General features: G+C 57.4%; 1 long non-coding RNA gene across 2 annotated transcripts; it reads right to left on the minus strand.

Moving 5' to 3' along the window:
* Positions 1-37350: 37350 nt before the first annotated feature.
* LOC122226863 lies at positions 37351-52390 on the minus strand. Of its 2 annotated transcripts, XR_006205797.1 has the most exons (4): positions 52158-52390; positions 51115-51405; positions 50568-50930; positions 37351-38074 (listed from the first exon to the last, which is right to left on the minus strand). It is a non-coding gene; the product is annotated as an uncharacterized LOC122226863 (long non-coding RNA). The 2 variants fall into 2 exon arrangements; XR_006205796.1 differs by lacking the exon at positions 52158-52390 and having other exon boundaries at positions 51115-52145.
* Positions 52391-70648: the final 18258 nt, after the last annotated feature.

Raw genomic sequence — 70648 nt, forward strand, 5'->3', positions numbered from 1 at the left:
GATTCAAACAAAATATAAAAAGAATAAATTGACATTTATGAGGCAATTGAAAATTGGAACACTGACTTGATATGTGATAGTAAGAAATTTTTTAACCTAACCACAAAACCATTATCAAGCCTGAAGATGAGTTCTTATCTTTTAGAAATATATGCAGAGACATTTACAAAAGATATAATGTCTTGGATTTGCTCCTAAATAATAAGGAGGAAGGAGGAAGCAGGAGGAGGTTTAGATTAAAAAAAAAAAAAAAAAAAAAAAAGATTGTCCATGGCCGACACTTGAAGCTGGGTGTTGGGTATGTGAGGGTGCGTTATAGTATTCTTTGTGGCTTTTGTATATATTTGAAATGTTATACAACAAAAAGCTAAAAATATGCCAAGAATAAACAAGTCTATCTGTGATATCTGTCTTTGGATCGCGACCACTTTGCCTTATCTCTTGTGTTTTCATTCTTTGAATTTCCCAAGTAAACAATTAACTTCTGCACTAACTCCCTGTGGAGAGCACTAAGTTTGCTGACATTGATTCAGATAATCCAAGTCCTTGTTTCATTTCCCTCTTTTCCCATTAAGAGAAGGAGTCTTTCCTCCCAACAGGCTCCCCGCACCTCAGAAGTCAAGGAAGACACAGCCACGCTTCACCTGTTTCCCAAAGACGCAGGATTTCGTGGAGTCCCCAGACAATCGCTAAGCACCCAACCATGAGGGATGTTAAGCCGAGCTCTGGAGCTGGCAAAGCAGCCTGGCTTCTGGGAGGAGTGGGGGACAAAATAAATTCTACGTCTGGAGTTCCAATTTCTGCTGTAAAGGTGTTCTCATAGGGAAAAACCCTAACCCTAACCTGCCCTCCCTCACTTACTGGAGACAGCACAGCTGGGGGCTGCTCAGTAGGGGGAGCACAGAGCTGAAGGCCAAGTTCGGAGGCTCACTTAGCCAGCAGCCTGTGGAACGCACTTAATCTGCCTAACCATCAATGTCCTCCTTTGGAAAGTGAAGCTAACATTCTTCCCCTGCCTTCCTCCTTAGAGCAAGCTAAGGTCAGAGGTGAGAAATCCCAGGAACAAATACAGAGACCTTCAGAGCAAAGCATCATACAGACGGGAGGGACGGTTGCGGGGAGTCTAGAAGCTCTGAGTAGGTACGAGTTGTGCGTGAGAAACACGGGCTTGCTTAGATGGAAGAACTCAACTGCGATCTAAGAAGCTTTTGGCATCAGAGTCTTTCCAAGGTGGAACTTGGGGAGAGCATACCCTTCACCCAACAGAGGAAGCCAAGCTTGGGCACTCCCGCCTCAGTCTCCGCCACCCTCTGAGACAGGAGTCCCACAAGCAGGGCTCGTTTTGCTGACACCCCCACCCCACTCCGCATCGTTCTCTAGTCCGGTGATGACATCTCAATCCCGGTGGGCTGACACATGACCCAGCCCACACATGGAGCCAGCTGTCACCAGACTCAGCAACAAGGAGACTGGATAGAAACGCAGTCCTCGGGCTACCCTGGCAGGCACGTCATTTCCGCCCGAACGCAAGAGCCTCTTCACGGTGCGCCCGTTGGGTGCGCAGCTGACTCAGAAGCCAGTGAGGCACCGTCGTGCTTTAGGCAGCAAAATCCCCCCGTCTATTTCCATCCCAGGCCCCTGCCTGTGGAAACGACCCACAAGAAGGAAGCGAGGCACCTGCATCTGACTCAACCTTTAAATCTCCCCGAGGAAGAACTCCCATAAAAGCCTCGGGAACTGGGGATACTGGTCTACCAGGGGGCTTTCTGTCTGCAGTCGTCATCACTGAGATGAGAAGCAGAGGCACAAAGAGAAAAAAGGAACGGGGAGCAGACATCGCCCCAGGCAGTTCCTGCCTCAGAAGGGCAGCCTGTGGGGGATCTGCAGGGGGTGCGGGAGACCCCCAGCCGCAGCCACGCTCTGTGCGTGAGCCACCTCCCCGGCCAGGCCAGTCTCCTCATGCCTACTAGCCCCACGCCAGCGCCATTCTCTGTTCCGCCTCGTGGCTGGGAGGGACGTGGGCAGCAGGTGCATGGAGGTGCGTCCTGGGAGTGGGAAGCTGGCAGGAGAAAGGGTTGGACGTGGAAGCAACTCGGGGCTTCTGGGGCTTCTTTTGCTCTCGGGCAAGAGGATAATCGTAAATTTTCAAGTTATCGGGGAGTAAATCCCATTCTTCCTGTGAGATGGCTGGGGGTGGGGGTGCCGTCCGGCTGGGGGGTGGGGCCGGCCCCTTCGTCTGCCCCAGATGAACGCCTGAGGACAAGCAGATGCTGGCTGTGGGGCTGGGACAGGGAGAGAGCCCCCCACCCATGCCTGGGGGGAGGGGGCTCCTTGGAGAACCCGGCTGGAAGAACGCGATTCTGCAGCACGCGTGATGACTGTGTCACCACCAGATGCAGAGGAAAAGCTTGCTCAAAAAGAACGCGCGTGTGAATATATATAGCAGGGAGCCAGCGCCCAACAGGATGAAGGCAGCGCTCAGAAGGCATCTGCCCTGCGCTCTCAGCTCGATTCAAGGAACTCTGGTGACAGGTGAGGAGAGACGACAGAGTGACAGCCGGGGACGAGCAGACTGTCTGAGGAGCCGGCGAGGGGGGTGGACGTGCTGCCCTAGAGCTGCGGCACAGAGCCCGGGGCACGGGGGCGCCCAGCCCAGGCCACCTCGAGATGCCCCAGGGCGGGGAAGACGACCAGATGAGGGCAGGACGCCGGCCGAAAGGACGGCCACTCTCGTGGGCACACGGGATGGGACGGGCCCCGGACAGTCACCTGCCCTCTCTGAGCAGGAGCGGAGCCTCGGCCCGGCCGTCAGGAGAGGTCCTGCCCAGTCCTGGGGACAAACAGGAAATGACCCCGACACCCGCATGCACATTGTGCCCTCGTTTCCGGAAGCTTAAAACAAGGAACGGGCCCCAGAGCCACAGGCGCCTGCCCGGTGAGCGGATCCTCTGGCCTGTCTTCTCCCCAGGATGGTGTCCAGCCCCTTCCCGCTCCCATGAATTGCTCTCATCGTTACAAACAAAGAACTATATAGCTCTAAGGCTGGGCTCCAGCTGCTGCAAAACACGACAGACGACCCCTGGATACGCCCCGACCCTGGCGCACAGCTGCGCGTGGGCCCGCTGTGCCTTTCCCCAGGACGCCCGCTTTCCCACTCTGCCGCCCGGGGAGCTCCCTCTCATCCTCTGCCGTCCCCTCCAAGGACACCTCCACCGCGAAGCCCTGCCCGATGCCCCGGGCCCTTCCCCACCTGCGCTGCGCTCCGCGATCGCACATGCGGCACCCAGCAGGCGCACTGCCCTCCGCTGGCTGCCGCGGTGGCCCCGGGGAGGAGCCGGGCCGGGTCTCAGCCGCAGCTGCACCTTCGTCGCAATTCTTAGCACGATCGGGAGGCACCCGTGTGACGACCTCCCAGACTCCAGCTGGCGGGCCGGCACCTGGTCCCCGGAGTCTCCCCCCTGGATGCCAGTGCTCTCCCACAAGACTCTGCGCCATCCCCCTCCGGCAGCCGCGGTGCAGCCACATTCGAAGCGGCGAAGGGGACCTACGGCGTGCGGCGTGCCGCGGGGAAAGGGGACAGGTGGCCTTGTCGTCCGCAGGGAAGGAACGCAAGTTAAAGACGCTGAGGGCAGAAAACCCTGAACTGTGGCCACCCTTCCCCAGGGAGGGACGCTTGTCAGCGCCCATGACAAGGGCTGGTCAAGGAGGCAGCACCGGTCAGCCGAGCCTTCGGGAGTGCGGTCCAGATTCGGAGCGTACGAAATACCTTGAGCCTTGGGAGGCGAGGGCGATTCGTGCAGGCGACAGGTGTGTCCCAGCGAAGGCCGGATGGCTCGGAGGGGCAGCCTGCCCGCACGCACCCTTGTGCCCGCCCCGTCCCCAGAAGCCGCGTTGCAGGGGCCCACGCGAGCGAGAACACCGTCCAAGGACGTGGCCGGGACATGGTGATGCTGCGGGGTGTCCACGTGGGGGCCTGCTGCCTACTCTGAGCCTCAGTTTCCCTCCCTGCAAAACACAAGGACTTCCAGAACCTCCACGATTCGACTCTCATTTCTGCTCAGCCCTTTATCTGCTTCAGGTGAAGGAACCGGGGCCCCGCGGCTCACCGGGCCTTGCGGGAGGCGGGGGCGGGGCCGGGCAGGGCATCGGCCCGAAGCGCAGAAGAGACAGGGCTTCGTGAGGGGTGACAGGAGGAGGTGAGGGTGCCGTGCAGGTCTCCCCGGGGCCCGCGCACCTGCCGGTGCCCCGTCCGACTGTGGCTGAGACTGAGGAGGGGCTGGGGAGGCCGCGAGGGCCTGGGCCGGGAGCGCGTGCCTCCTCCCCGGACGGTGCCGGTGTCTGTACCCACACACTCCCGCGGAGGGACGCCCCTAGCAGCCGGGTCACTCACACAGCTGCCGCGTGACCGCTGACCGGCATGAGGTCAATGACAGCCTGTGTAGGACAGAAGCCAGGCCAACACAGCTGAGGTCTCTGGGTGGGGCCCAAGGGGCGTCGTGGAGCTTTGCCCTCATCACTGCGGTCTGCAAGTTGCCCAGGGACTCTGACCGGTGGCAAAGACGACTCTGGGATGCGCCTCCTGAGGTCCGTTTGCCTGTTACACCTGCTTCCCAGGAGCACGCTGGCCTGCAGGCAGGGCTGAGCCGGGGGACCCGGCCAGCGCTGCAACAGCAGATGGTCGGGGACTGTCCCACCTCCTCCGTCAGCCGCTCTGTCTGCACAGACCTCAGGCCAGCAGGCCCTCGGGGCCCGTCTCGCCAGCAGAGAGAGGGAAGGAGGGAAGCCACGGCACATTTCTCCGTTTCACCCTGGAAAGGACTCTGGAACGCACGGGACTTTGTGCTACGTACGTCCGGGCCAGCCTGTCCCTGCCGCTGGGCCCTCCGCGCCAGGCCCGGCGCCCAGGCCTTGGGGAGGCCCTGCCGGTCTCTCTGAGCCCCGCCACGTCTCACCACTGCCCTCCTGGCGCCTCCGAGGGTCTGATCACAGGGGTGTGCCGCTTTGAACGCCAGAGCCCGAGAAGCAGATGAAGGGGCCACCGCGTCCCAGGCCTGGCGGCTCAGAGCCACCAGACGCGGCTCCAAATCCCTCCAGGGCTCGATAAACGCTCTGCACATCTTCAGACACACTGCCTGGGGGGCATGTGGGCCTCCCACACCCAGCCCTGCGCTTATCTCCGAGAAAGGGTTCTTTACTTCGGTAGAAATGGTACGTGCCCTGAGTGAGAAGAACATAAAGCAGCCCAACAAGTGGAAAGTAGGAATCCTCAACCGCCTGGACACGACTGGCCTGGCTGGGCTTGCCTGGGTGCACCACCCACACGGGTCCGCCGTGGGCCAGGGAGGGGCCCGTGGCGGGCACAGCGGGGCAGCACTTGAGACCCCCTTCTTGCCCAAACACGCTCGAGGCAGATGCCTCGTCAGGGTGGCCGGGAAGGGCTGCTGGTCTGCGAAATTCAAGCTTCCGGTTTCACATAAACCGGGACATGGTGCGCACGTCGTTCTGAAATCAGTGTTTTTCCAACAACAGTGGTTTCAGAAATAGGGCGGCACTTACAAATTGCACGTACGTATCGCCTTTAATTATGGTCGTTCCGATGTGTTTGTCACAGCCTGCACAGCCGAGCCCCGGGAATGGCCACTCCTGCTTTCTGTTGGTTTCCTTTTTTCTTCTTCACTTTGCTTTAGAAACGAGATCCTGAGAGTGTCGTCCTGCAGCCTCCCTTTGACCGTGTGGAATCATCGCCTTTACACCAATATCCCGCGAGTCGGAGACAATATCCCGCATTAGGATACCTGTTCCCAGACTGTCTTCTAGAGAATTCTAATTTAAGACCCCTGCGAGCCATGCAAGAACATTCTCCAACACAGAGATTTTCAGTCTTTACAGTATTCCTGCATCCAGACATTTATTGCAGTGTTAACATCTACGGTTCTCTCCTACAACAATTAATCATCGGCTGTTTCCACTTCTTTCGTGTGTGTCTGTGCTCCCTGTGCCTATGCTCGTTAACCACTTCTCTTACTGGGAAAGCTTTCATGAGAGCCTGAGCCGGGGAGGGGCAGAGAGAGGGAGACACAGAATCCGAAGCAGGCTCCAGGCTCCGAGCCGTCAGCACAGAGCCCGACTCGAGGCTCGAACCCACGGACCGTGAGATCATGACCTGAGTCGAAGTCGGATGCTCAACCAGCTGAGCCACCCAGGCACCCCCGTTGCCTGATTTTCTTATAAATATGCTCACCTACTGGGCTTTGTCTGTCGGTGTGCAGAAAAGAGTCCCCCGGATTCTTAGTTTGCCTTTGACGTCATGAGAGGTACGCCTCCTGTTTTATACTTTATGTGGGTCCAGCTGTCATACTTTCCATTAGGATTTCTAGAGCTGGGGACATACAAAACCAGACCCTTCCAGCATCGTTTGGTTCTAGAACATTTGCATTTAGGGTTTTTGCTGTTAATTCCCTGGTGGATACAGATGTATATGTTTCTGAAGACGTAGGACTCAAACTGTCTTCTGCTTCCATGTTCCAAGCGATTTGCCTCAAAACATGTTAATGAAACATAAACCTGATCCTTGTCACTTGGTCTGAAAAGCCACCTCCCCACTCAGAGCCGGTCCATCTGTCTGCCCGGCCCTGCACACCCACACCTGGTTTCAATGCCCAGTGCTTTAAGGACAACTTACCGCCTGACAGGTCTCCTCTGACGTGGCTCTCCTCTAGAATTGTTCTGGTTGGTTTGAGGCCTATGGGTTTTCTTCCCCTTTCTCCCTTTTGGGGAGCAATCTGTGAACTTACAAAGACATGATTTTACTTGGTCATCGGAAAAATAAATAAATACAGAAATAAATGACCGGGAACAGAGTGTCTTCTGGTCTGCCCTCTGCCCCCACCCCCACCAGGCTTGAGGGTGGCCGTGAACCCCAGGAGATGAGCCCTGGGGACGGACGCTCTGTTCCCCACCCATAAGCAGAAACATTTGAAACTGAAGCATTTATCGGCGACTCTTCTTTTCAGACTTTGCTATGAGGCATCTCCTACCTAAGACACACCTGTCCTTGATCCCAGGTCTGTGGTCTTGGGTCTGGGCAGGGTCTCCCGATGTGCCCCCCCCCCCCACCCCCTGCTCCTTCCCTCTCCCTAGGCTCCAGCTGCCAGCCCTTGAACGTATAGTTTCTTGCATTTGCCGCCCATGGAGGCAGGGGGCAGCATTGAGCCAGGACTGTGGCCCGTCCCTCCTTCCCAGAGGATGGCCCTACCTTCTCTCTGCCCTCCCTGCCATTCCCTGACCTGCCGTTGGGTGGAAGGTTGACTTGGGGAAGGTGGCACTCTGCGTGTTGGGGTCTCACATTTGGTGTTTGGAGCAGTTAATCTATTGCTGTGCAACTAATCACCCGACACTTTGTGTTCACACGACAGTATATTGTCATCTCTCACAGCGATGTGGGCTGCTGGGCTCAAGTGGGAAGTCATCGCTGGGCGACCCTCAGGAGGTTGCAGGTGGATGGCGGCAGAGTAACCTGCAGGTGCTACTGAGCTAGATGTCCGAGATGACCGCTTCATCACACGGTGGTCCCCTCGGCGGGATGCTGGAGCAAGAACAATGGGGGTGGGGGTGGGGATGGGGGGCCTCTGGGTTCTCTCTCATACCCAAAGAGTGCCTGGAGGCTGCAAGGTTCAAGTAGGGGCTGCATGGTGCCTGTGGTGCCCACGACCCCTGTGTCATGGCCTTGGAGGCACTGACCAAAGTCCCAATATAAAGCTTGGCACTGAAGGAGGAGGACTTCTCTGATGGGAAAACAGACCTGGACAAAGCAGGTGGCAGCAGTAGCCTTGGATTTCTGACACCGCTCTGGGAGGAACGGGGAAGGCATTGTGGAAAATTACTAGATATCAGTCTCCTCACCAGCCTTAGTGAGTGGGAGAATATTAAAATTATATATTATGTTTCTTGTACATGAGTGTCAGGAGCAACGAATACCTGTAACCATTTTAAGTTCCTATAAGCCGCAGAAACATCATTGAGGATGGATGGATAATGGATGGATGGATGGATGGATGGATGGATGGATGGATGGATTGGTGGATGGATGAGTGGATGAGTGGATGAGTGGATGGATGGATGGATGGATGGACAGTTGGATAAATGGATGGATGGATGGACAGAAAGGCGGATGGATGGACAGACGGATGGAAGGATGGATGGATGGATGGATTGGTGGATGGATGAGTGGATGAGTGGATGGATGGATGGATGGATGGATGGATGGATGGGCGGACGGATGGAGAGTTGGATAAATGGATGGATGGATGGATGGATGGATGGATGGATGGATGGATGGATTGGTGGATGGGTGAGTGGATGAGTGGATGAGTGGATGGATGGATGGATGGATGGACAGTTGGATAAATGGATGGATGGGTGGATGGATGGATGGACAGACAGACGGATGGATGGATGGATGGAGAGTTGGATAAATGGATGGATGGATGGATGGATGGATGGATGGATGGATGGATTGGTGGATGGGTGAGTGGATGAGTGGATGAGTGGATGGATGGATGGATGGATGGACAGTTGGATAAATGGATGGATGGATGGACAGAAAGGCGGATGGATGGACAGACGGATGGAAGGATGGATGGATGGATGGATTGGTGGATGGATGAGTGGATGAGTGGATGAGTGGATGGATGGATGGATGGATGGATGGATGGATGGATGGGCGGACGGATGGAGAGTTGGATAAATGGATGGATGGATGGATGGATGGATGGATGGATGGATGGATTGGTGGATGGGTGAGTGGATGAGTGGATGAGTGGATGGATGGATGGATGGATGGATGGACAGTTGGATAAATGGATGGATGGGTGGATGGATGGATGGACAGACAGACGGATGGATGGATGGATGGAGAGTTGGATAAATGGATGGATGGATGGATGGATGGATGGATGGATGGATGGATTGGTGGATGGGTGAGTGGATGAGTGGATGAGTGGATGGATGGATGGATGGAGAGTCGGATAAATGGATGGATGGGTGGATGAATGGATGGACGGATGGATGGAAAAATGACATCTAAGAACATGACCTCACTTCTGAGTATGAGTTTTCTCATCTTAAAAATGAGAATGTGGAGGCACCTGGGTGGCTAAGTAGGTTAAGTGTCTGACTCTTGATTTTGGCTCAGGTCATGATCCCAGGGTCCTGAGATCCAAACCTGAATTGGGCTCCACCCTGAGCGTGGAGCCTGCTTAAGTTCTCTCCCTCCCTCTCTCTCTCTGCCCGTCCCTCGCTCCTACTCTCTCTCTCTCTCTCTCTCTCTCTCTCAAATAAACAAAAAAGCTTTTAAAAATGAGAATGTGATCTGCTCACTGTCTTATGGCAAAGTCACACTGAAAATGCACATGTCCTGATGCTTGGAACAAAACAGTGTCAATAAATCTTCACTTCTCCGCTTTGCTCCTCCATGACTCTTTTGGTCACATAGAATCGATGGCCTCCCGCTCCACAACATGTGCTCTCGGATCAACCCGGTAACTTCTTGCACTCTGAAGACCAGTGTTTGCAGGGCTAGTCTGTGTCTTCAGTTTCCGGGGGCAGAACCTTCTTTCCTGACCCACAGGTCTGTGCATGGGGCCGTGTGAGTCCAGTGAAACCCAGTGAACTGGAGATCGATCAAGTGCAAGTTTGGTTATTTTGTCCTGCAGCTTGTCCTGTAGGCTGGATATTTGTCTGAATGCTTTGGCCCTGGAAAGTAAGGTGATCTAACTTGGGCAGAGTCCCTGCTCGCTGCCTGTGGGAGATCGACACAAACACACGGTTCCAGGAGACTTTTCCCTCGTTGAGTATCATGTTGCCTTGCATCAGGGTTCCTGGTGATTATGCAAAACAGGTGAAGGGAGCAAACATGTTTTAAACACAAATAGAGACCAAATGAACGTAAGGGCCCTAATAGGATTGTAGCTCATCTGGTGTTAGCCAAGGCCGTTTGAGAAGCTACCAAGCCATGGAAGCTTCCGAAGCCTCCTTAACTCTTCCTCGTGCTCTAGAGCAGAGCGTGTCAGGATGCGGCTTGCTCTCGAGTCCCTGGGGCTTGTTAACAGGGGGACTCTGACTCAGGATGTCGGGTGGGGCCTGAGAGTCTATGTGCATTTCTCACAAGCTCCCAGGTAAAACTGACGGTGGTGTTCCTGGGCTACACAGCAGGGTCTACAGGGGCCACGCCCAGGATCTCCATCACCCACATGGGTGGCAGGGCTGTGAGAAGGACCCTCGGACGATTGTTGGTCCTGATCGAATTGGCTCTTGCTCTGTTCTCCCCCTCACTCCCTGCCCCTCCCCTCCGCTCCTGAGTCTGCTCCCTCTTTCTCTTCCCTCGTCCGGTTACGGCGCTCTACTCGGAGCTCGCTGAGACACCGTGTCACTGAAGCACGTCCACCACTGCCCGGAGGACGACCCCAGGGCCACGCCACTACTCGAAGCCCACGGAGCACCGAGTCAGAAGGGAGCCTGGCCGTGGTCCAGCCCTGAGTGTGTGCAAGTGTGGACCACTGTCAGGCCCGCGTGGCGTGGTCTTGGAGCTCGTGCACGCACAGCTGAGCTGGGAAGTTCTGTCTTCTCTCTCAGAGTAGGCGCGACTCTTGCGGAAGAGAATCCAGCCCCGGACAGTGGTTAAAGCTGTCAAAACACACTTTATTCGGGACTATTGCAACCGGGGAAAAGAGACCTCAGGATAGGGCTGGGCTCAACTCCAAATACAGCAAAGACCAGCAGGAATTTATAGCCAAGGAGCAGGGCAGGGTCCACAGATGGAAAATTACTAATCCTGGCTCAACCGACCTAACAGGATTCTTGCTGAAGGCAAGCCAGGGAGATCAGACATCACCTGGCGTGGGGCAGGGGGACGGGGACCTAATCTGAAATCTGAAGGCAGGGGCTTGGGGAAGCTGACTTAGAAGGGTTCTTGCTAAAACTGGATTCACAAGGAAGGACACAGTTGGTCCCAGAAGGTTGGGGAGCCTGAATGAAGCTTAGTTGACCACCCAAGGCGGCCAAACTCACGAACAAAGAAGAGAGCCCGAGGAGGCCGGACACAAACGCATGCGGTAGTCGACAATTTTGAAGTCAGCAGTGGTTGGATTTCACCCCCTTCAGATGTTAAAGGGGCGATTGCAGGCCTACTGTGCGCCCCTCCCAGACTCACCGCGCTCAGTGTTATGCGGGACAAAGACCCCCCGCTGGCCCACAGTGACCCTTCCGTCTCGTCGGTAGAGACAGGAGGTTCTCAGAGAGAGCAGACCTTCTCTCCCTTCTTTCTCTCCAGTCGCAGAAGCCCAGCTCAGTTCAGAAGGAACAAACACACAGCCGGAGCCCCAGCGACCCGCCTGAGCCGGGCAGTGAGGCCCCCATGCTGCCCTCGTCCCCCTCTGTCTGTGCCAGTGGTCCCCAGTCTCCTCCCAGCCTGCGGGGAGCACCCAGCCTCCGCGGGCCCCTTGCACCCGTCTGTGGCCTCTGCACAGAGACACAGCTCGGCCCTCGGAGCAGACGCAGAGGCTGCAGAGACGAGTCGTGTGGATCTGGGCAGAGGCTCCGTGCGAAGGAGAATTGGCATCCGTAGGTGCTTTGAAGTGGAATCAAGGAATTTCTGATGTGAGGAAAAAGCCGAGTGCTGTAGAATTTGGAAGAGGAAAGACTTTTCTCAGATCTGCTGGCAGCGACAGCCTAATCCGGTCAGAAATGAACTATAAATGGCTTCTCTCTTTTAGACAGAAGGGGGTTTCCACTTCGCCATGGCGGTCCGCGATCCCCACCCCGCGCTGCAAGGGAGTTCAATCACTGCTGTTAAAACGGTGTAGACCTGACTTCTGCCCCAATGCCACCCTGCAGCGAGAAGGTGGCCCAGCTCGTGTGGGGGGGCAAGGGCCCTGGCACCACCCGGGGAAGCCACCCGGTCGGTCCCCTGTCTGTCCCGATAGACATTCAAAGTGCTTGAGTCCCCGCCTCCCACAGTGAAGTGACTGGGCTGGAAAGTGCCAGCTGTGACTCTCGGTGGCCAAGGAGTGAGTGGCCGGGCCTCGCTGAGCCCGGCCTTTGCGTAAAACGAAGAGGCCGGAGCGGATGCTGGCAGGAGCCCCGTTAGCGCGAACACCTTAAACCACGGGGCAGACTTTTTTCCTAATGCCTTTCTAATCCGTTGTACTGACTATGCTGACTTTAATATGAGGGTTTTTTTAAATTTTTTAAAGTTTTATTTATATTGAGAGAGAGAGAGTGAGAGACAGCTGTGCAGGTGGGAGGGAGGCAGAGAGAGAGGATCCTCAGCAGGCTCAGCATTGCCAGCGTGGCGCCCGACGCGGGGCTCGAACTCAGACACCGTGAGATGGTGGCCTGAGCCGAAGCCGGACGCTCGACCAGCTGAGCCACCCAGGCGCCCCGATACAGGTTTCGACGCTGCGCCGTCCTCGTGACGTGACGCACACAGGAACTCGTGAGGTCGTTTGCTCCGACCCTAAACTGTCCTCCGTTAGAAGGCACGTGGGCCCCGTGTTTGCTGAGTTCAGCTTCTCTGCACTCTTTTTACGACTATGATTAATCACAGAAGCAGCTTCCAGATGTTCCTGCTTCAAAGAGCCTTGCTCCTTTCTGGGACCGCTGTGTCTTCCTCGTGGAACTTCAGGAAACCAGGCAAGTGGGTGTGTGTCCACTGTGTGCCAGAAAGGAGGGAGCGGGCTCCGGGCGGGGGTCTGAAGGACCCTCCCTGGGTGACGCGCCTGAGTTGAGAGCATCCAGACCCTTGCTTCTGTCTTGCTTCTCAGCAAGTGCCGTGGGCGGCTCCCGCAGTCTTGACCAGACCCCAGACCCGGGCTCAAACAACAGACATTCATTTCTCAGAGTCCTGAGGCCGGAGTCCAAGATGCGGGTCCTGGGGAGACTCTCGTCCTGGCCCACAGACGGTCTTCTCACTGTGGGTGCTCGTGGCCTTTCTGGGGGGCTCGGAGGCAGAGAGAGGGGGAGGCAGACAGAGACAGAGGGAGAGATCCCTCTCTTCCTCTTCTTACCAGGACACCCATCCCACCGGGGGGCGGGGGGTGGGGGGCGCATAACCCTAATCACCTCCCGAGGGCCCTGCCTCCTGGAACCATCACTTGGGGGCTGGGACTCCAACATATGAATTTTCGGGGAGACACTAATATTCGGTCGGTAACAGTGATGTTAATAGAAACAGATACTACAGAATGGCAACGCGTCTGCTCTCGTATCCTCCGCTCCCTCACCTCGGGTAATCACAAACATTCCCATAGGTCACTTCCAGAAATTCAACTCAAAGCAGAGACCAATTCCATCCCAAACACACACACACACAAGCACACTCTCGGCTGTAGAGATTCCAAGATTCGGATTGTGATGCTCGGTTTGACCCCCTCACGTACGACCTTTAGCAGCCCCGACAGCAACACCTGAGAGGGGGCAGGAGTGGGAACGTTCACCGACCGAGAGTCTATCGTAGATCCTCCTTCCAATGGCACAGAGACACCCACAGCCACCTCTGTTCTCCACCTTGACCTCACCCCTTGCTTGTCCAAACCTGGCGTCCCCTCCTTCCCTGCAAACACGTCATTTCCCACTCCACCCCTCCCTCACAGATGCTGTCACCGTGCAGGACTCATGCGGGTCCGCGACACCCCTCCCGCCCTCCCCCCCGTTCCGCTTTACCTCCTCCGTCCAGCGCCCCCACTGCCCCCACGCCCCCGCGGTGGTCTTCTCTGACCAACGTTTCAAAGACCCACCTCCCCTCCGTCACCCCCGTGCCACCCAGACTGCCTCCTCCTCGGCACGGCCCTCAGCTGTTCACTTGCTTGTGCCCGAGTCACTGGGATCCAGGCTCCGTCAGAGCAGGGTGCGGTCCGCTCCGTTCCCGGGGCTCACCAGCTCCTAGGACAGTGTCACGCATGTGGTAGGTGCTCAACACGTTTTAAATTAGTTCATTTACTCCCCGCTCTCTGAGCCACTGACAGGTCCCTTGGCAGGATAACTCCCAACCCCCAGGAAGGCCCCTCGTTGAGGACCACGTGTCTCCCTCCGTGGCGTCGCAGCCCTGGGGTCTGGCGGGGGCTCCGAGGTAGACTGCAGACGTGACGTTGGAGGTCCGGCTGTCCCCCCGGAGGCCCCCGCCAACTAGGTGGAGACCGAGGGCAGGCCCGTGTGTGAGGACAGCGCGGGGCTCCTTGTGGACACCAACCGCCTCCAGGAGGTTCTGGCAGAGCTGAGCCGCAACCAGGGCTGGGACGACGGGAGGACCTTGTCCTCGGGCACCTTCGCCGGCCAGGTCTGTGTCACCGGTCCGACGGGTAAGCAGGGCGGTTTCCTTCCAATCAGGGGAAGAAGGGGACAGCAGGGGAGGCCGGAGGGCCGCGCCCAGGCCCCACTGCCATCGGGTCCCGTCCAGAGTCCCCATGGGCAGAAGGTGTCCTTCCTTCGAATGGGCCTCCTGAGGCCCAGAGCGTTTTAACTAGGCAGACATGGACCCGAAGGGCCTTCTGATCCGGCCGAGGGCCCCTCCTCTCACAGGCAGGCGGCGTCCCTCTTGCAGGTTCACACGCAAACTTCAGCGGGGGCCTCGCACCTCGCTGAGCTCCCCGTCTGCAGGCAGCAGGCCGCCGGCCGGTGCGCCCTCGCCCCGGCCCCGCACCCCGACGTGTGCCGCCACGTTCTGGGCCGCGGTGGCCACTGAGGGGCCGCGGGGGCCGCGCAGGCCTGTCCCCCACCCGGAAGGGATGCGTGCCTCCCGCCTGCCATCGAGACGGTCCCGCGTGGGAACGTTTTCCAGAAAGCCGAGATTACAGCCTCGCTGGTTATGTTCTCCGCACGGCATCTCCGGGCGGCCGTCACGGTAAATACGTCCACACACGGCGCAGCCTCCCAGACCTTCCAAGCCGTGGCTGCTGCAGGGGCTCGGGCCATTTTAGGGGCGGGACGGACCCCGAAGTCCAGGTCCCCATCGGTGAGGGCCGTCCGCGCGTCAGCCCCCGCGGCAGAAGGACAACGTTCGGCAAACTGGCGTGGAAGTTCTCAAAACAAAACTTCTTAGTTAATGCAGCCTGTCACCACGACAACCAAACAGCACAGAAACAAACCGTTAGCGCACGGATTTATTTCTGTGGAAGGTTTAGCTAATGCCATTCCAGAGGTGTATTATTTTCCACTTTCAGTTCTAATAAAAAAAAAAAAACTAATTTAAAATCCAGTATGAGAGCACAGTCTGGCACAAACATCCACACACAAAAGAAAAGCCCCAGGTGCATGCAGGCCCACACGTGCGCGTGCGGGCCCAGCGACCGGCCCCGCACGGTCATCCGCGGAGGGCACCAGGCTCACACGTGGCGGGCAGAACGCGTTTCCAGGCCCCGCGGCAGAGGCCGCACAGGCGCACGAGGCGCACAGCGGTGCCCTGCACTTGGCCGTGCTCCTGGACAAGTCTTGGCTGTGAGTCAGGTCCTGGTCCAGGGACGCCAGCCCAGTGGCAGGGACCCTTCTGGCCCCGTCCCGGGAAACACGTGGCCGTGCGGGATCTCCCCAGGTCTCCCCCGGGAAGCAAGGAGGGGCGTCAGGGAGCAGCACCCCCGGCCCCCACCCCCCGCCTGCGTTCGGCATTCGGAGGTTTCTGCCGGGGCCCGGAGCAGGCGGGCAGAGGCCATCTTGTCCCCACACTGCCACCGCCATGGCCCTCCGTCAACTCTGCCAGGCTCCTCCCCCAGGGACACCTTCTCCCGCTGCCTCGGCCCCCTCGTCCCTCTTCCTCCGCTCAGTTTGGGTGTCACCATCCTGCGCGTTGCTTGTCTAGGTCGGGGCCCGTGCTGGGACCTGACTGCGCGGTGGGAGCTCCGGGACTGCAGCTCTGTGTCTCCAGCGCAGAGCAGCGGGGCCCAGACCCAGGGTGCGCTGCCTCAGAGATCAGACCACCAGAGGGGAGAGTCCGACATGCCTCCCGGGTACCCAGGAGGGGGCTGGCGAAGACGCCAGCAAAGCGAATGAACCCAAGGTGATGGCAACCCGGCAAATCACCCCGGGTGCCATGAAGGCTCGACAGCCTGCAGATTTCACCGGGACCAGAGGGTGGGGGTCCGGCTGTGTCACCTTGGAGTGTCCCCGCGAAGGGACAAAGGTGCTGATGCAGGCGGGCCTTGGAGGCACCAGGATGGCTTTTGCCACAGCCAAGGACGGGACCACCGGGACCCAGGGCAGCGGGAGTCAGGAGCAGCGTGAGGTTGGTGATGAGGTCCGTGCCCCACCCGCGTCTGACTCGGGCCTTGACTGTGAACAGAACACGAACAATAGCGCATTGTGTTCCGGAGGAAGAAGACAAACGTGTCAATGTTTTTACGAGCCTGCGTCTAACTGAGGGCCGTGAAGCAGGAGTGATTACAACGGGATGTTACGGGAGCCTTCTTCAGGCACGCGCACACACGTCCGCCAGCTTTCGCGGGGCAGGGGCTCTTCGCCCCAAGGAAAGAGAGACAGGGAGCGCGGTACTCGGTCACCGGGCCGCTGGCAGGCGGGCTGCGGTGTGGGTCCTTCCCTTCAGTGCTGGAGCCCGAGCTCTGGCCTGGAGGGGTGGGCATGGGGAGGAGACAGTGCCCAGCACCCCAGCCCTCGCACAGACAGCCTCGGGCAGATCCGGGGCTCTGGAGGCCGCCCGACGTGTCAGGGCCTGGGCTGACACAGGTGATGCTCAGACAGCAGGTTCTCAACTGGCCGGAACAGATGGACCAGCCCCTCTCTCTCCTCCCCCCACCAAGCCCAAGGTCCAGGAACGTGCTGCCCATTCCTCCAGTGCCTCTGGATCTGAGGCCTCACGGGGCCAGGAGAGTGCGGGGTAAGGCTGCCTGTCCCCAGATCCACCCCCTCACCAGCAAGGGGGGCTGGCATGGCCCCTGGACGCAAGACCAGCCGGGTCTGGTTTCCATCATCCCTCCTTCCTCCTCTGAGCTGGCTTGTGGGCCACCCAAGGGCACCGCTGGGCCAGGAAAGCCTCAGGACTCAGCCAGTCTGGGTGAGGGTGGGAGACGGATGCAGGAGCCCCGAGCACCCACCCACACCACTGTCTGAACAGGAAGAAGCCATAAGCAGAGGCAGGTGAGACCCTGGTACCCCCAAGGCTGGGCTGCCTTGGAGAGTAGGACCAACAGAAGAATCTGGAACAGAGCTCCCCTCCTGGGCAAGCAAGGGCCCCACCCAAGGTGAAAATCTGGGATCCAGAGCTGACAGTGGAAGGCAGCAGATTTACAGCAAAGAGGTGGAAAGTCCACACCCAGATGGGGGTGGTTCGGGGAGGGAAGCATCATGCAGGTCCCGAGGCTGGGAGAGGACGAGAGACAAGCCCTGAGCGGGGAGAAGAAAGAGATTCAGGGAGAGCCTGAGGCTAACAAGGCCAGAGGGAGCGCCAGGACAGCGAGCCCCTGGCACAGGGAAGGTGAAGTCAAAGAGATTAAAGGGATAATCAAGGAGGGATGGTCCTTAAGAAGCTAGAGGAGGGTACTCAGGGTGCAGGGGAAGGGGTTGCCCTTTACCCTAAGTGGAGAAGGAGATAAACACAAGATGATGTACAGATGTGGGAAAGGCTCTCCTTGGGGCTGCAGGAAGGTGGGGAGGGATCTTAAGGAAGAGGTTCTGTGGCTCAGAGAAGTGTAGAGCCTGGGCATCTGCCGAGAGTGACAGAAGGTGCGATGTGAGGACCGTGAGCAGAGAGGAAAAGCCTACAGTCACCGTTGAGGGATGTGCAAGCCCCGGACAGGGAGTCCTGTGCACCTGGGGTGGCAGCTGTGATGGGAGCCCCTCATTAGGGGTCCCAAAGGATTGTATTTGCATTGTCCCCCGCAGCCTGAAGGTATGAGTGGAGAAGGGACTATTGCCTATGGGTAGATGAGGGGACCGTTGGGCATGGGTGGGGGAGGGCGGGGAGCGCTGGGTCCAGCCTTCACTGGTAATCCGTCAAGCACCAGCACAGGAACCCTGGGGAAGGGACATACTAGGGATGTTGGTGGATAAAGAGGAGCACTGTGGGTAAGAACCTGGATAAAGCCAGTAGTGAAGGTTGGAGGTCACAAGAGATCTTGAGAAATTGATGGGTAAGACCATGTAAGTTATTCTATGACTTACGCCATTCTTCGAGGAGAAACCCCCACCAACCAGGTGTTCCCGGGAGGCGGCCTCACCCCTACATGCCCTATGAGGCTTTGTTCTGTCAAAGAGTGAGTGATTATTCATAAACCATAGAGTCATTTTCAACGTATGAAAGAAAGGAATTAGTACAAACTAGACCAGTTGTGGTCCAGAGCGATTATCCAAGGATAATCCTGTGCCACGTTCTCAGGACTGGCTACGACATGCAGACTGCTGGATTTTTTTCCAGTTCAACGTTCATATCACTGGTAGGAATAACACAAAATAAAGCCAACAACGACCGAGGCCGCACACAGTTAGAGTGGTTATGGAGGAAAACATTGAATGGAAAGTTATTGCTGACGTCGGAGACGATGAATTTAACCAGCAAAGAAGAGCGTTGATGGAAGGAAGCAATAGAAAAGAAAGTATCAGAATGCAAACATACTTGCTAAGATTTTAAGGATTGAGACGGACAAAATAAAAAAGTTTTAACGGAATCGACATCTGTGCAAATTATCCAAGAAATTGGGCTTTGCAGACATGTTGGCCACAGAAGGAAAGTCATTAGAGCAGAAGATACAGTGGTTGGATCCAGGCAAGGGTAAAAAGCGCAAGCAACAAAAACCACCGCAGAAATGGCTGAGTAGGATCATTACTGGGAAATAAACATGGAAACAATTTGGTGAATTGCACTGTGTAGAAAATTGACCCAGGGACTAAACCAGCTTCGCGGAATTAGCCTCCAAAAACACTTCCTCGATAAATGTCAACAGCTCTTGGCATAATTCCGATTAATACGATGGTTCATGAAACTTGGAGTAAAAACTCTTTCAGGGTGAACATGTCTACTGGGCCAAAATGGTGAGGCCCAAACGGTTGACCTCCAGAGGGACCTTCACCGGTGTGGTGGGCCAGGCCATCCCATCCCCGTGACCAGGGCCAGTCCATGTGCACATGGGAATCTAGCACAGCCTAGCATAGCCCTTTGCAGAGACGTACTATTCGGGCTGTGCAAGAAAGAAAGCTCTCTTTCTTTCTTCTAGATCACAAGCCATGAGAATCCAGACTTAGGGCTTCAAGAGGCCACCTTGGCAGCCAGGTGGAGACACCCATTTGAAGAACAAAGTCAATCCGAGTTGAGAAAGAGAGAAGGCAAGAAGTCAGGAGAGGCGGGAAATATACAAAGAACTGACTGCTTCCCCTGACGCCTGGCTCCAGCATTCCTGAAGCCATCAGTCTCTGCATTTACCAGGTAGGTGAGCCACTACTTTAGGTCGGGTCCCCCATCAGCTGCGACCCGATGAGCCTTCATAGGACAAGAATTGACCTCTCGGTCAGGTCACAAAGCAGGTGTCAGAAGTATAGGAAGGACTGAGCGGGCCAGAAGGTTTGAGGTTGTGGTCTAGACCACAGAGACTAAAATTTCAGAGCTAGAGCCATTCTGGGTGATAACCAAGATACTGCTCATGTTCACGGGCATGTCTGGTTAAGTGATGGTGACAGTCAGTGACTTCTAGAAGGTTCAGGTTTCTGAAGCTAAGAGGGAGGATATGTGACCCAATTAGGCTTCCAAATCACGTGGAAAGGTGTCTTTGTATTTGTGCGGGGAGATGACAAGCCTCCAAAGTTCCCAAGGAATGGGGGCGGGGTTGGCCAGAAGGTCTGTAGATGACCACTAGGAAGGGTAAAGGGTGGCCCACTCAGGTGTCATGAGCCTCAAAGCCAAGGAAGTCCCCTGCGTGGGGACTGTGTGTCAGAGTTTTACAAAAATCAGATTTGCCTACTCACGCAAGTTGAACTGTACCCCCACCTCCAAGTTCATACTTGCAAGTCTTAGCTCCCAGCACCTCAGAATGTGACAGCCACTGCCTGGCATCTTGGGTTCCCAGGGTGGCCTGAGGTGATGGGGATGACCCCGTGGCACCCGTCGGGATGAGGGGGCCGGGAAAGGGGACTGACAGCCTGCTGGGTGGGGGGCTGGGGAACGAGACCGGATGGGGGGAGGAGAGGAACAAGGGAGCCCTGGACCCTCAGTCCGTTGGCCACGAACCCTCTCCCGTGCGCCCTCGGGGGGTTCCCATCCCCCCTCCTGGTGACACGCCACGTGCCACCCGTGCCCCAGAACAAGCGGACACCCCCACCTCACGCACCCTCAAGCTCAGAATAAAACCCAGACCTCCCCCTGCGCTTCGGTCTGGGAAACCCCAGCCGGCCCCTGGCCTCCCCTTTGGTCGCTGCCCACTCGGCCTCGCCCGCCCAGCTCCTTCCTTCCAAGAGCTGGTGGAGGGGAGGTCTGGCTCCCAGCTCCTACGGGTCCCTGCAGCTCCGGACAAAGCACCCAGGGCTCTCAAATGGCATTTTCATCTGTGAAACAGAGAGCCGGGGACGCCCTGAGGTCGGCCCGGAACGTGCCCACCGCCCGGGGGGCACCGCCCCGCCCTGTGGGTGCGCTTGTCCGCCACCAGCGTGGATCCTGCCTGCAGAGGTACAGGGGTTTGCTGCCGGGCACGGCCAGGCTGCAGGATCTGGGCACCGGCGAGGCCCGGCCCAGGGAAGCCGAGAGGGGTTCAGTTCTCTCCTTCCCCCACGAGGTCCCCGCCTCGGGGGCTCTCAGGCTCCCACCAGGCTCCCTGTCCTCCGTCTGCACCCCCTCCGGGAAGCCTGGGTCCCTTGTCCCCGGAAAGCCAGACCAGCAGGCAGAGAGTAAGTTCTGTGGACAACCCACGCTCAGGGACACTTGTGCGCTGCGTTTTATTTTGGAACCTGAGCGTACTTCATTTCCGGCAGGACTGCCCAGATAGATAATTCATCACCCAAGACAACTCTCATTTTCATTTAGCCAGAAATAAAAGGTGTCCCCACGTCGCTGGCTGTAAAATGGGACTGATGTTGCGCGGGGTGAAAGGAGAGGAGGGAGTCGGCGCTCTTCGGCGCTTCTGGGACGGACAGGCTTGCTGGTGACCTTGTCCCGCCTTAAAAACTCTCCCTCTTCCTGCCAGAGAAAGCCCAGGGATGAGAAATGTGTTCCACTAGGAAAAAGTGGTGTGGATTACGTTGTTTTTACCGAGAGCCTGAAACCCGAGCTGGTCAGCTGGCCTCCCCTCCCAGAGTCCCCGAGTCCCCGAGTCCCCGGGCCACAGGCATTGCTGCCAGACTTCTGGCTGCTTCTGAACACAGATTTTCATCTGTCTGCTGGCACAGGGCGGCCTGTCCCCACCTGAGGAACACGTGCTATCGCTGCAGCGGCTGCCTGGGCAAGGAGGCCCCCGCCCGCCAGTCCGCTCACAGGTGAACCGGGGACGCCCAGGGTGGGGAGCGGATTCGTCCGGAACCAGCAATGCTCCAAGGACACCCCAGTATTGCCGGCCCCCAGGATGTCCTGCCAACCACAGGCGACGTCAGTGTGTTCGCTGGACGCCAGGCTGGACAGGTGGACCCAGGCCTGTAACAGCGCCATTCTGGGGAAGGCACAGTGAGAGGTGGCTCCAGGTCAGGGCCCGGAGGTCACACGGGGATCGGGCCCAACACGTGGCTTCCAAGAGCACCCTGGGTCGCTGTCCCTGCCAGCAGGAAGGGAGGGAGGAAGGGCACAGGCAGTGGGGTCCTCCCGGGCCAGCTCTGGAGGACTCCCAAACTGCTCTCACACATTCCATTGGCCAGAACTCAGGGCCACGGCAGGCCCTAACTGCACAGGATGCTGGGAAGTGTAGTCCCTTAGCACATAGGCTGCTGGGAAGTGTAGTCCCTAACACCATGGGCTGCTGGGAAGCGTAGTCCCTGGCAGCATGGGGTAAGGGAAGTGTGGTCCAGCTCCGAGCGGGGGGCTGTGGGGCTGCCATCGCCACTTTGCCAAAGAGGAGCGCCTGGCTTGGGATAGGGGAGGAGGCCAAATAAGGACCAGATGAGAGCGGCCAGGACACTCATCCTGAAAAAGGGAACCCGAGTGCAAGTGCATCGTCAGGTATTTGAAAGTCTGAAGCAACTTGACTCTGCAAGTCCAAAGGGAAAGGGAGAAAACGGGTAGAATGCGCAGAGCGCTATTTTGAGGTTCCCTAAGAAACGACAGCCAAGAAGCAGGTTCTCCCAGAGTGCAGCAGGGTCTCGTGGTGTGGACGGAGCCCACGGGCCACCAAGCACCCAGGCCCACGACCCAGCACATCCCTCCTTCCTTTTCTTAATCCACACTGTTTTGTCCTTCTCCGAGAATCGCTGTTCCTAGATCTCTGGCAAAAGAGGCCGCAGGCCCGGAGCCGCCAGCCCGGGGCCTGAGACCCGCGACTGTGTCTCAGCTCAGTGAGTACCTTGAACAGAACGGACTAGCTGGGGAGGGGGCACTCACTGAGGGCCAGCCCCCTGTCTTTGGAACAAACCAGAAGGAGCACAAAGCTGTATCTGCAAGCCACTGTAAGCTTAGAAAAAAAGCACCGCTTATATTGTTACAGGCAAACTTCTCCCCACGATATTCACGGGTGTGAACCGGGAAGGCGGGCCACGCCTGAGTGACGGAGGCGGCTGAGCCCCCAGGCAGCCGCAGCCACGCTCAGGCCGAGGGGCCGGACCGAGGCGGCCTCTCTCAGGGGCACAGAGTCCCGCCCTCTCAGCAAAGATGACAATCCCCGCAAGGCTTTGGGGTTGCCACTGAGTGGCCAGTGCTCTGCAGCTTTCGGGCTGGACCGGGCGTCCGCGGAGCTGGCCGGCCGGGGCCACCGCCCGGCAGAGGCGGGCGGCCCACAAAGCGGCTCCAGGGAACCAGCACCCCACTCCAGACGAGCTCAGCCTCGAGGGTCCACGCTGCCCTGGCAGCCCCGCCCTCCCTGGGCCCACTTCCCTTAACGTCACAAGGGAGTGGCTTCGATGCCTGTCCCCACCACGCGGGGCCACCTGAGGGTCAAACGCGAGGCAGGATGAGATCTCCGCGGTTACCGCAGGATTAAACATGTCCCCGATTCGGGGTCACCGTCGGCTCCAGCCGGGCAAGCCTGCCTGGTGCTCACTGCAAAGGGGCCATCGTAATTCCAGGGCGTTTACTCCGTGGGTAAGTTTATCTTTAAAACCAACTCTAAAGTCTCCTAATTCTACAGAAAGTCACAGAAGCGCCCTCCCCAAACCCCAGACGAGTCCCCGAGACCGGCTGCCTGCAGATGGGTCGCAGAACCAGGCCGGCCCGGACGCAGACCCCCTCCCGCAGCGAGGCCCCGCCCGTCCTCCTGGGCACGGACGCCATCCACCTGGCAGGGACCTCGGCTGCCCGCTCGACCCGATTCGCGGTCAGGAGCACACCTGATAGGTAGCCAGGCTGCTGAGGCCGCAGGATGGGTCTCTGCATCCGAGAGCAGCTGGGGGACCCCCCCCCCGCCCCCCGGCGCCCCGGCGCCCCCCTCCTGTGTCTGCCAGCCATGGCTGCTCCAGCAGAATTGCTGGCCTGGTTCGTTTTATCTCTCCCCGTGCAGAACACACATTCCTGAGTGTGCGCTTTAATCCAGAGGCTCCGAAGGGCAACAGGGCTGTTTATCCAGACCTCGGTCTCCTTAAGCCATTGTTTGGTGTAGCCTGGTTTTCCAAACCATTTCCTATTTTCCTGCTGATACCAGGAAAACGTAAGATTTCCCCGAGGGCTGTGAGCGCTTGGCATGGCAGACAGCTGGCCTAAAGCTGGGGAAGGCCATCAGGGGATCAATGGCCCACAGGAAAAGGACGATTAGACTCCTCGGTTCGGCTGCTCTTCCTGATAATGGACCCCCTCCCGCCGTCCATCCTCCAGTGACAGATTCCTCCTGGAGGGTCAGGAACCAACACCCGCCCTCTAGGGCTGGGAGCGCCGAGGGGAGGGTCACACCCTGCCCCTCCTGGCCGGACCCCCACCCCCACCCCCTTCCAGCCCTGCGGAGCAGCCCCCGGGGCCCTGGAGGGCTCCTCACGGGGGACTGAGCACGTGGCTCCCCTGGTGGCCTCATTAAATGCAGATGGCAGGTGCTGACGTGGCAGAACCAGCGGGCAGGCGCCACAGTTCGCCAGCTGCTGCTGCGCGCAGGTCACGTCCCGGGCGGCGCTCACCAGCACTGCAGGTGCCCTCATCGAAAACACGAACACCTCTAGGCGTGAAGCTCTTGCACACACACATGCGCCTTCATCATCCCGCGAGGGAAGCAGAAATGCTTCCTTGTCGCAACTGAGGGAATAAGCACGGAAGTCAGCGGCTGAAAGTCAAACCCAGGTCATTGATTCATTCGACAAACATCTCGAGCACCTACTACCTGCCCGGCACTGGGATGCGCCGTGGGCCAAGTCAGGCCCCGCCCGGTTCGTGGCTTAGCGGGGAGCCAGACGTGCTCACCTGCGCACCGGCTAAAGGGCAGCGAGAGCAGCGAGCACCAGGAAGGGGCCGGACAGAGCATCTGGGGCGGGGGCACCTGCTCCCAGAAACAGAGCGGGTTCCCGTGTGAGCCTTCGTGGCCACGTGTTCATCCTTGCCACGCCGGCATCGCGGGCACCGGCCACAGACCTCGGGCCAGCCCGCAGGGCCGTGGGCCCCACCATCCGCCGGAGAGCAGCTCTGGGGTTCTGCCTCGGGCGCGCTAGGGCTTCTGGACGTCCAAAGCCAGACGGCCGTTCTCAAGCTTTTTGGAGTATTTCCCCCGCCCCCAAAAAGTTAACATGTGTAAGATTCACTCTAACCAACCGAAATTCATCAATAGTAGCATCTGGATAGAAGCCTTCCAGAAAGGTGCATAAAAGGAGGGTTAATCAGATGGCAGCTGGGGGAGTGAGGTGGTCCTGGGCCAGCCGCAGGGACGAGGAGACCCAAGAGCCTTCACCAAACCGCCAGCCCCCGGGGCATCTCACCCTGATGACCTCATCGGACCTTGATCATCTGCAAAGAACCTATTTCCAAATAAGGTCACCCTCACAGGTACAGGAGTTAGGGCTTCAACATTTCTGGGGACACAGCTCAGCCCACGAGAGTCTACAATGGGGGATAGTAGCAGGGGGCTCAGGACCGTGGTGGGGATCTCGGAGCTGGGCCCTCCTCGTGCTGAGAGCAGGGGTGTGGGTGAGCCCCGCAGGGCTGTCTTCTCCCGTGACTGGCCCCGGGGACTCAGGGGACTCAGCCGCCAGGCGACTGCATGGCCTGGACCCTGGCCTGGGATTCCAGAGTGCACGCCCGCTCCGTGGCTGCAGGACTCGGGGCCCCGGGGCCCTCCCCATCCTGGCAGGCCGGGTTCCCTGCGTTTGCAAAGTCAGAGTGTGGCCCTGAGGCCCCTGGGTCACTTCTAGTTTCCACGCTCATGACCCTGTGGTTTAGGAGGAAAAAAGGAAAGTAAGTCCAGGCGGCTTAGTTTGCACGCAGGAGCCAGGGTGGGTGTGAGATGCCATTTAGTCCAGTGACAGCATGGGGGCTGGGAGGTGTCACCATAAGGCCACCATAGGTCCAGATCATAGATCCCATGGCCTCCAAAGACCTGGTCCCCAGGAAGCCTCGGGGTCCCCGGGACGGGACTAGCTACAGGCAGGGAGGGGGCCCAGCCAGGGGCTCCATGACCTGACGGTGAGCTTCTGGCCTCGTGTCAGGCAAGACGCCGGCGCCCACGGCAAGGGGTCTGCACTGGCGGAACGTCAGGGCCAGCGGGACAGAGTAGCCAGGGAGCAGCTCCTAAATCAACCTCCAAACACACAGCTGCCGTGTTCCAGAAGAGGACAGGAGGCCAGAGAGAGGCACTGACTGCTGGGTCATGAGGCTGGTCCTGCTCAGGTACAACCGGAAATAGCTCTTTCACGGAGTCTGGAAACACAGGGCAACCCTAGGCTTACTCAGGAGTGGATCACAGGGCTCACCTCCAAGGCACATCACCTCCAGGGAAACATCACCTCCAGGGGGACATCACTTCAAGGAGGAAATCACCTCCAGGGGGCATCACCTCTATGGGGACATTACTTCTAGGGGAACATCACCTCCAGAGGGTCATCATCTCAAGGAGGAAATCAACTCCAAGGGGCATCACCTCTATGGGGACATCACCTCTAGGGGAACATCACTGCCAGGGGAACATCACCTCCAGGGGAACATCACCTCCAGAGGGACATCACCTCCAGGGGACATTACCTCCAGGGGAATATCACCTCCATGGAACATCACCTCCAGGGAACATCACCTCCAGGGGGACATCACCTCCAGGGGACTATCACCTCCAGGGGAACATCACCTCCAGGGAAACATCACATCCAGGGGGACATCACTTCAAGGAGGAAATCACCTCCAGGGGACATCACCTCCAGGAGGAAATCACCTCCAAGGGAATATCACCTCCAGGGAAACATCACCTCCAGAGGGACATCACCTCAAGGAAGAAATCAACTCCAAGGGGCATCACCTCCAGGGGAACATCACCTCCAGGGGGACATCACCTCCAGGGGACAATCACCTCCAGGGAAACATCACCTCCAGGGGGACATCACCTCAAGGAGGAAATCACCTCCAGGAGACATTACTTCCAGGGAAACATCACCTCCAGGGGGACATTACCCCAGGTAGGAAATCACCTTCAGGTGACATCACCTCCAAAGGATCATCACCTCCAGGGAAACATCACCTCCAGAGGGACATCATCTCAAGGAGGAAATCACCTCCGAAAGGCATCACCTCGAGGAGGACATCACCTCCAGGGGGACATCACCTCCAGGGGGACATCACCACCAGGGGAACATCACCTCCAGGGGGACATCACCTCCAGGGGGACATCACCACCAGGGGAACATCACCTCCAGGGGGACATTACCCCAAGTAGGAAATCACCTCCAGGTGATATCACCTCCAGAGGATCATCACCTCCAGGGAAACATCACCTTCAGGGGGACATCACTTCAAGGAGGAAATCACCTACAGGGGACATCACTTCCAGGGGAACATCACCTCCAGGGAACATTACTTCCAGGAGGACATCACCTCCAGGGGAACATCACCTCCAGGGGAATATCACCTCCAGGGAACATCACCTCCAGGGGAACATCACCTCCAGGAGAACATCACCTTCACGGGCATCACCTCCAGGTGACATCACCTCCAGGGAACATCACCTCCAGGGGCATCCCTGGGGTGGTGCCACCTGATATAGACCACAAGCTGCATTTGTGGCATTCGGGCAAAATGATCCTTTGTCTTCAAACATCAGTAACTCTCTTATGCTAAAATGTACCCTGACTTTTGACAAAACTGTACTGTTGTCCTTGACTCTGAATCTGACCTTTCCTGTCCTCACAGGCCTTAGAAAGTTCTCCCCTCTCCTAGGGTGATTGTATGTATTCAGCAAAGGTGAACAGGGAAGCAACGAATAGACTCCCTGGTCTCCCCCATTGTGCTGCCTCTGGCTGCATCCCTCCACTCCTCACCCCTCCTCTGCAGGTGCACCTTGCCTCCCTCCACCCCCACCCCTCCTCTCCAGGTGCACCCTGCATCCTGCCATCCCCTCTGTCACTTGCTCTCTGCATCCCCTGTGCCCATCTGTTTTCTCTGCCTCACATGTCTGTACCTCCCCTGATCTTGCTGACGAGCCAGTGAAGATGGCCCTGCTTCCAGCATCAACAGCAAGAGTGATGAGGGCGCCTTTGTCTGCCTCTCTCACGGAGCCCTGACTCTGGAGACATCTGGACACAGCTGGAGCAGCTGGAGGAGGTAAAGGACTGATGGATGCCTTGTCAGGTTGGACAGGGAAACAAATGAACAGGGAGGGAAGGGATGAACGCACTCCTCTGTCTCCTCATCAAACCTGGGCTCGTGCTCACCTGTGTGGGGTATTATGCTTCAGGGTGGCCCACGAACAGAAAGTCAGAACGAATCCGTGGGAAGGAGGGTGTCTCCGCACCTGTCCCTGCACCCACGTCCACAGCACAGCCCACTCGAGCCACTAGAAGTGGCTGTCAGCCATAACCAGAGCAAGAATGCTCTTTCGTGCATACACCATGCTCAAGCCACACAATGGAAAGGGGTTAGGGAGGTATGCTTACGTTGCAATTTTTGAGAAGAGATCATTGACAGAGAAATTACTCCAATGCGTTGCTGAGAATGAATGCATTGCTGAAGAGGTTCTGTGCACGCAGCTTTCTGCTTTTCAGCAGGGTCCCCAACCCCATGCGTCCCACGAAGAGATTCTCCACCGGGTCAGGAGGGTCCCCACCCCATGTGTCCCACGAAGAGATTCTCCACTGGGTCAGGAGGTCCCCAAACCCATGCATCCCATGAAGAGATTCTCCACTGGGTCAGCAGGGTCCCCAATCCCATGTGTCCCACGAAGAGATTCTCCACCGGGTCAGCAGGGTCCCCAACCCCATGCGTCCCATGAAGAGATTCTCCACCGGGTCAGCAGGGTCCCCAACCCCATGTGTCCCATGAAGAGATTCTCCACCGGGTCAGCAGGGTCCCCAACCCCATGCGTCCCATGAAGAGATTCTCCACCGGGTCAGGAGGCAGGTGAGACCCCGTGTTCTTAGGAGGAGTACACTCTTACCCTGCTTAGCCGAACTCAAAAATCCGAAACCTCCTTTCCAGATACTCATTCTCCCAGCCTCCTTTGCAGCAAGAGATGGAGATATGACATCTCTTTGCCCAACAACATGCAAGCAGAGACTGCAGGCAGACTTCTGGGAAAGTTTTTTCCTCCTAATAAGAAGTACAGATCCAAGACTAGACTTCCCTGGCGCTAGTCTTCTCCTTTCTTCCTGTCTGGGAATGTCGATGCGATTCCTGGACTATTCCTGCCAACTATGTAGCATAGGCAGGAGGTCAGAGAAGCTTTCACAGCAGGAAGATAGAAAAATTCTGGATCCCCGATAATACTACTGTGTTGCTGGACTCATCTTGAGACTACCTAACCCTGGAATTCTTGTCGACACCATGATAAATATCCTGATGATTCACATCATGATGCTGGATTTTCTGCTCCTTGCAGCTGTAAGTATCCTAACTGATGCCTCATTTGTATGTTTCCACCCACTGGGGAGCCAGAACTCCTATCCCTGCCTTTCAGTCATGGGACTTCTCCCTGCAGGTGTCAACAGAGGGCACATAGGGAACCCGGACTTCTACCCCCACATGGAAGTAATGAGACAGTGCCCCCACTTTCCCTCAAGTGTCACAGGAAGTCAGCTAAAACAGAAGATTTAAGTGAGATACAGAGTTTCATAACATAATACAAAAACTGCCCAGATTTCAACTGAAAATCCCTTGTCATACTAAGACCTAGGAACATCTAAAACTGAACGAAACAGGAAAAGCAAAATATGCCAACAATGAGATGAGAGAGAAATCAGAATTATTCAATAAGGATTTTTTTTTAATTTTGTAAAAACATTTCTTCCTTTTTTTGAGACAGAGAGAGACAGAGACAGAGTGTGAGCAGGGGAGGAGTAGAGAAAGAGGGAGGCACAGAATCTGAAGCAGGCTCCAGGCTCTAAGCGGTCAGCACAGAGCCCGATGCAGGGCTGGAACTCATGAACAGTGAGATCATGACCTGAGCTGAAGTCTGATGCTTTGCCAACTGAGCCACCCAGGCGCCCCATTCAAATAGGATTCCAAAGTAACCATCATGAAAATGTTTCAACAAGCAATTAAAAATGTGCTTAAAATAGGGGTGCCTGGGTGGTTTAGTTGTTTGGCATCTGACTCTTGATCTCCACTCAGGTCTTGATCTCAGGGTCATGAGTTCAAGCCCCATGTTGGGCTCTGCACTGGGTGTGAAGTCTACTTAAAAAGAAAACTGCTTGAAATAATCAAAAGAATAGAAAGACAGTACAGCAAACAAAATAGGAAGTCTCAAAAATGAAATATAAAATGTAAAGAACTAAATGTAAATTTTAGAACTTAAAAATACAATAACTAACTTTTTTAAAAAAAATCAGTGATGGGCTCAACAGAAAAATAAAGGAGATAGAGGAAAAATAAGTGAAGTGGAAAACAGAATAATAGGAAGCACCAATCTGAACACTAGGAAGAAAATGGAATGAAAAATAATAATAATAATAATAGGCCTCAGGGACCTGTGGGACTCTAACAAAAGATCGAATACTTGTGCCATCAGAGTCCCAGAAAGAGAAGAGAAAGAGGGTGGGACCAAAAAAACCCCAAAAAACAAACAAACAACAACAAAAAGAAACAAACAAAACAAACAAACCAACAAAAAACACTTTAAGAAATAATGGCCAAGGGGCATCAGGATGGCTCAGCTGGTTAAGCATCCAACTTCCGCCCAGTTCATGACCTCGCAGTTCGTGAGTTCGAACTCTGCATAAGGTTCTGTGCTGACAGCTAGAAGCCTGGAGCCTCTTCGGATTCTGTGTCTCCCTCTCTCTCTGCCCCTCCCCTGCTCATGCTGTCTGTCTGTCTCTCTCTCAAAAATAAAAATAAACAAAATAATTTTTAAAAAAAGAAAAAAAGGAATGTCCAAAACCTTCCCAACTTTATTTTTTTTTAATTTTTAATTTTTAAATTTTTTTTTTTTTTTGAGAGAGAGAGACACAGTCTGAGCAGGGGAGGAGCAGAGAGAGAGGGAGACACAGAATATGAAGCAGGCTCCAGCCTCCAGGTTGTCAGCACAGAGCTCGATGCAGGGCCCGAACTCACAGACTGTGAGACCACGGCCTGAGCCAAAGTTGGACGCCCAACCGACTGAGCCACCCAGGTGCCCCCCAAACTTCCCAACTTTAGCAAAGGACACAAACTCCCAGATTCAAGAGGCTGAACAAACCCCAAACAGAATAAACCACAAATGATCCATACAAAGACACATCATAATCTAACTTACAAAAACTAAACACAAATAAAAAAATGTGAAATCTGCTGGTCAGAAACAAAGCATTACCTTCAAGGGGAAAAGCATCCAGGTGACAGTGAATTTCTCATTAGAAATCACTGGAAAACAGGAAAAAAAATGTGGCAAAACGTTTCTCGTGTGCCAAAAGAAAAAAAAATCTGCCAACCCAGAGTCCTATGTCCAGAAAAAAATAGCCTTTAGGGATGAAGGGGAAGTCAAGATATTCTCAGATGAAGAAAAAGATGGGAGTTTATCAGCAAGCAGATTAACCCTGGAAGAATGACTAAACAAAATCCTTTAAAGAGGAAGAAGAAGATAAAAGAGGGAAATCAGGAAGGAAGAGAAAACATATAAGCAAAAAAAAAAAAAAAAAGGGGGGGTTAAATGTAAATGTAATTCTTCCTGAGTTTTCTAAATTAAGGTTGGCATTGCAAGCAAAAGTTATAACTGTCTGATATGGCTTTAAATCTATACAGAGGAAATATTTAAGATAACTGTATTATAAATGGAGAGGATAAAGGGATGTAAAGGGAGACAAGTTTTCTTCATTTAACTCAAACTGGCAAACTAATGCCACCAGTAGGCTGAGATAAGTTATGTGCGCATAATATAACATGTAAAGCAGCCACTGAAAAAGCTATACAAACATACACACTGAAAAACCTATAGATAAATCAAAATGGAATGGTAAAAGTGTCAAGTAACCCACTGAAATACAGAAGAGACCAAAAATAAAAAACAAAACAGACAGAAAACAAAGATTTAAATGGAAACCATAGCCTTCACATATCAATAATTACATTAAACGCAAATGGTCTCTGCACCAATTACAAGACAGAGATTGGAAGAGTGGATAAAAAATCAGGACCCAACTACAAGATGACTATAAGAAATTCACTTCCATATAATGATGTAGAAAGTTTGAAAGTAAAATAATGAAAAAAGTGTATCATCCAAACATTAATCAAAGGTAAGCAGGAATGGCTACATAAATATTACCTAAAGTGGATTTCAAAGCAAAGAAAAATCAGAAACAGAGAGGGACATCACATAAAAATAAAAGGCAAATCCATCAAAAAGACATAGGAATATTAAATATGTATACACCCAGCCAGAACAGAGCTGTGTAACATAAGAAACAAAAACTGATAGAAATGAAAGAAGACAAACCCTAAATTAGAAGTAGAGACTTCAAAACTACAACAAGTTGACAAAAGTCAGCCAAGATTTCGAAGAACTCACAACACATAATCAACAGATACAACGGATATTTACAGATCACTCCACTCAACAACAGCAGAATATGTACTCACTTCAAGTACCAAAGGATCAGACCGCCAGATAGACCACATCCTGTGCCACAAGACAAACCTCACCAAATTTAAAAGAATTGATCATACAGAGCATGTTCTCTGACCATAATGGAATCAAATCAAAGATCAACAGTAGAATGATAATAGGAAATTCTCCAAACAACTGGAAACTGAACAACACTCCAAAGTAATCCATGGGTCTAAAATGGAATCTCAAGGGAAATTAAAAAAAAAAAAAAAATACATCGACCTAAATGAAAATTAAAATACAACATATCAATATTTGTGGGACAGAGCTAAAAGCATTATTGAAAGGGAATTTATAGCAATAAATGCATACATTAGAAAAGAAGAAAAGTCTCAAGTCAATAACCTGACGTCCTACATCAAGAAGCTAGAAAACAGAGAGCAAAATAAACCCATGGCAAACAAGAGGAAGGAAATAATAAGGAGCAGAAATCAATAAAATCAAAACCAGAAAGCAGAGAAAATAAAAGAGATTTTTTGAAAGGCGAAAAATATGACAAATCTCCGGGAAGTCTGATCTGTGGTACACAGAATAATGGTCCCCTCAAAATGTCTACGTCTTAATCCTTAGAGCCTGTGAATATGCTCATTTACATGGCAAAGAGGAATTAAGTTTGCAGATGGAATGCAGGTTGTTAACACATGACCTTAAAATGGATAGGAAATATACATCAAGTATGTAACATTCCAAAGAAAACTAGACTGGCTATATTAATATCACATAAAAAAGACTTTTAGAGAATAGAAAATCATCGGTGAAAAAGAGAAATATTTCATAACCATAATTTCATAAGTTAAACCATCGAAAGGAGAGAAAAATCTTAAATATGTCTAATAACAGAGCTCAAGATTCATGAAACAAAAAATGTTCAAACTAAACGGAAACAGAAAATTCCACCATTTCAGTCAGGACTTCAATACTCCTGTCCAATAATTAATAGAACAAGCATGACAGCCCTCCAGTCGGTCTAAAGGGTTAACTTGTTCAAGGTAACACACTCCTTGCTCCCTGACTTAAAGCCCTTGATCTGTAACAGAATTAATTTACTTTTTTTGAGATTTGCATACTACTGGCCTTGGGGAATAAAACACCAGAGCATCCCCAGGCCAGAGGCCAGCAGGTCTACTGACACCCCCTTAGCTTTCTGATTAGCCCAGTGATCTTTTAGCATTTTTTTTTCTTTTTTAAGGTCACACAAATGACTTTACTGACCTCCTTTTTCACACCTGTAAACCTTGCCCTCCTTTGTAGAAAGAACAGAGTATTCCTGTACAACCTCTCCTGGGCACCAAGGAATAAGACCTTGTACGACCTCTGAGCACAGAGATAATTCTGTAGCTGGCATCACTGAGTCTGCACATAATCAAGAAATGTCACAGACGACTGCACTCCCTTAACTGGTTAAACCCCTTAAAAAGTCTCTGAGTCAGACTGAGACCTGGGAGTTGGCCTTTGGACAAGAGTCTGCCTTCTCCCCAAGTGGAGAAGTTTTCATGTTAAAATCATCTCTTGACTATTGGCCTTTCGAGTGACAGGCAGCTGAACGTGGGTGTCTGTAACACAAGTACACTGAAAATCAGTAAGGATAAAAAGGCCTGAGTAAATATATAAACCAATATTACCTATTTGACACTTACAGAACAGTCCACCCAATGAAAGCAGAATACGTATTGTTTTTACTGTACATGGAATATTTATCTAGAGAGATCATTAAAATTTCCCAATATTTTAAAAACTATTCAAATCATGCAAGTATGATTTCTGATCACAACGAACTTAGACCAGAATCCTACACCCTCCCCACAGAATCTTAAAAATCTCCAAATATTAGGAAGTGAACATGAATTTAAATAAACATTGGGTCAAAGAAAAAAAATCACAAGTAAAATTAGAAAATATCACGAACTGGATAAAAATGAAAACATAAAATATCAACATTTATAGAGCACACCTAATGCTTCACTTAGAGGGAAATCTGTAGCATTAAATGCATGAAGAATGATCAATTAATGATCAAAACTTCCATTCTGAAGATCATCAAAAATAGCAAAATTAATCTCTAAGGAAGCATAAAAAAGGAATTAAAAATAAAATCAGGCATCCATGCAATCACCAAAAACATTAAAATTGAGGCAATAAATAAATCAAAAAGTTGATTCTTGGGCACCAGAGTGTCTCAGTTGGTTGAGCATCCAACTTCGGCTCAGGTCATGATCTCGTGGTTTGTGATTTGAGCCCTACATCAGGCTCACTGCTATCAGACTCTCACCGCAGAGCCTGCTTCAGATCCTCTGTTCCCCTCTCTTTGCCCCTCCTCCTCTTGCACTCTCCCAAAAATAAATAAATATTTTTTTTAAAAAGTTGATTCTATGAAAATATAAATAAACATGGTAAACAACTATCAAGATTATCTGGTGGAAAAGGGGAAGTCACGAGTTGTATACATAAGGAATGAATGGGGAGACATCACTACAGACTCTACAGATATTGAAATGAATACTATGAGCAACTTTCTGCCATTATATCTGATACCTCGGAGGACATGGGGAAAGTCCTTGAAAGACAAAAACTGCCAAAACTTACTCAAGAGGAAATATATAATAGAAATAGTCCTATGTCTCAATTTGGTGAGAACTTCCTTCCCTCCTTCCATGTCTTAATTCCACAGGCTTCAAGGAGGACACATGTGGTGCCCTCCTCTCTAGAGCTGTGGTGCTATTTCTTGCTGGTGCCCCCTTCTACTCAGGCCACTTGTCCAGCAGCTTTAGCCACTTAGCACCCAGCACCAATCCACCCCCTCCTTCTGCCTACTGTTCAAGATGCAAGGTCGGGGGCCCTTAATGTTTTGAGAATGTTCTCTAGCCTTCAAGGAAACAGAAGTGTGTTTAAAAGATCATATTTGGACAAACCCATAGGTTCTAGAAATTCAAACAGTTCTCAAGGTTGACTTCCTCTCTTAAATGGTACCAAAAAGCATCCAGGTGTCATTCTTTTTTTTTTTTTTCATTTTTAAAAATGTTTTAGTGTTTATTTATTCTTGACAGAGAGAGTGTGTGTGTATGTGAGCAGGGGAGGGTCAGGGAGAGAGGGAGACACAGAATAAGAAGCAGGCTTCAGGGTCCCAGCTGTCAGCAGAGCCCGATGTGGGGCTAGAACTCACTGACCATGGGATCATGACCCAAGCAGAAGTTGGATGCTTAACTGACTGAGCCACCCAGGCGCCCCCAGGTCTCATTCTTAACTTGAGTGTAATTAGTCATATATGCTTCAGTCCTACCCTATACTCTCAGGAGCTCAGGTCCTTTCTCTGGGTGGTCCAGCCCATCAATGATCTGGAAGCTCTCCTGGGACAGAGGGGAGGAAATGATATCATGGTGAACGTGTCAGTCACTTGATGGGGCATCTAACCCTGCTGGTGACTCTGGTTGACTTTCATCCCTTCCCCAGATCCTGCTTTCACACCCTTCAAGTTCTTGCTCAAATGTCTTCTCTCTGCTCCTCTTCTTGAAATGTCCTTCCACGTGGTCACCTGTCAGTGCTCCCATGGCAGTCCCTGTTGCATGGTGTTACTGCCTTGGGGTGGCTGCGAGAATCTAATACGATGAAGTACAAACACCACAAGGAGTAGCACTTGGCATATGGTATGTGCCCCTAACTAGCTCTTATTCACTCCTTCACCAAATGTATCTGCACCCAAGGGTTACATGGGCCTCAGGGGGTTACAGTGGGCAGGAAGGAGAAGGCAATCTACGTGGGATTTACCATGTGTTAATGCAGAGAGGTTGTCCCCCTGCTAATATATGTGCTTCTGGAAGCCATGGCATTGCCTTAATAATCTCTATACACTAGCCAAAGAGTGAATATTTCTTGGATATAAAACAAATGGGGGAGGGGGGGAATGAAAAAAAATGCACTTTTGGAAATGAATTTCATCTGGAGAGAAGTCATCAAAGATGGTGAGAAAAGAGAAAAAAAAAATCTTGGTAACTTTTAAGTAAGAATGAACAAGGTTTCACTAAACATCAAATGAAAGAGGACCAGGAAAGCGTTGGAAAGGCCCCTGGGCCTCGTCCCTCCTGTCAGTGGCTGGCATGGTTGTGCAGGGGGGTGGTCAGAGCCTCAGGCAGCGGCCTCCCAGCAAGGGCAGTCACTGCCCTTGCCTCCTGCCCCTCTCTGGGGTGGCCCTCAAGAGTCCCGGCCCCTTCCCACACTTCTCCTGCTGCTGTGTTGCAACTTTAGGGGACACGGATTTCATCCCTTCTGTTGCCAACACCTTCTGAGAAGAGGCACCTCATTCTTTCCTCGCTGCCCCCCATGACCCGGGTCACAGAGGCGCATACATGACAGGACCAGCCGACAGCAGAGCAGGGCAATACTTAAATAAGAGTTTCAGAGAAGCACAGAGAGTCTTCCCTCATGACGGTGACAAAGCACAGTTGACCTTGAACAACACAGGGGTGAGGGGTGCCTACCCCTCACGGTTGACCACAGAGAACTTTTAATTCCCCAAACTTTAACTACAAGTAGCCTACCATTGACCAGAAGCCTTACTGATGCCATAAGCAGCTGATTGATCCGTATTTTGTACACTGTATGCCTTGTATACTGTATTCTCACAACACAGTCAGCCAGAGAAAAGAAAACGTTTTTAAGGAAGTCACAGGGGAGAGAAAATGCATTTAGTGTATACTGTAAAAAAGCCACGGGTAAGTGGACACAAGCAGTTCAAACTGCATTGCTCGAGGCTCATCTGCCACAGTCGAGATGCTGGAACACAGCAGCACGCTCGGTAAGTGGTCACAGCGCTTCCCACCATCTTGAGAGATCACGGAGCCATCAGCCATCCAGCAAGTCTGTGTCGTGTGCCTACTGTGCGCCAGACCCCATGGGCGGCTCCGGGATGCACATCGACATGCATCCCCTGAGGCCGGCACGTTCCGGCCGGAGGAGGCCTGTCTGTCAGTAAGTAAGTGCGGATGTTGTCAGCCGGGTCCTACTCAAAGGCAAGGAGCCCAGAAGAAGAAAGACAGGTGCGCGTGAAACAGGACGTCAACTGCCACGGCGCCGGTTTCGTGTGTCTTCTGTCCAGACGCGTAGCTGGTGGGTGAGGGTGTGACACAGCACAGAGAGGGCGCGGTGCTGTCAGGGGGAAGGTGCACAGGGGTCCCCAGCGAGCTGGGAGAGGCTGTCGGACGGCTGGAGCCAGGCCGAGCCTGAGACAGCAGCCGCCCAGGGTGGGGACGGCCAGCAGCCGCCAGTCTGATGGTGGCCCAACCTTCAGGCAAAGGGGGGAGTGTTTGCCTCCTCAACACAGCGGCCCAGGGTACAGACTTGATGTCCCCACTGGTGCCCGGTGTCCTGGATTCTGTGCCCAAACAGCTCGTGTGCTACCAAATATGAGGCCAAATGAGCCCCAGGCAGCCTTGTTTGCTGGTTCCTTGCGTCATAAATATGGCAGTTCCAAGATCCTGGAGTTGCATAAAACGTCATGTTTCTTTCCTGCTTTAAATAAAATAAACACTGTTTGAAATGCCCTGTCCCTCCTCTTGGGGGGCCAGGAACCCAGGGGAGTCTCTGCTCCCATGACACATACACTCACGCCCCACACCCACTGGCAAAGACACTCTCCTCGACTGAACTTGAGCCAGGCTGCTCTGAGATCTGGTCACGGTGCAGGGGAGACAGAGACGGACGTCCGCGGACCCGGAGCCCCCACGACGCTGGCGGGACATTGCCAGCAGCTGTGTTTCCTCCACTGGAGACACCTGTGAAGAATGAAGATGCGTCCAGGGGGGCCGAGTGACGGGTGACACAGGAGAGGCCAGGGGTCGGTGCAGGTGGCTAACCAGCATGAACGGGCCAAGTCTCAGCAGCGGCCGTCTCACACACCACGGCCCTGAAAACCGCCACCTCCTTTCCCAAGAAGGGGCAGCTGTTCAGGAGCCAAAGCAAAGTCCCAACAACTGGACTGTGTCACGTCTACGGGAGGACAGGGGGGTCCTGTTACGTTTTGCTCTGCGCCTCGTGTCCGGGCTCTGAGAGTATGTGGCACAAAGCAAGTGTTGACCACGTGCCTCCTGGAGGCGGAGGGCAGGGCCACACGGGCGGGATGTGGCACGTGAGGGTGGTGGAGCGAGGGAGGCAGGATGCGGGAGGGCGTTCAGCTGGGGACACTGGACTCGAGTCTCCCTGTCAGTGTTTCTCAAACTAGGTTCCGGCAAACTCCGCCCTTCCCGCTCCGGGCTCTCGGGGTCAGCCCGCCAGTGGCCCCTGTCCCAGCGGCAGCTTCATGGTGCAGGACACCCTCCTGGGGACGCTCCCGAAACTTCGCCACGGGGCTGCCTGTGGCCCCAGGGAGGGTGCCAGGGTCTCCTGGGGCAGGAGACAGGGGCTCCGGAATCAGAAAGGAAGTGAAGGACAGGCTGTCAACTCACCCAAACTTCAGCCCTGAGGGGATCTTAGTGACGAACAGAACCTCCAACTTGTTTATGGCCACAGTTGTGCCACACAGTCAAGTGACTAAAAGCCATCAGATTGCTCACTTCAAAAGGGTGAACTTCACAATAGAGATTTTATTTTATTGTACATTTTTTAATGTTTATTTATTTTTGAGAGACAGAAGCAGAGCTCGAGCTGGGGAGGGACAGAGAGAGAGGGAGACACAGAATCCGAAGCAGGCTCCAGGCTCCGAGCTGTCAGCACAAAGAGTCCCGTGTGAGGCTTGAATCCACAAACTGTGAGATCATGACCTGAGCCAAAGTCAGACACTTAACCGACTGAGCCACCCAGGTGCCCCTATTTTATAACTTTTTAAAATATTTATTCACTATTTTTGAGAGACAGAGCACGAGAGGGGGGAGGGGCAGAGAGAGAGGGAGACACAGAATCCAAAGCAGGCTCCAGGCTCGAGCTGTCAGCACAGAGCCCGACGCGGGGCTAGAACTCATGAACCGTGAGATCACGACCTGAGCCGAAGTCGGCCGCTTAACCGACCGAGCCACCCAGACGCCCCTGCAATAAAGATTTTTTTGAAAACGGGCATTTTCCACAACGGGGAGCCCCCGACCGAGCTCCTGACCGAGCTTTGGCACGCAGGGGGGCCTGGTGACCTAGTTCGTCAGCAGAAAGAAGCTCGGGAACACGGAGAGAGAGCGGGTCTCAGGGGGCCCTCTGGACGGTGACCCAAAGGGGTTCCAAGGACACATTGATGCGGCGAGTTAAACATAAAGAAAACACCCAAATGTGTGCGGGATTAATGGAAGTGCCAGAACAGTCCATGCCCTTAAAGATCACGCGGGGAAGTCACCGCCCTGGGAACGCTTCGCCACAGCAGAAAATCACAGTCAGAAGCGGGAGACAGAACTCTTTCGATCCAGCCTGCCCATGGAACAAGGTGTCGCCGACCTGGGCTCCCTCCTTCCCTCACCCTGGCCTCACAGCAGAGGGTCGGTCCTTCCCCAGATTCCAGAACGGGAGGAAGAAACTGCCTAGGGGCCTGGGGCCCTACCCCAGGACTCCCTGACATGCATATGCCCATTGACGTGCCCAGAGATGTGTCTACACCAAGCACTGTCCACGCAGCCTCAAAGCAGAAGTGACTTGCCTCCAAGTTGTCCCCATCCTCCAAGGAGGCTTCTGAAGACCCAAAATCACAGCAAGACACTTTCCTCTCTGCCTAAGTTAATTCTGGTTTTTCTCTTAGTTTTACTGCCATGAAGTGATTAATCAATGTCTCAAACCTCTCAGATTATAATTTTTAGATAATGTTCTACAACTGCGGAGTATTTAAATAACTCTTGCATGAGATTCCTACATTTTATCCTATTTATAAGTACTGTAATTACACTATCTTTATTATTGCCAATAAATTCACTAAAATAACCCAGACACACAGCCAGATTTTTGTCTTCTAAAATAAATTCAACTTTTTTTCCTCCTTTGGTTTTATTGCTATTACTAAGTGTTTACGCCATGTTTTAGAGACCTGGTAAGATTATAATTTCAGGGTAGTGTTTTATGTGTTCGTTCCACACATGTGAATCTTATTAGTAAATGGCTCCCATCTCATGTGATTTCTAGACGGAGCAAATCGAACGTTCCTGTCACTCTATTCAACACGTCTCTTCTATTGATCCAGAAACTGCGATAATTTCCTCCCGTTTGGTGTCACTGCTGCGGTTGGGGGACCATCGCTCAGGTTGACGCTGGACAGGACTGACATCCCTGGGACAGCGATGTGTACGCGGAGCTTCCGTGGCAGAGAATTTCCGAGCGCCCTGTCCCTTCCCGGGTCCTGGACCGGAGGACGGGGTGTGGGTGCGGCCGGCTCTCAGGGCCCCGAACAGGAACTTGGGTGTGGACGGACAGATGGATTCGCTCTAGTTAGGAGACCAATAGGTTCAACTCACTAAATTTAAGTTAAAACAGTTTGGGGAACACCGTGACGACAGGTCGTGGTTTCCTTCAACACTCACGGTGTGAGCGTGTCGGCTCCGGGAGGCCGGCCCTGTGGACGCGGCTGCCTCCCCACCTCGGCCCCGGGAACCAGGTCCCGACAAGGATCTCCTGCTCGCGTGTGAGTTTTCCTCCACGGGCAGCCCGTCCTCACCCAGGGTCCCCCTGCCCCACTCTGACCCCGGTCAGCGTCTCAGGACCCGGCTCCCCAGAGCTCACTTTGGGGGTTCCCACAGACGAGATGGGCCCATGGGCACATCCGACGGGGACCTGAGCCCAGCAGTGACCCCGAGGGCACGGGGTGGGGCTCGATCTCCCGCAGCCAACCTCCCCGGGCCTTCTGCAGGGAGACAGCCCGAACCCCACTGACTGACCGTTTCCAGGCATGGTGACCAGGATTCAAAACACCGGGTCTGGCTTGATTGTTTCTTTTTCAAAATCTACGCCGATATTTCTACATCCGGCTGAGATGGAATAACAGGAACTGGAGTTACCCTCTGGTCTGAACCAAGAAAACACCGGACAAAACAGGAAAGGGCTCTCTTGGAGACGCTGGCCATGAGGAAATGAAGGACATTACGCCGCAGGATGGGAACAAAGCCCAGCTGAGCCCCCCGCCCCCCGGTGCCCGCTCACCGCCCGGGGACAAGGGGCTGGAGCGTGGGGAGCTTGATAAGACAGACCCAGGACAGGGGAGCGCTGAGCAGGACACGCGTCTGAGGAGAGCAGTAGTCACGCGACTACGAGACTCCGTGGCCCCCGACGAGGTAAAGCACACAACGTCCGGATCCAGTGAAGTGCCACCAGGCGTGCCACGAAGCAGGGAAGTGTGACCCATTAGGACAAGTTGATTGAAACAGGGTGACGTGACACAGGTGAATGTGTTGGTAGACAGGACACTGCGGCCCTCGTCACAACTTGACCCCGTGCGTTCCAGGAGGGAGGGGGAGACGCGCACCTTAAACAGGGTGGAGAGAGGCCAGAAGGACCCAGATCAGAGGCCCAGAGACAAGAACTGTGAGTCTCATATGGAAAGTGGCTGGATGGGATCAACAGAAGGTCCGATCTTGCAGATGAACTTGAACTTACTGAATTTGAAGGCAGCGTGAGGAAACACGGAGATCAAAACACCAAACCAAGGAGCACAGACCGCATGATTCCACCGACACACGGTTCTTGGACGTGACGGCACAGAAGCGCCCCCCACCCTTATCTGCAGGGGATGCTTCCAAGTCCCCCAGCAGATGCCCGAAGCCAGGGACAGCACCAAACCCTCCAGAGACTCTTCTCTTCCACATATGCACCTGCGGTGAAGTGTACTTTAAACTCAGGCACAGCACGAAATTAGCAATAACTAATAATAGGGCAATTATAACCATGCACTATAATTAAAGGTACGTGAACGTGGTCTCTCTCTTCTCGAAATGTCTTCTTGCCCTGCACTCGCCCCTCCTCCTGGGAGGCTGGGAGGTGACGGAACGCCCACACGGTGAGGTGGGCCAGTGACGAGGGCTTGTGATGCAGGATCATCTGCTCCGGGACCACGGCTGAGTGCCGGTCACTGAGACCACAGTTAAGGCGGGGGACTGCTGCATTGCACAGTGACAGAACCGTGTCATCACGCACCTGGGGGTGGCGGGGATGGGCGGGCGTGGGCGGAAGGGGCCTCAGAGGAGCATGAGGGACTCCGGGGAGTAGGACAGGTTCAATATCCTGATTGAGGGGCAGGCTTCGTGGGAGCAAGCACACGTCCATCTGACGAACTGTACCATGATTTAAAAACATTAAAACGTGGTGTAGGTCAGCCACAGCCCGATACAGCTGGTAAATGTGCAAGAGAGAGAGAGAAAATACATGAAAGGCTGCTCAACCACGTTAGCCAGAGGCCCGTCTGGGAGGACTCACCATCAGTGGTTTTCATTCCCTTCTTTTTACCGTCTGGTTTTGCTAACTTTGCAACCATGCGTTTGTGCTGCTTTTTGTATGATTACCTGTTGCTGCGTATTAAAGAATCACAATTTAGTAGCTCGGCCAACGCTTGCTTCACTGGCCCACGGTTCTGTGGGGCAGGAGTCAGCACGGCATGACCGGGTTCTCTGCTCGGGGTCTCACGAAGCCGGAACCGACGCGTGACCAGGCTGTGTCCCCTGCGGGCAGTTCTGGGGAAGAACCGTCTCGTTCTGTTGACCTGTGGAGGCGGCCCGCACCTCCCTGCTTGGTGGCCCTCGGGCCGGCGGCATCACGCGACCGTCTGCAGGCCGGCAGGACCACACACGCTCTCTGATCGGACCTCCCTGCTCAGACGTAAAAGGCTCCAGCGACTGGGCCGGGCCCACCCAAACGACCTCCCTTTGGTTGACGTCCAAGTGCACTGGCCCGCAGCCTGAATTATACTCACGAAGTCCTCTTGGCCGTGTGAAGCATCCACAGATGTGCCCACGCCCCATTGCACGGGGAAAAGTGTCCCAGGCAGGTGCCCCACGCGGGGAAATGTCGGGGCCCCTTTAGAATCCTGTCCTCCATAATTGGGTAAAAAAGGTTAAGTTTTCTGTAAGATAGAAGGGACACAACTGAGCTGCGGTCTTGCCCAGGACCTGAGAACGAGCGGAGCCCTCGAGGCAGAGCCGGGGGTGGTGGGGGGCAGGCTGCAGAGAGGAGGGCGGCCCTCCGGCTCCTCACCCTCCCCGGGCCGTGCGGTTTTCGGCCCCGGGGGGGCCACACGCCTGACGCTGAGCCAGGAGCTGGGTGAACGGCCGTGAGTTCCCATCGCTTCGTCCGCTGTCCCCTGGGCCTCGGTCACCCCGGGGGGCCGTGGGCCCCTGGAGCAGCCGCAGGGCTCGGAGGAACAGCAGAGCTCTTTCGGGCCTTGCCCTGGACCCGCAAACCCCAATCCTTCCAAAAGCCGTTCCTCGTCAGCACCTCACGCGGCACCTTCGCCACACGACCATTTGTCAGGACAGCGCAAGGGGGGACGGTCCCTGCACGGCAGCGGGGGGACGTCCTCGGAAGCCCTCCTCCCCCCAGCCGCCCAGAGCGCACGCCTCACGGCCCTGGCACGGGGGCACCGTCAGGGTCCCCTGGCCCACGCCCGAGGCTCTGAGGGGGAGGCGACTGCCTGTGTGCGCACGTCCCCCCGCTGCCCACGGTGGGTCCCCGGCGCCCTCACCATGAAGAGAGCACGTGTGGAACCTGGCTCTGTGCTCCCTCCTTCCAGAAGGACCAAGAGTGTCGGCCCCGGTGCTTTTCCTTGACCCCCATGCAACCGGATGTGGAACCTGCCGGAACACGGCCTCCAAGGGCAGGGGGGCAGCAGTTCTGCTGCCTCAGGTGGAGTTACAACCTGGTCCTCATGCTCCACGACCAGGCTCCGCCCGGAGACCCCGGCGCCGCCCCTCGGGCTCCCCGACCCTCTCACCTCCGTGTGACAGCCCCCGGGCCCCCCCACCGCCGTGTCCCAGGCCCATCTGTGCCCGGCGCAGCGCATCCTTGCGGGAAGATCACTCACATATCCGTGACAGCGGGTGACACGTGGAGAGGCGTTCACGTCACACCCAGACGCCCGTGCTGTCCACAGAGCAGATAGAGAGGCCGCCTGGGCCGGGCCCGGAGCCCCGGGAGAGCCCTGCCCCGCTCACCAGGTCCCTCTTCCCGGGGGGGCCTGCCCCGGGGTCCCAGGGTCTGTCCGGGGCTGCGGCCGAGGGACGGACGCACTCTGTTCTGTCTTCACGGGCTGCGTGTTTTCACGTGTTTCTCCTTCAGCGTCTCATTGTTTTCCTCCCAGGCCCAGCGGAGCATCACGTCGGGGGGCCGGGGGCAGAGAGACCGTATCTCTGTTTGTTTGGGTCGACAGAGCATTTTCTTTCCTTGTTCAACACTGTTCAGATTTCCAGATTGTTTTCCACCTCTCGATGGTATCTGGGCCGCGGCCAACAGAAACACACGCGTGCGCCCGCGGCCGAGGCAGGAGCGCAGAAGCAGAGGCCTACGGCTCTTGTTACGTTAGCTTCTCCGGGGCAGATCTGTGTCCATTAATCACGACCAGGCAGGTCCGACTTCCCTGAAGCCAGCCCCCCGGGGTGCGGGGGGTGGGGTAAGTGCCACCAGCCCAGAGTGAATTTCTGGGAGCCAATGCCAGCGTTCTCCCGCAACGGCCAAGCGGGCAGCAACAAACCAGCGGACACGAGAGGGAAGGCCACGCTCGCGGACGGCGGCAGCTCCCAGTTCTCTGAAGCATCGGGTCGGGAGGCGGGCAGCACGCAGCCCCGATTCCCCGTGGTCCGTGAGGGTGACCGTGCCCAGCTACGGGGAGCCCCGCATCCCACCTGACGCCTGGCCCTGCAGGCCGTACGTGCAGGGAGGGGACGCTCCTGGGGTCGCTCTGCCCCCATCACCCCACGACCCCGAGGAGGCCAGGACACATCTTGGAGACCCTCCGCTGCCAGTCTGGCTGATTTGGGTGTGGGCACACAGGTGAGGGTCACTACCGTCCTCAGTCGTGTGTGTGTGAGATATTTTGTAACTGGAAAGGAAGTCGTCTGTGAGTCTTTGGACCTCGGGTGCATCGTTGGAGAGCGGCTCCCCGGGGACCGAGGTCCTGGCGTTTCCCAGCAGGTGAGAGGGGACTCCAGGGCCAGAGAACTCTCTGGCACCCACGGGATGTCCGCAAAGCTCAGGGCTAACCAGAGGAGGACAGGGCAGCGTGTGTGTGGGGGGAGGGGGGGCTGCTGTTCTGGAAGCCTGAGACACCCCCGCCCCGCAACCTGCATTAGCAGGGAGCCGGGTCGAGGCCACACGGCTCTGGGCAGAGCTGAGGGACAGAGAAAGGCTGATTGCAACAAGGGCCAGCGGAGATGTCCACCTGTGGAGGCGCTGACTGTGCTCGTGGACCTGAGCAGCACCTGCTGTCCCCTGACACCCAGAACCACCAGCGTGCCCGGTGACCGGACTTCGGCTCCCCTCCCGCGTGGCACCTCCTCATGAGACCATGCTCCGAGTCCTGGTTTTCTTGGCTAAAACAGAGGTGGACAGATGAGAAGATCGCTAGGTCCCTCCTCTCCCAGGCTGCGGCTTCATGTGCGACACAGGTGTGACGCATGCAGGACCCAGAGGACACAGGCAGGGGACTGCCGCGCCCTCAGCGTGGCGTGCAAATCCCCCCCGAGGGCATCTCTGTGGGACCAGCAGCCCACAGGCCCGGGACTCTGGGGACGGGGCCCCGCCCTCTCTGGGGTGCAGGCCACCCGGGCATGACAACTGGCCGAAGCGGCTCCCCGTGGGGCAGGTTGTGTCTGGCTGCCAGCCCTGAGCCAGTGTCCCAGGTGGACGGGCATCCTCCCCACCGGGCTGAATGTCTGTGCGGGGACAGGGGTCCGGGAGGGTGCGCTCCGCCACAGTGTGTGCACCTGGGAGTAAAACCCCCGGTGCCGAGCCGTCTTGTCGCTGCAATGCGGGCCTGGCCCAGAGGGGCGGCGCCCAGGCGGCGGGGGCCTGGAGCCGGGCCCCCCGCTCCCCACTGGCTGTAGAACCCCAAGCAGAGCATCCTGCGTCCACAAACCTCAGCTTGTGCTTCTGGAAAGGCAGGCAGCAGGCCTAGTGCACCGAGCAGCGTGAAAACCAGATGAGAAAACGTGCACGAGGGCCCCGGGGCTTCAAACTCGCCCCAGCCGTCGGCAGACCGGCAGGTGACGTAGGAGCTGTCAAAGTGCGGGACTCGGAGTCAGGCAAGACACCCAGGTGGCAGCGCAGGGGTGCCTCCAAGCTCCTGTGACCCCCTCGGTGAACGGGGGTGAGATGCCGACCTGGGAACACGGCCACTTTCGAGACACACTGCAGAGCCGAGATGCAAACGCGTCAAGAGTAAAATGACAGAAACAGGTGCATCACTCAGAGGCAGACGCGGGAAGGCTGGAGTGGCCACCCCGGTGGCAAACACAATAGACTTGGGCCAAATATACTGCTGGGGGTCAGCGGGACGCTGTGCGACCGTCCGCGAGGAAGAGCCAATTACAGAGCAGCCACCAGCACATCTCCAGGATCCGTGGAGCAAAAGGGGCAGGAATGGGAGTGCAAGAGACCTTTCGACAACCACGGCGGGAGCCTTCAACACCCGCCGCGGCCCACAACAGATGTGGCCAGGACACGATCACCGGGAAATAGACCCAAACGCACAGAAAACCTGCCAGCCTTCCACGGGGCGCCCCACCAACCACAGGAGACACCTTTTGGGAGCACACACGGAACGTTCTCTGGCACAGACCACGTGCTGGCCGCAAATAAACTTCCATCGTGAGAAAGGACGGAAACAGCGCTGTGTTCTGTGACCGACATGAAATGGTAACCAAACCGGGAAGCTCGCAGCAACGTGTTAGACGACACGCCCTAAATAGTAAATAACTAAGGAGTCCAAGGATAAATCAGAAAGTAAGCCTCCGAATACTTCGAGATAAAACAAAAACGAGACCCAACAGGCCCGCACGTGCATGGTGTGGCTAAGCGTTGCTAGAAGGACACTCATGCGCTAAGGGACTGCGTTAAAAAAGCACTATCTCGGGACGCCTGGGTGGCTCAGTCCGTTAAGCGTCTGACTCTTGATCTCGGCTCAGGTCGTGATCTCACGGTTCATCAGTTCAAGCCTGGAGCTGGGCTCTGCGCTGACAGTGCTGAGCCTGCTTGGGATTCTCTCTCCCTCTCTCTCTGCCCCTCCCCTGCTTGTGCTCTCTCTCAAAATAAACTTAAAAATAAAATAAAATAAAATCATAAAAAAGGAAGAGACCTACCTCAAGTCTTTCTGACTTGCCATCTGACGACACCGGAAAAAGAAAGCACAATAAATGTCAAGGAAGCAGAGGGAAAGAGCTCGTAGAAATTAGAATGGAAGTTAATGAAAGAGAGAATGAAAAAAAAAAAATACAGAAGAATCCACAAAACCAAAGCCAGTTCCTTGGAAAGTTCAATAAAGCGACGACCCGTTAGCCAGCCTGACCAAGGAGAAAAGAGAGGAGACTCCAAACTACTAAAATCGGAAAGGAAAAGAGGCGGCACCACCAGCAACCTCACAATAACACCAAGGCTTGTAAAGGAAAGGGCGTGTTGGTGATGACGGCAGCGCCGGGAGGCTGGCGCTCTGCAGGTGGGAATGCGACCGGAGCAGCCGCTGTGACGCCCGTCAGCCCCTCGGTGAATCAGAGCTACCGCGTGGCGCAGCGACCACTCCTGGGTAGACGCTCGACAGAAGTGAAAACACGCGGCCACGCGAACAGTTGTGCAAGGACACTCAGATCAACAGGTGGAACCGACCCCCGACGCCCATCAACTGATGCCCGTGAGAGCCACACGTGGCACAGCCACACAGAGGGGCGTGTCGTAGACTCTAAGTCCAAAGTTCTCTTTTGGCCAGCAAAAGAGCGGACGCAGGATTCAGACGAGGGATGGCTACTGTTCGGGAAAAAGACAAGAGCCCGGAATAAGGGTCCTTGCCCCGTCTTTATTCAGATCAGAAGGCTTGCAAACGCGATGGGCGTGTACAAAGAGACAAAGAAACCAGGAACGTTAACTTGTGGATGTGAGGGGGGAAGGGGGATTTCGAAGACATACAGCGTTTGGGGCTTGGGTCAACATAAAACAAAATCCAGGCGCCGGGCAGATGGGTAGATGGTTGTTAACAGCGGACAGGAGGCGCCGTGCCTGTTTGTCTTTGCCGGCCCAGGGCAGGGTTGACAAGACATCTTTTCTTTTGTTAACCACCTCCGCTCAGGGCTGCTTTGCCTAAAGCGCAGCCGTCCAAAGTCCAATTCACCGATTTACCGAACCTGGCCCTATTCTCCTATGAAAGCAGCTTTCTGCTATAGTACTAAATTTGGGGTGCTTTCACCCTGAATATCTCATCTTGTTATTCCTGTGTATTGGGCACCTTTGTGCCATTTATCTCTCAGGTCTTGGCGTCTCTCTCCCTATTTTGGGGGGCTCAGCACCCCCTCCCTACTCTCGGGGTGTCTTTGCACCCCCTATTCTTGGAGTGCCAACCTGGTTTACCCAAACTCGGGTGTGCGCATTACATTGACTTCGTATTTCTTTGTGCCTTGTTAACCCACTGGTGTAAGCCCGGGGGGTTCCTAAGCTTATCCCCCACGGGGCGTTATTCGGCCACGACGAGGGAAGACGTGCTGACACCTGCTACAGCCTGGATGGACCTTAAACACACGCTCGGTGAGAGAAGAAGACACGAAGGAAAGGTCCAGAACAGGCAAAAGTGCACAGACACAAAGTGGATCAGCCGTGACTCGGGGTGGGGGCGGGGTGGATACTGAGCGTGAGTGCTAAGGGCCGGGGTTTCCTCCTGGGTGAACGAGGGGTTTTAAAACTCACCACGGTGACGGCTGCACGTATCTGTGAGTATACTAAAAACCACCGAATTGCACACTTAGAAATAGAACGACAAAAATGTCAGCCCGACGAACGCAGCAAAGCACAAATGGGAAAATCGTTCGTGCCTGCAGAGATGAGAAGAGCCTGCTGAGAGTGCTACAGGGCGACAAGGACGCCAGGAAGTGACTCAGAAGCGCGAGCCCAGGTGGCCGGACTTTGGCTCCGAGAGGGGTTAGCCTGAGAAAGAACAAAACGCACGCGTAGCCGTCCCGCCCGAGGCCCGCCCGAGCCCGGCTCCGTGGGACCCCGCTAAGCGTCTGACCCGGCCTCTCACCGGCCTTGCGTGAGGGGATCCCCAGCCCCAGGGTCCCAGTTCCACTGGACTCTGGGGTGGCGGTCGGAGTCCCAGCTGTGTCCACACTGCGGTCCACCCTGCTGGTCACCCTGTCCCCAAGCAGGAGCGGGAGACGGCAGGCTCTGGGCGCCCGCCCTCCCGAGTGGGGTCTAGATCAGACAGCAGCTCAGGAGCCTACCTATGCGAATCATGCCCAGTGCCCGTGGGCTGGGGCCTGCCTCGAGCTCATCTCGTTCAAAACATCAGACGGATTTCCAAAAAACCGGGGTGGAGACGCAGGCGTGGCCTGGGGCCGGGTCTCCCACGGGAGTCCCCGCCGTGGGCACCGGAGATCAAGTTCACATTTCCCTGGGACGAAACATTGAAAAGGCAGCAGGGTGGAGCCCAAAGGGAGCCTGCTGACCACACCCCGAGGTCAGACACTCCCGTGTCCCAGCCAGCGTGGGCACTACCGGGGTGGTCGGGAAGGCCTGCCCTGGGCCGGCCCTGTTTTCCGAGGCGCCCACCAGCAGTGGGCAGAGCACGAAGGCGGCCCGGAGACAGTGGGCAGAGGATTCCCACCCGGGGAATGATGCTGCTGCCGATGAAGGCTACGCGGACAGTCTTAGGCCACGAAGTAAAACGGGTAACTCGCCATCGCCACAAGAGCTAATTCGGGAGCTAAATAACCACTGTCGCTGTTAGAAAAGTGATCTAGAACCCGCTCCATCGGTATAAGCAGAGCGAAGGGCCTTCCGCGCCGATAGGCCAATTGACACGAACCCCGGACAGGCATTTTAACGTCAGCGAACCCGCAGGAAACAGATGTTGGAAGTGGCTGAGAATTACACGGGGGGCGGGCAAGAGACCGCTGGGGATAGAGGGCAGGCGGCAGGTCGCCTCCGTCAGCTGGAGGACAAGTGGGTGTGCGTTTTACTTCAGATACTATCCAGCGTCTGCTACGATCGCACACGGCTGCACTGAAATAAAGCGAGCAGAGGAGGAGGGTAGCCGGGGGGACAGTCTTCTGTTGTCCCCGGCACTCGCGAACGGCTGGTGCAGGTGTGTTTAAACACCTGGCCTCACTTGCCGGCTCGTTGCCTTACCTTCTGTCCCTGCTGGCTCCAACTGCCTGTCTCTTCAGGGCAGGGCTTGTACCGATTCCTAAGCTGGTCCGGGACACATCAGCGGGGACAGAATTTGTGAAGTTTCCATTTAATGTTTGAACCGATTGTGGCTCATGAATACACACGCCTAATATCTTTGGAGACACCCTCCCGCCAACACAAGCTGCGACTGAGGAAAGCTGTTCCCTCGCGGTCGGTCCTCACAGGGAGACACTGGTCAAAACGCAGCTCTCGGGGGACGGCCCAGGACCCCCGGGATTGTGCACAAGTATCTGTGTTCGTCGTATCTTCACATGAATCGGAACTCCAGCTAGCCAACGTTCCGGATAGTCTTTTGTGTACCTGAAAAAAAAAAAAGAACGTTTGGCCAAGAGAAAACCCAAAACCAAATGCATCGCACTTCGTATGAAACTGTTCGCTGTCCAAGTTGGGTGTCACACATTGTGACATGGGCCCTTCGGATCCAAGCTGCCTCGCAGGAGGTCCTGCCCTCCCTCTGGGGCCAGCGCTCAGCTTCTCCGCCTACCACACAAGGTGGGCCAGTTGAGAGGTCAGCAGGGCCCAGGATGCACGTAGACTTTCCAGTGGTTGGAAGGTGCCGGAAGGTGGAGGCAGGTGGGCCCCAGAGATTCAGCCGAGAAGCATCTCGTCCAGACACAAGCCGGTAGTTGGCTCTGTTCCCGGTTTGTCACCCACCGTCAGGGTCTCTGTCCCTCATTGCTTGGCACGCCTGCATTCTGCGACAGGACAGCCCTTCTCCAGTGGCCCGAGTCATCCCTACCTGGTTCTGCTAAAGACGACTTTCCTCTAACAGCACCTGTAATCAACATTTTGGTGTTGGGTTTGTGGGAAAGTTAACGGCTGGAAGGAAATGAAAATTCTTCTGTTTCTGTTTTAAAAGTAGTCTGAAGCAGTTACAAGATTTTATGTTGCCTGGTGGTGTATCAGTTGGGACTTTTGGCTGCACGTAACAGAATGACCCTGCGATAGTTTAAGCAGAAAAGCAAATTTATGCTGAGGCTGCTGGACAGCTTGTGAGCACGGGGCTGGGAGGGGTAAATCAGGGAAGGGAGACGGCTTCCCCCTTCATCTGCTTGACCCCGGCCCCCGGAGCCACGCGATGGTCAAGTTCTCAGTTCTGCCCCCCACCCAAATTCCGACTTCTCCTTCTGGGCTCTGGCGCACAATTCCAAGGGGGGACCAGGATCCTGGCAGACATCAGATGACACAGTCCATTAGGGTAATTCCAGGAGGGCTTAACAAAGAGACCAGTTACTAACGTGCGGGCAGGGAGAAGGTAAGGGAACCACAAGGGACCAGAAGACAGGAGGCAGCCTCTGGGGGCTGTGACCTCAGCGGGGACACAGCCAGGGACGGGGAGCCAGCAGGAACGGTAGGTATCCTGACTCCTGGCCCCCCTCCTCCCCATCTCCTGCTGCGCTCCCCAACAGGCCAAACGCAGGGGGGGAGCGGAAGTCCCAGGGGGACCCCCAGGGGGAGGCAGGCAGATGTTGGCCACACTGGTCCGCTTGCCAGCACAGAAAGCGGGTGGGCAAAGCCCTGCCTCACCTGTCCGGTATCGGGAGTATCCACACAAGAAGACCCTGATTGGCCCAGCTTGGATCACGTGTCCACCCCTGAGCCAATCGGCTGAGACCAGGAGAAGCGTCAAGTGTGCCAATATGGCAGCCCCCACGTGAAGGCGGATGCAGGGGTGGAGCAGGTGGCACCTGCGGAGAATGAGCCCGCCGCGCCGAGTGCCCCGCCCCACGCCTCTCTTGATAATGTCACGACTGCCTCACAGCACGGCCCACCGACCCGCAAGCGCGGTGCCCTCTTCCACGCTGAATATGGGGCGGGAATGTTCCTGAGACACCCCAAATTCGGCAGGTCCCTAGTGTCTTCTGTCAGCGTAGCCCTGGGCTCTGCAGGAGGGGAGGGCTGGTCTCTGCGGAGCCCATTAGCCGGGGTCTGAGCCGTAGTGGGGGGGAGGGGGCAGAGGGCAGCTGAGCCCGGGGGTGGGGCCGAGCCTGGGGGGCGGGGGGGGGGGGGGGGGGTTGGGCCCAGGGGGCGGGGTCTGAGCCTGGGGGCGGGGGGGGGGGGGGGAACCGAGCCAGGGGCGGGGTCTGAACCTGGGAGGCGGGGGACCTGAGCCCGGGGGTGGGGTTTGGGCCCAGAGGGCGGGGTCTGAGCCTGGGGGCGGGGGGAGCCGAGCGTGGGGGGGGGGGGGGCGGTCTGAGCCTGCGGGCGAGGTCTGAACCTGGGAGGCGGGGGGAGCTGAGCCCAGGGGTGGGGTTTGAGCCCGGGGGTTGGTGGGTAGCCCGCGGGATGGGGGCTGAGTTTAAGGGGTTGGGGGGGTTGAGCCGGGGGCGGGGGCTGGGGTTGTGCACGTGGAGTCAGGGTGTTGTTTGGCGCTTAATAGCCCTGGCTTTGGAAGATAACTGGGAGGAGTCCAAGTGGGATCCAGTATCTAGGCCCCAAAGATGCTTTCTGAAGCCCCAGTTTTGTTCTGTTACTCTGCTGATGAGCCTCGGCCCCGGTGAGCAGTCCCTCCCTGGGAGCTGGAACCCGGCCGGGCTCCCTGGTCTGCGTCAGCGTGGAACCCTCCAGGCTGCTCAAGAAGGCAGCAGGGTTGAAAACCGCATGCAGGCGCCATCCTGGGGGCCCTCCTTTGGTGCAAAGGTACTCAAAATGATGAACACGGGTTCCCGTGGCCAGAGTGTCATCACTTCATGACATCTGGGCTCCACAGTCCTCCCCTAGATCAGAGACCTCTGCTGCCATCAGTCCTCCCAGGTGTCGTGGGGAGGGGAGGGGAGAGGAGGGCAACCAACCAAAGCCTGAGCCTTGCCTTCCAACCCCCTACTCCTCCCCATCTGCCATCCTCCCCCTCCTCTTTCCCCTCCCCGTGCCAGCACCCGGAGCCCGGAAAGGTTGGTCCCCCCAGAGACACCCCGAGGGAGCCATCTCAGACACTGCATTTTCCTCTGCTCCCCTCCCCCAGGCTGGATTTCTAGAACTAGGGGATGATGCTGCAGACTAGGGGAGCTTTGCTCCCGGTGAACTTGAACCCCGGGGGTTTCTAACCCCCAAAGAGACCAGGCCCTAACAGGTGCACCAAGGGGGCAGGTGGCCAACATCAGGACCAAAGACTTCCCTCCTTCACTCCCTTCTCTCTGCACGTGGAGCTCGTGGGCATTTCTCGTGACTCACTCCCGCTGGCTAGCGACACTTCAGCGTGTGCAAGACTAGAACCAGGCGCGCCCCCGCGGATCAGGCGAGAGGTCTGCGAAAAGAACAGGAGTCCTCGTGAGCGAGCGCAGCTGACGTTTCTTCTCCGCTGGTCATTTGTCTGCCCTCTCTCCAGGTGGGGGACCATGAGGATCCCCTTTCACAGAAAGAAGCAGCAGACCGGACGCTGCAGGAGAAGCCGGCGGGCCTGGCCCCTGGAGGTGGCTGGCAGATGGTAACTTTCTTTCCGGAGAAAGCAAGTCTCCAAACTCACCAAGGTCAGCTGGAGAGGCTGGTGGGCCTCAGAGCCCAGACATCTAACCACCCGGCCACCTTGCCCCATCCCCGCGGGGCAGAGAAGGCTCCGGGGCCTCAGATGCCACATAAGGGAGAGGCCCGTGTTTGGGGGGAGGTGGGGGGGAGGTGTGCACCGGGATCACGCCAAAGCCAGCCGGCACAGGCTTCCGGTGTCTTCTTGGCTCTGGAGGAAGGAGGCAATGGGGGGGCAGTGAGGGATTCGGCCTGAACCCCAGGCGCAGACACAGCAGAGGAACTTGGATCTAATGCTGAACGTTTCTGTGCTCACATTTCGGAAAAATAAATACTGTGTTCACCCAAAGCCCTCACTGTGGCCTTCTCCACCGGGCTCTTCAAGCCTGAGTTGGGGGGGGGGGGGGGGGGCGGCGCTGCGACTCATAAGATGGGTCAGGAAGTCAATCTAGTGGCTCACAACTAGTGTTTTCTTCCTAACGAGTGGAACAGACTGGAACGTAACGACACAGAAGATGCCAGACTGCGCAGTCCAGAGCGGGGGCTGTTCCGTGAAGAGACTTTTCTGTCGCGCACATGTACACAGAGCACAGGTACATGGGGCGGGGTCATGCTTTGTGACACACTGTGTGAATGTCCTTGCTCTGTCAAGAGCGGCTTCCGGGGGCGCCTGGGTGGCGCAGTCGGTTAAGCGTCCAACTTCAGCCAGGTCACGATCTCGCGGTCCGTGAGTTCGAGCCCCACGTCAGGCTCTGGGCTGATGGCTCGGAGCCTGGAGCCTGTTTCCGATTCTGTGTCTCCCTCTGTCTCTGCCCCTCCCCCGTTCATGCTCTGTCTCTCTCTGTCCCAAAAATAAATTAAAAAACGTTGAAAAAAAAATTAAAAAAAAAAAAAAGAGCGGCTTCAGGGGCCACAGAGGATGTGACTGAGCCAGCTGCACGTGGCCGGCCAGGCGTTCCCTGGTGTGGACCGATGCCTCGGGAGTCAAACCTGGAGGCAGCCAGGGGGCGAACCCCTGGAAACAGGCAGGACCCCTGGGGAGGGCTCTGGGGTCCCCTGAGGCAGATCTGACGGATTTTAACCCAAAGTAAGATACGGCACAAGCCCAGCCAATGCTGGGGTGCAGCTGGTCATTCCATTCAGTCTAAACAACGTTCTCCAGGGCAGTCACATGCCTGTTTTATACGCGGGGAAACCGAGGCCCAGCGTTGAGAGGCGTGGCAATCAACAGCAGTGGGATTGGAGAGCACCCTCTCAGCTGACCCAGGCCACTCTCGTCTCATCGGAGCTATGACGAATCTCTGGAGAAGCAGGCTTCCCGAGGATGCCTTGAACCTCACGATGTGCTTTCCGGGAACACAGTAACTAGGGACCCACACTCTTTATTGTGCCCGAAACACGGAGCAGGGAGACACCTGTGAAACTTGTCTGGAGATGACCCGGAAGGGTGTTGGCCACGTCAGTCCCGCACGCCCCGCGACCATCTGCGACCAGGCAGCTCTAGATCCTTCTGGATCGAGACTCCCAGATTGAAGGTGAGCTTCTCCGCAAGGCCACAGATAAGAAGCACATCTTTCAAAGAGGACCGCACAGGGCCCTGTTTAGAAATAAAGAAGAGAATCTGCGAGCACTTCACAAGGAAGAGAACAGAAATTATTCGGCGTATGGTCAGAAAATCATTGCGGTTTGGTCCAGGGTCTGACCTTTCTTGCTGTTCCCTGCGGTGTCCTTCCTTGCTGTCAAGCTGCCCGCGAGCCCGTCTCTCCCCTGCTCACAGATGGCCCCTTCTTAGCGAGCAGCTGCCGGTTCCTCCGAGGCCCTGCAAAAACAAGATCACGGGGGCAAGGAGGTGGGGAGACGGGTGTCTCTTTCAGATGCAGGGGCGCCAGTGTCGGGGTGGTGGTGCACTTCATGGCCTTGAAGTCCTGGGCAAACCCAGGTGGCCTTCCTGCCCCAGGGAGAGGCACTTGTCTAACCCCAGGGCTCTGGGGAGCCTGCAGCCAGCGGGGACCCGTTCCAGGGAGTCTCGATGAGAAACCCCCAGTATCAGGAGAGCAGCAGCTGTCACCAGCCCACGGGGTAGCCTTGATGGGTGGCAGCTCTTCTCTCTGCCCAAGTGGCCCCGGCCAGCGTTTCTGTAGGACCTGGGGAGGCCCTGCTGCCTTCCCACCCGGGAACGGGGTGGGACCCCAAATCTTGGCCGTGGGGCTACACTGCTTCAGCCTCGCCAGCACCCTGCCACTTGCCAACCCTCATGGTCGCCCTCACGGTTTCTGGGAAAGGTCACCCCGTTCCTATGACAGGTATCTATGCCCACCCCGGCCTTTGACTTCTGCTAAGGACACGAGGCTTTCGCTGGAAGGAACCTGGGGTCACAGCAGGACCACTGAGTCCTGCTATGCTTTTCAGAGTGAGGCCTCCATGTGGTCTCATCCCTACGCCCTGTGTGTGCAGGACCCTCGCTCTGATCAGGCCTCACATACCGCAGTGTGAGTCCTGGTACGGTCCTGACAGGAGGGGAAACCGAGGTCTCATCCAGGCCACGGCTGCAAGACAAGGCTCAGACTTGCACTGGGGACCCACTGGTCAGCTCCTACCCCGCCTATGACCAGAGGATCCAGGCCCTTGAGAAAGCACCACACACAGTGTCGGAGAGGAGCACTCAGCACAGACAGGGACAGGAACAGGTGCACGGACGGTGCAGGAGGGGAGCAGGCACACAGCACCCTGCCCGGCTGCCGGAGGGCTGAGGGCACAGTCAGCTGGCAGAGGGCAAGGAGGGCAGCCAGAGGGGCAGCACAGAGCCAGGAGTCAGTGGCCTCCCCAGGGAGACTGGAAGCCTCTGGAGACGGGAGCAGGGTGGTGCCCACTCAGGGGCCGCAGTGCTGGGCCACCTGGGGCCACTCCTGTCCAGGGAGGGGAGATGTGGAATGTTCCAGGTGGGTCTGTCCTCATGTCCTTAGCGGAACCACGTTTGCACCCTGCACCCTGTGCACCGGGGATCCCTGCCCCGGAAAGACACACATTACAGGGGTGCCGCTCAGGTCCGGATGGCCTCTGAGCCGTGACAGACCACGGACTTGAAACCAGAGCAAACCGGGGAGGCCTTCGTGCAGGAAGACTGGGCCCGCTGGGATGTGTGTGGCTCCCGGTCGCCCCAGAGCGGGGCCTCACGCCCTCTGAGGCTGATCTTCCAACGTGGCCGAGGCCACCTTACTAGGCCCAGGCTGCTCCTCCTCTGATGCAGGCCGGAGTCCCCGGAGTGTCTGCGGGATGGGACTCGCATCCCGGGACAGCTGCCAGCAGCAGACCCCGAGTCCTGTCCTGCAGTGAGGGTTTCAGGGCCACACAGATACCATGCTGGGTCAGACACTCCTGGGGCCCCAGGGACACCAAACGGTGGGGATCTTGCTCTACAGGTGGGTCTCTTGAAGCTAGGACAGGCCTGAGCGCAGGGCAGGTGCTTTTCTCTTGGCTCAGGTCTCCCTTTCCGCTCCTCCCTCCCCCCTTCCTCCCTCCCCACCTCTTCCTGCTTCCCCTCTCTCCCCTCCTCCCTCTCCCCTCCTGCATCCTTCCTCCCCCCTCCTTCCCTCTTCCCCCCCTCCCTCCCTTCCTCCATCTTCCCTCCCCCCCCCTCCCCCTCCTCCCTCCCCACCTTCTCCTGCTTCCCCTCTCCCCTCCTCCCTCTCCCCTCCTGCATCCTTCCTCCCCCCTCCTTCCCTCTTCCCCCCTCCTCCCTCCCCTTCCTCCATCTTCCCTCCCCCTCCTCCCCTTCCCCCTCCCTCCTCCTTCCCTCCTCCTCTGCTTTCCCTCCCTTCCTTCCTTCCATTTTTCACTTTCCCTCCATTATAAACAATCGCCCCTAACAGAGTTTGTCGTGCCTCCGTGCTAAGTGCACTGGGTGCCCCACCCCGCCCAACCTCTTCTGTGCTCTGGAAGTGCCAGCATCTTTGGATAGTGTGGGAGCTGTTCTGAAAGGCAGCCTGGCACTTGGAGGCTTGACCTCAAAGTCTGCAGGATGTGTCTGGTGGCGAGTTGCAGCCCAGACCAGGCGAGTGGACCCCCAGGACGGAGGGGCCGTTGGGACCTCCCCACCTCCACCTTCCAGGCCAGCGGCACAGAGACCTTTGCCCCAAGCCTGGAGACCTTTCTTGAGAGAGAGTCCATGCCGCTCCTTGGACGGCATAGAATCCCCAGGGGTCACGGGGCCTTGGAAACCAGGGTGTGGGAGCAGCTGCGGGTGCCATAGTCACTTGAGCTGCTTTGGGCTTGGGGACATGGGGCCGTGAAGCCTCTCACCCTTCAACCCACACCCCTTACCTGGACTCCTGGGCTGTGTAAACCTTGAGCTTCTTCCCTGGCCTCCCATCCCATGAGCCCTGGAGCCTGTCCCGGGGCCACCTGCGGGGACAGGCTTCCTGTCAAGCCACTCATGCCCGCCAGCCCACCTGGGAGGGGGTGCAGCCAGACCAAAGATGCACCCTGGGGCCTGACCTGGGCGTGTGGGGGGCAGGGACGGTGGCCTGGTATCCTGTGGCTGGCCCACACATGGGCAGCTGTTCATGTGAGACTTTATTGAGGGATATTTTTTAAGGGTCTCAGGTTTGAGAGGAAATGCCCTTAGATTATGTCCACAACATGCTGACAATAAACCATATTGCTGATTACATCCACCCTTTACCACCGACAACCTGGTGTAAGTCATAGAGAAGGCTCACGGCTCTTTTTGCAACTGTGTGCTTTACCAACCTGTAAAAATTTCTTTTTAATATTCAAATATTACATATTTAATATATTAATATGATATATTAAAATATTTAATAAATATTTAAAATAATAAATATTTAATATTCAAATATAAAGTCTGTACTGATGGGACGAGGCATTACCTGGAGGGGAAAGGGACTTAAATGACAGCAGATTTCTCATCCGAAAGCCCGGAGGCCAGAAAAAATTGGCACAATGATTTCCAAAGAAGAATTACCAGTCCCAGATTCTATACCCAGTAAAAGTAGCCTTCAGAAATAAAGCAGAAAAGAAGGGATTCTGGGAAGAAGGGGAATGAAGAGAATGTCGTCTCTATGCAGGTACCTGAGTACGTGGACATCCGCGGGCAGAAGGGGGGACATGGGACCGAGTCTCCCACCGCATACAAAATTAACTCAAAACCAACCACAGACTTGGATGTAAAATGTACATCTCTAAAACTCTTAGAAAACAGCACAGGAGAAACCCTGGGGATCCAGGCGAGGGAAAGTGCTCTGAAACGTGACCCAAAGCACAATCCGTAAGAGAAAAAAACGATAATATTGAACTTTGTGAAAATGACAAACTTCTGCTCCTGAAACCCCCGCGTGCAGGCCAGGTGACAGAGGACTCACTTCTGCCCGCGTGAAGAGCCGCAATCTCAACAGTAAAAAATACAAACAGTCCACTTAAAAAATGTGCAAGGGATGTGAGCAGACATTTGGGGGGGTGGGGGGAGGCCGATTAGCACGTGAAAAGACGTTCAACATCTTCAGGCACCAGGGAAATGCAAATTAAGACCCCCGTGAAGTCGAGCCCACCCCTCACCGGGCAGAGACTGGAGGAAGGACTGGGACCCCGGCAGAGGCAGAGAGACAGGTCTCTCCCAAGCGCAGGTGGGGTGGCGGCCCTTCCACGGGCACGTTTTGGGGTCGCTTAATAAAACCCAAACCTACAGTCAGGGTCGGATCCGGCAGCCTCACGCCTGGGCACGAATCCCAGAGAAGTGAAAACTATGTCCACCCACACACTTGTGTGCAAACGTTCACGGCACCTGGGGGAGGGTCCGTGCCCCCCTCCCCCACGCCGTGCGCTGGTTTCGCCGTGTCCTGTGCGCCCACAACCGTTGCACCATTAAAAGGAAGCCAGCAAGCAAAGCACCGTCCCCAGGTGAGCAGTGCTGGGGGCCCAGGAGGCCCGGCTCCCTGCAACCCCGGGCCCCGCGGAAGGGCGTCTGCGCCAGACGGCACGAGGAACAGCAAACGTGCGGGCAGACAGGCAGGCCAGGGGCCACCGTGAAGACACGACTATTCCAGAAACGGAAGAAAAATTACACCCGAGGTACTCTCATGTGCCAGGGAAATCCGAGCGCGGCGAGTCCGCGCATCACCAGCCAAGAGAGCACACGAGAGCCCAGAACACCGGCCGGAAAACACGGAAAAACGAAAGCGGTTCTGCTCCGCAGGGGGCCCAGTAACACCCCCTCCTGTGCGCCCGCCCCTCCCGGCGGCCCCAGGGCGCCCCCAGCCCTGAGCGGCTGCAGGGGTGCGGCGGGGCCGGGCGCGCGGGCGGCCTCCCTCCCCACCCCCGGGCGCGGCTCCCTGCGGGCGCACCGCCCCGGGGGCCGCGTCCGGGAGCCCGGCCGTCGGTTCTGCCCCTTCCTCGGGAGCCACACGGCAACCCGGCCGCCCCCAGGTGCGCCCCCCCGCCCAGCCGGGGCGCGACTCTTCACCTCGGTCTGCCGCTCAGGAGCCCAGGGCAGCCACACCCCGGGTTCGGAGGTCCTGCCTGGGTCCCCGCCCCGTGGGCGCCGCCAGCCACGCCTCCAGACGCTTGGTGCCCCGGCCCCTGCCAGCCCCTGCCAGCCCCTGCCCGGGGGAGCCCTCCCCCCCCCGCCCCCTCCCCACGCCACCAAGGCGGTCTGGGCCACCTCTGCCTCTGCCCCTCCGGGCTCCTCCACCGGACGTCGGGGTCAGGGGTCCTGCTGGTCTGCTCCTTGTACCCCGGGCGCCTCCCCCCGACTGAGTCAGGGACCCCAGGCCCCCCGCACCCTGGGTGCCTTTCCCTGAGGATGGGGTCAGGGGAACCGCCCACCTGCATTCACTCTGGGTTGCGACGTCCTCCTCCCCCCCCCCCCACCGCCCGAACGTGCTGCCCCCTGGGTGGTGGGGGGTGGGGAGGTCTCCCAGCCCCTCATAAACGCACAGAGAGCATCCACTCTGAGCATCCCCCTGGGTGAAGCAGGTGTGGAGCAGGGAAGACGGGGCTGGCGGGAGGTGGGGGGCTGCGGGGGCCGCAGGAGGACGGCGGCCAGATGACCACCACCTACCCCGGAGTCGAGAGGAGGGGTCGGGAGAGACAACGGATGGACGCCTGGGCCCTGGGGGGTGGGGGTGACTCAGGGTAGACGGGGGCCTTCAGGAGGGCACCTGTGCAGACACCAGGTCCCCCCTCTGCCGCCTCGCCCTGCTCTCACGCGTACCTCCCCGGGGCCTGAGGAAGAAGCAACCCGCGACCACACAGTTTCCCGTCTGTGTGGGAAACTTAACAGCACTTAACTGACAGTGATTTTCCTTCCTGTTAGAAGGTGCTCCTCCCTCAGTGCATCTCCCCCACCCCCGTTCCTGCCCTCCACCTGCAGGTTCCCCCATCTTCTGGAAGGCTCCCCCAGCCCTCCGACCGACCGACCGACCGCAGGGGACTTGGGGAGGGAAACCACCAGGTTTCACCCACTCCGTGGCCGTTTATAGCGGCCGCCCAGGGCCTGGCACGCGGTAGGTGGTGGGGGCACAATGTCACTCTGTCACAGGCCAGTGTCTCTTCTCCCTTTCCAGCTGGGCCTGCAGCGGCTCTCCCCCCGGGCCATCCTCGGGCCATCCTCAGGAGCCAGAGCCCTACCCCAACACCAAACCCTCCTCCTGAACTGCCGCTCCCCCTGCTGCCTCCCCCTCTCCCACTTCCACATCCTGCTGACCGCGTGAAGGACCCGGCCGGCCACCCGCCCTTGGGTGGTGGCCTGGATCCGTGGGCCCACAGGCAGACAGGGAGGGCGGCTGTGCTGGGCCCTGGTGCTCCCTTTACAGCTGCCCTCCCTTGGGGTGGGGGAGGGGACGGGCGAGCCGGGCCCCTCCTCCACTCGCCCTGCCCTTCCACCTCCCCCCCCCCCAGACTTGGCCTTTCCCTCCATCTTTCGTCTGGCCCTCTTTCCAAGGCTATCTTCCCTGGGTTCTATCCTCAGCCCCCTGACACTAGGGGAAGACCCCTAGTGTCCCGGCCAGCTCCTCCCCGGGTCCCTTCCTGTGGTAGTGGAGGCCCCAGGGGTCCCGGCCGTTCCCACCTGGTCACTGGCGGTGTGGCCTCCCCCAGCCGGGTGAAGGGGTCTGGCAGTTGTGGGGGGGGAAGGGGTGAGGCACCGAGTGGAGGGGGGCGGTCTTCACCAGGGCCTCTGTTTCCAGGCCTGCACCACCCACAAGCTCCCTTGCTTCCCAGGCCAGGCCAGATACTCCAACCCCTGTGCCTGGGATCTCTCGTGTGTGACCCCGGGTCAGCTCGGGTGCCACGTGGGCCAGGCGGCTGTACCCACAGTTCAACCAGACACTGATGCCGGTGCTGCCGTGAAGGTATCTGGCAAGTGTGGTTAGCACCCACCATCAGCAGCCTTTGAGCAAAGATCGCCTTCTGTTACGTGGGTGGGCCTCGTCCAATCAGTTGAAGGCCTTCAGAAAAACGCAAGGTTTCCTGGAGGAAAGGAAGCCGGCCTTAAGACTGTGGCAACAAGTCCCGCCCGGATTCCCAGCCTCGCCAGCCTGCCACGCGGATCTCAGACTTGACGGCTGCACGGTTGTGCGAGCCAGTCCCGTAAAACTTAAATCTCTCCGGGTCTCTCTGTCTCTGGGGAACCCACGCTTGATTCGTTCAACGAGTGGAAACAGCTGCTGCGTGCGGGCTCCTGCTGGGTCCTGGGAGGACAAGAGGAGACACTGAGCAGACCCCTTGCGGGTCGGAAGCCCACAGCGCCAGGAGGAAGAGGAGGAGCCGGGCGGCAGGTGCCTCCCCTCAGCTCGCAGTCCCCTCACAGGTGCCTGAGGCCAGGGAGGGGACGGGTGACCCGAGGCAAGGGAGGAGCCCTTCATGGCGGGCCACATCTCTCCCCCCACAGATTCGGACCCAGAGACCCGAGGCATCTCCTGTTCCTTGTATCCCCGGGCCCCACCCGTTAGGGAAACTGGAGACAGTCGCATGCAGCGACAGGTGACCCCGGCGGGTCAGAACCGGGGCCCCGGGACCAGTTTTGGCTCACACCTGCCACGGGCTCTGCCACGCTCCCCCGCTGGGCCTGGTGGTAACCCATTCATTTCCTAATGCCCCTGGACAGACCCTCTGAGACCGGGGTTGGGGGAAAACGCGGGCCCGCGGCAGCTGCTGCGGGCCCACAGAGGAGAGAGCCACAACTGCGGCAAAACCAGAGATTAGGTGCCCTTACCTGCCAAAGACGGGCGATTACGCCTTCCACTCTCAGAGGGATTAGTCAGTCTGGGTGGATCGCTAGGGAGCGGGTTTACAGAAGTGCCCACTTGTGGGCGGCCCCCTCTGTGAACCTGGCTGTTTCCCGCTTCCTCAAACACGCTAATCGTGTGCTCTCTCAAGTGGGCTAAACATACGTCCTCCCCTCTTTGTACGAGCACCAGACAGCTTACTCAGGGATCACTTCTGACGAGCGTTTTAACAGCTTCTCGGCTGTGCGCCGGGCCCTTCTGCCTCCTCGCAGAGCAGAGTGAATCCAGACAAGGGCACGGCCGCCGGGCCACCAGGCTGGAGCCAGAGCTCGGACGCCGGGTCACGCTCCCACCGCCTCCCGGACCCGCCTGGGCCCCGCTCTTGCGCCAGCGCGAGCGGGCGCGGGACTCAGGCGTCGCCACGCGGGGCTTGGGGCTCCCCCCAACACTGGGGGGAAGCGGCCCTCTGCCAGCCACGTGGGAGGCTCGTGTGGCTGGGATCCCAGGTGCCCCCCCACCCCCCCCGCGGGGCGCCTGTTCTCCGTTGGAGCTCGCGTCACGTGACAACGCTCGGAGACTGCAGGACCTCCGTGGAAGTGCTCTCTCCCTGAGCCTCCCTCTCCCCTGCAGTTTGCACCACCAGGGCAGCGGGAGGGTCAGAAGACAGAGATGGGAGCGACCGTGGCCCGGAAGCCTGGCAGGTGCCCACGAACCACAGGGCACCCACTCCCCGGACGGGGGCCCCAGGACGCCGCCCTCCGCGAGGGGCCGCCTGCTGAGGGTCTCCTCGGGCCGCCGGGTTCTGTGGGCTCACTGCCGTTTCACCCTGGCCGTCTCCTGTGTCCCCTCCTGTGACCCGGGATGTGACCTCCCCTCGGGGTCGGCCCTCAAGTCCCGCTCACCTGCTCCGTCTAGCACTGGGATTTTCAGTTTTCTTTGGTGTTTTCGAGGACTGTTCTAGAATAATATCTGGAACACTCCTCCCAGGAAAGGACTCCCGGGATGGGTCTCTAGAGCTCGCCCCAGTTTGTCACTCTGAATTCACGGTACACACGCAATGGGTAAACCAGCAAACAGCCCACCCTGTGCAGGGGCGAAGGAGCCACAGCGTTTTGTCAAAGTGCGCCCGCGGCCAAGGCCAAAGCTGCACCTCCGGCGACCAGGACAGTCGGGGAGACCTGTGTCGCCAAGGAGGGCCTGGGGCCCCAACATCAGGCGTCAGACCGGTCACCGCTCCGCTCCGCTCCAAACCCTCCAAGGGCTGCCCCTCAAAGTGCGCAGGTCCAAAGCCGCGGCCCTGGGGGCCCTGCTGCCCCTGTGACCTCTGTGCTTTCTGAGCACACACGTGTGTTCCACCCCAGGGCCTCGAGCCTGCTGTTCCTCCCCAGGAAGGCCGGCCCCGCCTCTGCCCGGGCGCCTCTTCCCCATGGCCGGCCGAGGGCCCCCTCCGTCCTCCCGCCCGGCCCAGCCCTGCCCCTCGAGGCCCTGCTGGCCTGTCTGCTCCTCTGCTTGCCACTGCGGGGTCTCCTGGTCGCCCTAACAAGGCACCACAGCTGGCCTCCAACGGCAGACGCTTGCCCTCTCCGTCTGGGGGACACAAGCCCAAACCCGAGGGGCCGTGAGGACCGGCTCCTTCTGAGGCCGCGAGGGAGAGTGAAGAAGGTCTTTCTTTGGGATCTGTTTCCAAAAGGGAGACTCTGCTCAAAGCATGCAATTGATTTCATGAATCCATTTGTCCCCGTCTACACCGTCGGTGACTCCACCCTACACTCTGGAAGCTTCCTTCAGTGGGGAAGGCAGGCCCGTGGTCAAACAGCTACAGCAGCGGGTGCGGCCTGGGGGTCTGGGCGTCCTCGGCAGGTGTGCTGCAGGGGCTGCGAGGGCAGCGGGGCAGCGGGGCGGCGGGGGTGGGGCGGGGGGCGGGTGCCCCGCCCTGTGGCCACACTGCTCCGGGGCCAACAACAGATCAGGAAGTAGTCCCCCCTCAGGTCCCTCCAGATCTCCAAGCTCTAGCCCCCCCTGGGGCACAGGGTGGGCAGACAGTCCTCACTGGGGAAGAGGCGGGGAGGGTGGGGGCTGCGGGGGAGGACGGCCACCACAGGGACCGGGGTGGGGGATGCTCCAGCCGCTGAGCCCTCATCGCCTGGCCCGGGGGTGGGGGGGGGCGCCCCCAGTGCCGGCGGATCTGTAACTCCCGTGGGAGCAGGTGTGTGTGCTCACGGATGCCATGCTGGGCGCGTCCCGAATGCCAGCGACAGAGAAATGCGGGGAGGAGGGATGCGGCAGGGACCCGAGGCCGGGAGCCCAGGAGGCAACTTTGCCGCCGTCTCCCGCCTCTGGACCCTGGTCCCCGTGGTGTCCCCTGGACCTGGCCTTCTCATGACCATCCCCCGCCCCCAGAGCGTGCCCTCTCCCCCCGGGGGTGCTGGGCTCCCACCTGGGAACCTGTGCACCACCGCGTCCTGTGCGCGGTCCTTGCACGCCCTCCCCGACCTCGGTGTGTCCTCCTCCGCGCGGACCTGTCCTCCCAACCCTCCCTGCGCTCACCCTGGGCCAGGCGCCCCCGAGCAGGGCTGTCGTGTGATCCTGTGAGGTCAGAGCCCACAGCCGCCAAACACTCTGGGGACTGAGCTGTAAGTGTGACCCCAGTGGAGAAACGCTGCCCTGACGTGGCCAGGGTAGGAAGACCGCGAACCGGGGACGGAACGAGACAGCCGTCTCCCTCGATGCCCTGGACCCCGCTGCCCACGGGGACACGAGTGGCCGCTCCGTACTCGTCCCGCCACGTGGGACTGACGCGCTCCCGCCTTCCCCGTTTGTCCCCATCGGTTAGCTCACGGCACCCACATTTTCCCGCAGAATCACCGATGACCTCACTGCACAGGTGTCCCCCGCCCCTGGCACTCCTGACGGGACCCTGTCTCCCGACGGGAGGGACCCTGTTACTTTCAGAGACATCCGGTGTTGCTGTAGCTGCAAATCGCCCTGCGAGAAAGGGAAGTGTCGACACCTGCTCACTGGGCTCCGAGGGGCTGACTCGGCAGTGCGTTCCTGCAGCCCTGAAAATGCTGACTGTGGGTCCAGACTCCATTCTTCTGTTCACGAGGGTGCGGGGAGGGAGAGGGAAGGGGGACTGTGCTAGGGAGGAGGGGGGAAAGGAGAGGGAGGGGGAGGAGAGGAAGGGGAGAAGGAGGGGAGAGGGAGGGGAGAGGGAGGGGTTAGGGTACTAGGGACGGGGGAGGGAGAGGAGAGGGGTGAGGGGAAGGAGGAGACAGGGAGGGGGAAGGAGAGAGGGAGGGGAGAAGGAGGGGAGAGGGAGGTGGGGGGAAGCAGGGGAGAGGGAGAGGGGGGTGGGGGAGGGAGGGGAGAGGGATGGGAGTGAGTAAACACAGGCAGGACGATTTTGGTGGGAGCAGCAGAACTCTCCCACACACACCCACTCGAGGAGGAAGTTTCCAGAACCCAGGCTCTGCCCGTGCCTCTGCTGGTTTTCTTCCTGGTTGCAGACCGGCCGCACCTGCCGACGTGAGGATGTCCACAGGCAGAGGTGGTGCCTCCCGGGGAGTGAGGGGGCCCTCCCAGAGCCTCCAGGGACAGCGGGGTCACGTGCCTCTCCAGCTGACCCCCCGGTGACGAGAGGGCAGGGACAGAGCAGGGCACCTCAGCCCAGGGGTAGCGCACGAACCCTTAACCGTGTTTTCAAAACTCAGCTTTTAACAACTTGATGGACACACGAATCACCCTAAAATTCACCACTTTAAAGGCGCGCGCGGTGTGACAGGTTTTGGTCGAGGGACGGGGCTGTGGCCGTCAGCGCGATCCCGCTGTGCGACGCTTCGGTGGCCCCGCTCCCCTCCCCCACCAGGCTCCTCCCCGTCCTGGCCGTGGACCCCGCGCGGGGCACGCGGTCTGACCGGCCTCCCCCACTGAGCACCTGCTCTCCGGGGCCCGTCCACGCCGCAGCGGGTATTTTTGGGGTGTTCCCACTTCTGCCCGCAGTGAACGGCACCGCCGCGAATGTGTGCGGACGCGGCTTTTCACGCCTCCTGGGCCGACGCCTGGGAGAGGGACGCGGTCACGCGGCTGTTCCAGGTCTGCCTTCTGGAGGATGCGCCGCGTGGTCCCACCAGCAGTGCAGGAGGGCTCTGGGCTGCACGCACAGTACCCCCGCCCCCGCCCGCCCCCCGTGCCCGGACACCTGTCCCCGCCCGCCTTTTGCAGTAAGTCACCGTGGGGCAAGCCGGCCGACGGTGGCTGCAAGAAACCGTGACAAACCCCGGAGCTGCTCATGGCACCCAGTTCCCCACATGGTCCCCGGAGGGACCGTCCGAGCCGCGGGTAAAGTCCCGGGGGGCAGCCCACACGGCCACGGGCTTCTGCCTCGTGTCCCCTGCTTCCCAGCCTTCCGTACCAGGTCCCGGAGGAGCCCCGGAACTGTCTCTGTCCCCGTGTGCTGCGTGCGGCCGGGGTAGCTGCACAGAGACCGTGCCCGGCCTCAGGTGTGACCCAGCCGCCCACGTGCCCCCCCAGGCGCCTACGTCTGCTCTCGGGCCTCGGTTTCTGCACCTGGAAAGTGGAGGAAACCCGAGGGCAGGCCTGGCGCCCCGTGCCTGCGTTTGCCACTGACATGACACAGCGCCCTCCGGCCACACCGCCCAGACCGGCCAGAACCACAGGGCCTGCGGGGGTCGGGGGCACACGGGGGGCGGGGGGGGGGGGGGGCTGTGCGTGCCTCTGTGACTCGTGTCGCGCTCCTGCTTTGTAGAGGCTGTGTGAGTCGCTGAAGAAGAGCCCGCGTTCGTGTGCAGCACAACACGTCCCCCGCCCGGCGACCACGGCGGGCGCAGGGCCCCTCCTGGACACTCTGCTCAGCGCGACTCACACGGTGGCGCGCCCGGTCCCCGCACGGAGGCCCCCGTGCCAGTCCCATGGAGGGGGCGGCTGGGAGCGGAGGCCGGCCGCGTGGGGCCTGTCGGCAGGGATGAGAGCTGCCCAAACGGCACAGAGGAGGCAGAACCGCGGACGTGGGTTCCGGCAGCAGTCGGGAAGTGCGCGTGAGCCGCTCAAACACACAAACAGGGCGTCACGCGGGCGGCAGTGTCTCTCCTTGACCGCTTGGTTCCCGTTGGGCCATAAAGCTGGGAGAAATTTGCTCGGTGGAAAGACTTTGCCAGCAGATGGCTAATGGTTTCAGGACATCGGTAACTGCAAGCTGGATGCCAGGTATCCACAAGGGGCTCCTGAGGCCTGTGGGCGGTTAGGACCCCGGCTGACAGGACACCGTCCCCCACCCCGGGGGATCATCAGAGCCTCACTGGCCTCACCGGCTCCCGGCTGAGTGGGAACAGAGGTGGCCGATCGGGGTCCGTAGCCTTTCGGCCTCGGCGGGCCCCAGACAGACGCCCCGGCATCCTCTGGCCACTTACCGAGGAGGGGATTTACTGACTCCGGCCCAGCGGGGCGACAGCCGGCACGTGTGTGTGGCTTGGGGGAGGAGGCGTGCAGCCCTCTACGGGGTGACAACACATAGACATGAACTAGTGAAGTTCACATCCGGGGAAGTGACGCTGCTACGTTCACAGGCGTCCCCGGGTGGCCGTTCACTTTTTCCAGTGTTTGTGCCCTTGCTTAAAGCATTTCTGTCTGTCCCTGCATCTCTAAGAGGAAAAAAAGAATCACATTTTGATGGGGTGTAAACGCTGTACGAGTTCATTATAAAGGATCAGAGCCGTGCAGAAAAATGCAAGGAATGGTCGAAGGTATTTGTAACGTCCACGATTTCCACAACAGAAAAGGGATTTCTCTGCGTCAACAAGAAACGGACGGGTCTCCCGGCCAGGGCGGAGCGGATGACGCAGCCAGAGAGGCGCAGAAGCAGCCCCAGAGTCGAGCCCGCGAAGCAAAGGCTCCAACGGATTCGCACACACAAAACCACGAACGGCCGCGGGGGCCTCACGGAACCGGCTGGGGTGCAGACAGGAGCCTCGGTTCTGCTGAGAAGCCTGCCCCCTGCGGGCAGAGCTGGCCAGGGGCAGCCTCCGGGTCACCGCGGCCCGCTCGGGGATCCAGCCTGCGCCGGGATGGGGGGGGACAGACTGATGGAGCCCCCCCTCCCCCCCCGCCCCCGGCCGTCTGCAGCAGCGATGCAGATGAGCCGGTGAGCTTCTCCAAGCTTCTCCTGTCGGGGGCCTGGCGCTAAATCCTTGGGCCAGACGGGCCCTCCGGCAGCTCTCCGAGTCGGCCCCGCAGGGCAAAGGCGGCCACAGACCACGGGCACACGGGTGCGAGGGAGGTGAGAACAGGCCGCGAGCTGGCCCGTGGGCCACCGTTGCCAAGCCCCCGACCTAAAACGCCGCGAGTCCCCACGGCCGGGGAAGCGGGGCTGCCGGGCTCCAGGGTCGCGCCCCGGGGCTCCTCTGCCGTGGCCTCCGGGTACAGTCCACGGGGACACCACACGCGTACACACGCCACGTGTGCACACTTTTTCCTGCTCCGTTTGTGGGAAGCACCTCTTCAAGACCTCCAGTTATCCTCACGTCGGCTTGTCTTGTCTCTTGATACGGATTAGTTGGTGAAGCTCTTCATAAAAACCTACTTGTTAAATCTCCTGTCTCACCGTCATTCGCTCTAATCATCGAAGCCTTTCCTTTGCAAAGCTGCTTGGGAAGCCGGACCGCCGGTCGCCACGGCGAGAGCCCCAGACTCGACGGGAAAACGCACCTGAGAGCGCGCGCGCCTGGAGCCGCGGTGGCCACACAGGGACCGGAGCCGCCGCGGCCACGGGGTTTTCCCCGAGCGGTCGTCACTCATACGGGACGGGAGGGAATTTTCTGACGGGCTCCCCATGTTTCCCACGAAGGGGGCGGTAGCCCTGCGCACTCCCAGCGGGCTGTGAAAACTCGTGGGCTGAGCCATGACCACTGGAGAGCCGGCCCCGCCTCGGGGCTCCCGGATGCCAGGGCTCCAGGCAGCTGCTCAGGACTGGGCCAATCAAACCCAGAAGCCCCTCCTGGAGGAGGAGGACTCGACGGCTCCAGAAAAGGGACTTGGGAGTTGGGAGGTCCCTGTGCCCACCCCCTTCCCCCTCCCTTCCCATCCCCCCACCACTTACAGGCCCCTCACCCAGGCCCTGGAACCCCTTTCCCAAGCCCCTCTTCTCCAAATGCACTAGTGGAGATGTGTGAGATCACTGAGGTCCCTGGGCGCACAGCGTCCGCCAGGGGCCTGACTCCGGGCTGGGCCCCGTGCCCTCCGCCTGGCCCGGAGGGACCTCCTCTGTCGGGTGCTGGGGCAGTGACCGCCTACAGAGACTCCGGA

The sequence above is a fragment of the Panthera leo genome, chromosome C1 (assembly GCF_018350215.1).
Source record: "Panthera leo isolate Ple1 chromosome C1, P.leo_Ple1_pat1.1, whole genome shotgun sequence".
Lineage (NCBI taxonomy): Eukaryota > Metazoa > Chordata > Mammalia > Carnivora > Felidae > Panthera > Panthera leo.